We start from the raw sequence: 60948 nt of genomic DNA on the forward strand, positions 1-60948 counted from the left end.
CAGGTTGGATGGAGCCCTGGGCAATGTGATTTAGTGGGTAGCAACTCACTAAATCAGGAACTGGAATATCTTTAAGGTCCCTTCCAATCCAAGCCATTCTATGATGCTATGGCGTTGTGATTCTTTGATTCAGTGGTTCAGTGATCCAATGATTCAATGATTAAATGATTCTGTGATTCCATGATTTGATTTCCCTGCAGCCTCCTTCAGGTTCTCCTGGGTCCTCAGTTGCTATAAAAGCAGAACTTCTCTGCCAGGGCAGGGAGGGCATGGCATATTTGCTTACCAAGTGTCTCACACTGCCTGGGCACAAGGAGTCATCCCACGACGTTGGCTAACAAACCTAGAGCAGCATGTCTTCATGCTGGACATCTTCCATCTCAGGCTAAGATGGGGAATAAAGCAAAGGTAGAAATAGTGTGGTAATGTGCTCTGACATGTGCTGCTCTGATGAGGAACGTGGAAAAACCACCTAGACAGACCCCAGTTTTGTCACTGCCATGAGAGCCCCATATGCTTGCTGCTGATGTGAGAACTGGATAGCTTTTGCAGCTCAACACAATGCACAGAGCAGAGAAGCAGACGTGAAAGACAGTTTGGGAAGAATAAAAAAAAACCTCAATTGGAAATTTCACTACCCATATCCATGAGACAGAGCCCAAGGCCTGGCTCACACCAGGATGCTGGCATTTGGCAAGAAGAGCTCCTTTCATCTCCTGGATGAGAGTGACAGGCACCTCCGCTGGTCCCGCTCCTGAGGCGTGACGCCAGCCATCTTGAGCGATACCCAGTTTCCACGTGTCTTTGCTCATGTTTGCAGACTTTTGAGGGTTGCATAATTTCCCCGTCCTACGTTGTCGTGCCGTGGAGGGTGGACACGAGCATTCTTCCAGCCCCGGGGTCAGATTGCTCAGCCTTTGAAGATAGTTCCTCGGAGTCCTTGATCCTGATTTTCTTTGCCTCTTTGAAGTTTCTCCTTGATGTGTGTGTGTATCTGGGTGACTCAGTTCCCTCCCTCTCCAAGTGAGATCAGATCTTGTTTGCCAGCTTTGTCTCATGTCCCCTTGTGTAGATAGCTGCAAGATTGTTGTGGATGCCTCTGGCCACTGGGTCCACAGGATCTGAGTTTCTGGAGGACACTAGAAATCAGCATTGTCTTGCTCCTTGTTGTTGGCAGGACATTCCACAAGCATGGAAGTCTTTGAGACATATCTTCTTTCTGGATGTGGAATCCTACAGCCCAGTGTCATAGGCCCCAGGATTCCTACCAACCTCTGAAATGGAGTGTTTCCCTCTCATTATTTCCCAGTTTACTGTGCAAAGTTCCAAATCACCCCCTTAAGAAGTTTCTAAGAAAAGTTCCTGTGGCATCTTTTTTCGTCCTTCAGGAGCTTCTCCCTTGCCCACCTCTTTTCTGGAGACCTTTCCATCTCCTGAGGATATTCCAGCATGCTGGAAGCAGAGCTGTTGGGATGACCCTTAGCGACAGCTCCAAATTCTTCAGATTGCCCAGGGCTTGCTGACCCAAAGCCACAGCTAGCAGCAACTTTACAGCAGATGTTGTTGGCATAAGAGGCCAGATCCAGACACAGGGACGGAGAGTAGGTGCCCTTACCTGCCATCCTCTCGACCTAACTTAGGTCTTTATTTTGAGAAGGAAGGAGTTCCAGGTCACAGGAAGTCAGTGGACAATCCCAGCATCCTCACTATGTCCCAGCCCTGCAACTCTGGCCTCTCAGGTCCATTTTTCACAAACACAGATATTCATGACCAGGGAAACTGATTACCTATTCTTATCTCCCTGCACCCCCCAACCCCTAAAACCTGGAATCCTTTGCAAGAGCAAACTACCCACAGCCCAATCTCTCCAGAAAACATTCAGCCCCACTCCTCACCCCATCTAGAACTCCTCATACACATTCACTCCCATCTGAGAGCAAAGCTTTCTGCCCCAGGCTCTTTCTGACCTTCCCAGCAACCTGCCAAGTTCCCAGGGCCCAGAGCCTGGGCATGCTCCAGAGCTTGCATTTATTCCCTCCTCAGACCAAGACGAAATGCTTCCCTGGTCAGTCAGGTCCAAGTGCCAGTGCTTCACCCACCCCAAGCCCCAAAAAAGAAATTGCCAATGTTGGGCCCCAGTTTTTGGACATTCTGGTATTTCTGCGTGTGTATTTATTTCCTCCTATTCACACGGATGTATAACCAGGCAGCAGTTGTAATGTAATACCAGAGTCCTGTACATAACTCTGCAAACACCACTGAAGCAGGCCTATTATCGTGAGACCAATCTGAGCAGGAAATATTATCATTACCAGGGGGCATTATTTTTTCCAATCACACTTCATATCAGTTGTCATCAAACCCCATGTTTTATATAGTGTTACAATAGCCACGGTTGCCATGAATTGTCTCTGGATGGACTGTAAGTATTAAAAACAAAATAAGAAGCATATGTTGGAATGTCTGAAACTAGCAGACTAAACTCAAGGCTTTGACAACGTTAAGAGTTTTTTGGAAGGAGCCAGATTTTAGCAATAACATTCCACTTTTGTTAGTCTACCCACCAGCATCTAACCTGCCCCATAACATCTCACTTGAGTTTACAATTTCCTTCACCTCCTGTTCCTCTCTAATGTAAACTCTCTGGCTTTTCTTGAACGTGTGGCTTGGAAGAGGAAGGGCTGAGGTTCCAGTCTCCAAGGTGCCAAGTGGAAATCTTCCTTCACAGCAGACGGGGAAGAAGAAATGCACAGCGCAAGGAAAGTGCTTCTCCATAGCTCTTTTTTCCCCTCCTGCTCGAGCTCTAGCAAAATGTCAAAGGCATGATGCACGCATTCCTTTGAAGCCATTCCATCGCCTGATGATCCATTTTGCTTATGAAAGGAATGTACACTCAGTGCTGCGATTTTTGTTGGAGGCCTCCACAGCAATGTAATAACTGCGAGGAACACTGCCAGATTTCCCCCCTTCCTTACACATTCCGAAACTTCCATCCAGTGAGCAATAAATAGCAAGAAAATATTAATTACCCAAAGGAAGAATTCTCTCCTGAACAAATATTGGCTTTGTGATGAGAAGTTTGTGCAATGTGTGTTTGCCTACCGAGCCCACTCAGTCTATTTCTGATTCCCAAAGAACATAGTGACCCGTGTGCCAGATTTTGTTTTGGCATTTTTTTTAATTTGCACGGCCAGCAAGAGCTGTAACAAACATACAGGAAGGAAAACACCCTATTGTTGCTCTTGGTCTTTTGGTGGTTTTTGTTCTGTGCTTTTAACAGCACTTCGCTTCTGGAGTTGCACGAAAACAAGCTCTTCTCTTTTAACCTATTGACCAATTGTCCCAGCTTTTCCCCAGATTGTTCACCAGTTACAAATGGTCAGCAAAGGGGCTTGGGAGAAATCACTTTTGTGCTATTGTGTGCCACACACAGAAATGCACAAACACATGCATACTTAAAAACATTCTCAAGCACACAAGTAGGGGCTTGACACTGGAGCCACATGGGTTAAAGTACAAAACCTCCATTCTCTGCTCCAAAAACACAAGCAAAAATGATAGTTTCTGCCTTGCTCGGGGACTTCCTGAGTTGGATGTGAGTTTTCTCTGTGTAATAACCCTTTTCCATTAATTGTCCCAATCTCCTCTTGAATATGCAAACAGAGAAATTTCCCGCAGACCAGGAGGGAACTGGGAAAAGGGAAAGTTTCTGTTCCTCTTCTGGATGCAATCCCCATCCACCGAGTTCTTGTTGCTCAGGGATTAGAGCAGCAAGACAAGGAATCAGCAAAGCTCACACGTCCCCTGAAAACAGATAGGGCATGCATGTCTCCAGTCCCACACTCAGGGCTGGGTGAAGCAAGATGTAGGTGGGGGTCTGTGATCCCTCTGTCTCTGCTGCTTGGAAGCAAGATGTGCTGTCCCATCACCACAGCTCGCCCCTATGTGGGCACAGAGCTTGGATCCAAGCCCTCTGTGGTGAGCGTCCTGTAGAGGTGGACATGGGCCAAGAGTAGGTCACTCCATTGCAAACCTGTGGCACTCATCCAGCTAGTCCTGCAGACTCCACACATGTTCTCAGGCCTCCATGCCTAACATGCACAAACTATTCGATCTTACATGATTTGGAAATCTCAAATTTGTTCCTTGCCTGGCTTATTTTGGGAACGTTCCCATGGAAAAATCAACCAACAGCAAAAATACCCTAAATGCAATGGGGAGAACTTGGAGGAGATGAGGAGGGAGTCCATGTCCACGCAGCCCTGGGCATGGCAACCACAGTCCCAGGACACAGCATGCCTCTCCTGCAAAAGTGTGACAATGGCATTCTGAGCCCAAGAATATGATGGCAGCCTTCCTGAAGGCAAAGTGCAGTTCAGCAAGCTCGGAGGAGACCACCCAGAGAAAATGAGCCCCACAAGAAAAACTCTTGAATCCTAAGCTGTCCTTCATCTGAGCTGCCCAAGGCAGGATGAGATCCATTCATAGGCTGGGCCATTCCCTGCTGCTGGGTCCCACTTGCATTGTAAGAAAAGTCAGCTGTTAGGAGCTATTACATATAATTATGTACCCACATAGAGATCTTTTCATGAAAAAAAAAAAATAGCAATTTTCATTCAACGATTTTTAGACAAGAGCTATTTGTTATTATGACATTTTTCATCTGTATCAGTGCAAACATCTAGCCATTGAGTTTTTCACCAGAAAAACAGAAAACTTCCCTCTTTCCTCTTACCGAAAAAAGGAGGGGGGAGGATGAATGAAAACTGAATTTGTTTTTGTTGTTGTTGTTGTTGCTTGGGGTGTATTTCTCTGGGAGAAAAAAAAAATAAAAACAAAAACAGAAGGTCAAAATAAGATATTGCTGTGGGTCTTTCATTCAGGGGAAAGGCCATATTTAACTGTCCAATAAATGTTTCCCAGCTCTAGTGTCATGCTTTGCTAATCAGATTTGAGATGTCCAGGGCAGCAGATCACACTGCCATGTTTGATCAGCTGAACTAACCGGCGTGGTCACACCACGCAGCAGAATCACAGCAGCAATACTTCATCTTCACAGCTGGCTCTGTAGGACCCTGAGCAACACTGCTAGCTTTCTGCACGTCCTGAAAAACAGTTCAGCTCCTACTGGGAGCACAAAGATGTGGAGAGACAGGGAGGAGGGCTACAATGGTCAGCAGCATCCCTGGGGATGTTTCAGGGCAGAGAACCATCTGCCCTTAGCTCCCCATCCTCACCTTCCTTGCAGCAGTGACTGTAGGAAGGGTGCAGTCCTCTTGTTTGTTCTGCCCATGTGCTGCAAAGTTGCAATTTCTGCTCATTGCCTTTTTTTTCCTTCTTTTTCCATGCTTGTCTCCCCTTTCAGCAGGATTCCTTTCCACTTGGCCAGCAGATGTGAGGGTGGATTGCAGAGCAATTCAGCTGGAAAAGCTGCCAAGAAATGAAACAAATAATCTATTAAATTGTTTTCTGCAGAAAAAAAAAAATCCAAATTCTGGCTTGTATTTCTAGAGTTGGAATACCACCCTGGGAATTACATGCTGTTATCTCCAGCCGCTGGGTATTCATATTTTCTCCTGGTGTGTTCCCCTGACCATAATTTTGCTCTTAGCAGGAGATAAGTTTCTTTTGGTTTGATATTATTCCCGGTTCTTCTGTGGTGCTCCCATGTAAAACATCAGTTGTGATAAACTCCTTGCACCAAAATAAAAGCAGACTTGATTTCTACAATGCAAAAAGCAGGTTTGGTGTCAGTATTTGTATAGTAAACATGAGGTTTCATGGGAAAGTCTACTTGCTTGCAGCTAGCAGGATGTCTTTGAATATTTTGGGTGCGACTCATTTGATAAGAGCAGACACCTAAATTGCTCATCTAAGCAAGTCTCCCCAGTCTCCCTTTGCAGTTGGTGGAGATCTCATAAAGGCAGCCCAGGATCTGTCTGCTCCTTGATGCCCCGTGCTTGCTAGTCCTGACTGTGGCACAACTGGAGGTGTTTGGCAGAGGTGCTGGGTTGGGAAGCACGAGGAGATGGCTGTGTTTTTCCTGTTGGAGGAATTTCTGGTCTTATGACATGCTGGAGGGCTTGCTATCAGCCAAAATGATAACACAGAGCTTGGGTCTTTGCAGGAACAAACCTCTTGGTTCTGAGTCAAGGTGAACCCCAGGTTTGTGTTCAGCTTGAACTTGCTAATTTGATGTGAAGTAGTGATGAACTCAATGTGATTTGACCATCCTTCAAGAGAATGCACCTTTAGCTAGCTTGGCCTGCAAGGAAGTCTTGGCCAAGATCTCATCACTCTCAGTCAAACCTTGAGTTGGTGTCTGGGTGTCCCTGTTCATTGCAGGGGAGTTGGACTAGATGGCCCTCAGAGATCACTTTGAACTCTAAGGATTCTATGATTCTATGATCAGAAAGAATTTCTTCACAAAGGGGCTTGGTTGAGTATCTGAATGGGCTTCCCAAGGAAGTGGTGGGAAGTGGTCCATCCCTGGGAGTGTTTAAGAGATGTTTGGGCATGGGACTATGGGACATGGTTAGTGATGGGACTCAGCAGTTTAGGTTGATGGTTGGACTTTATGATCCTGAAGGTCTTTTCCAACCTGGATGGCGTTATGGTTCTATTATTTCCTGCTTAAAATGCCTTGAGCACAGTCAGGGCAGACCTCCCAAAACCTCCACCACAGGGTTAACTCCTCTGTTCTCCAGCATGCCAGAATTGCATACCCTAGCTTCAAGAGGGGAAACTGCCCTTCTGGGCCAAGGGATTCCCGTGAAGATATTGGGGAAGGTAGAAAAAAGAAGGAGGAGCAAGTCTGGTTTGGATGGAAGGGAAATTATGCAGAGTTGTCAATATCCTGAGCTCACCTGGGCATTTCCAATGAAAGAGCCAATTTGCATCCATGCAAAATGCATGCATTATTCCTACTTCCAGGTCTTCACATGTGACAATGATTGACACTGGAGTTAGAAACAGATTTAAGGAACAGCACATCATTTCTCCTGGCATGGCAGGGACAGCCTGTCCTATCATCGTGCCTTGCGTCCTCTACCACAGTATGGTGGCAGTTATAAATGAGCCTGAATTCACGCAGCATCAGACTTTCCAAAATGCAATCCTGACCCAGCCCCACATTCTGAATAGGTTAGCAGTTATTTTTGTTAAAAAAAGAAAAATTCAACAACCCTGACCCCGAGAAAAATGTTAAAGGGAAATTGCAAATGTTATGCTTGTCTGAACAGGAGTCACTCTGGGAAACACACTACAGACATATTAATTTCTGAGCCATTCCTCCCCCCCCATCCTGTATGCACTCAGATGAGGAATGCTCTATTTTGGCTTACTCCCATCTTCTAGTACTCACTCTGCTTATCAGAGATGCACTAGTTAAGGTGGAGGAAATTAAGGTGACCTCTACTAGTTTAGGTCTTTATGCGATTTGAGACAGTCATTAGTCACATATTTTGGCATGCTGTGAATTAAAGAGAGAGTCAGACTTTCAGAGTATCTCAGACCATTTATTTTGTATTTTGTTCTCCTGTGTAGGAATGGACACCACAGCAAAGCCATTGTATTCAGCTGACTCTTAAAATTGATTGCTTTATAAAATTTAAAACAAATCTTTATGTCTTCTACTGCTCTTTTGGCGAATGCTGTGTGAACAGTCCTCCCGGAACCCATAGGAAAAATGTTTCCCAGCTATTAATCAAGTCATTGATTCAGGAATTTTGCTCAAGGAAAGAACTTAGCCCTCACACAGGGATACGACCATAAATTTAATGCTAGAGGAAGAGCTTGTGGGGTTCTGCTGCTCACCCTCTTCCGATCTGTGCGAATAGGTTGACTTTTTCAGACCAGATGCAGGAGTCAGTCCTTCTCAGCCTGAAGGAGCCACGATTTTAACAAGTTTGGAGCCAAGGAGACAAAGGTAGAAAATAAGGAAAAAATCACCCCTGTATTTTGTGCTTTGTGTCATCACTGCCAGACAGCAGAAAATGCTGCTGCTGGGACACTTGATCTTGCTGTCCTGCACAGGTCTGTGCAGAAATGCCATCAAAAGCAACGAGATGCCTTAAAATGCCCCCTTTGCAATAAGCCTAGACCCACACCACCTTCCTGCTCCCAGCGGAAAGGTCTCACAGAGCACCACTTCCTCCACCACCACCACCACATCCCACCCTGCCTGGTGCTGTCACACAGACCGAGCTGCCTCTGGGCACAAAAACTCCAAAGGGAAAAATAAATAAATAAATGTCTGCATAAAGGGAGTAGTCAGGGGTTATACCAGCCTGTAATTTTATGCCTTTGTAGTCAAAAAGGTCTGTGCACAGCTGATTTGAACAAGTTATCTTAGTGTTGAACACATCTTCCTGTTAGGGAAAACATTGCTCAAGACTGAGAAACTCGTAATTGCTTTTTGAAGCTGTTTTATTTTGCGTGGGCCTGCTCACTTTTTGCCTCTGTCCTAAATAGTTCAACTCCCACTGACTTAGTAGAAACATCATGAATTAAGAACTAATGACTCAATTCCTAAGAATAATGTTGGGTGCTTCTATTTATAGGCACAAGCCCTAAGCTCAAAAGCATTGGCAACCCCCAATCCTCTATTTTTTTCCATCATACTTTGATATAACACCAGAACAGCTTGGAAATCAACACTTTCCACTGTTCCTTGTTTCTGGGTAGCTGCCCTTTCCAATTCAGATAGCTCACAGCACTTGATTTCTCGGGAAGGGACACGAGCCGACAACTATTTTCAGGAAGTGTCTGGAAGCTCAGTTTAAAATAGCAGTGGAGATTCTGGAGGGCAGATGCAAACTTGCCCTTTGGTGGTGGATTAGAGACATTAGTGAGCACTTCTGAAGGGCAACTGGTGGGCTGGATGTGTTGCAGCCGGAAATGATGTGGGTGAAGGCAGCTTTATTGTGGGGCAGGCAATGGAGAAGCAAAGGATGGAGAGAAAAGATGTGCAGAAGAAGGGAATGGAGAGGTAGATGTTGGATAGGCAAGGTATGGAGAGGCAGGGCATAGATAGACAGAAGATGGAGATGCAGTGTATGGAGAGTCAGAGGCGGACACAGCAGGTTGTAGAGAGGCTGTCTTGAAGTTATTTAACCCTAAGGCAATGAAAGGACCTTCAACCTTCCCCAGATCTGCATAGTCAGACTTACCCTGACTAATTCTGACTGCCCTCTTCCAAGGCAACCCACAGTTTTGAAAGGATAGATACTAGCTAGTCATCCAAAAATCAAGGCAAGAAAGTCACACTTGGGAGTGCAGACCAAAGAAATATGTGGTGTCTATCTGTAACCTAATGTTAAACAGCTACAAAATTTAAAAAAAACTCTACAGAAAGTGCAGAAATAGCTATTTGTTACAGAAATCTGTGCCACTGGGTGTTTGCTTTCAGGACTACAGCACGCCTGTTGCTTTGTGGCAAAAAAACCCAAGCCTGCTTGCTTGTGTTAATTATTGAGAGAGAAGTGCTGATCCCGTCTCAAAGGTGTTATCAGAAGGACAGGCTGAATTTCCTCCTCCGTGGTGCTCAGCTTTGCATCCCCATGCTGGAGGCCACCTCCAGCATGCCGATGTCAGGAAGTTACAAAACATATCAACGTGGTGGTGGCAGCGTTACTTCCGTGACAGCACACGCTCAGCTCTTCTTTGGAAGTTCTCTTTTTCTTGGAAATTCCAGCCCAACACCTTCTCACCCCTCCTCCATCTTGCTGTGAGAGGCAGGATGCTGGCGAGGCCGCGTGTGACTCATTCTCTGGGAAACCAAGCATGATGCGTCTTTCTGAGGAAAGGACCTGCGAGGAAGGGCTCTTTCCCTTTCTCTCTGCCTCTTTTGCATTTCTTTTTCCTTTTTTAAAGAATTGGGCCATGTAGGACAGTGGCACTTAACAAAAGGGGATATCATCCAGTACCTAAAAGGGACCTACAAACAGGAGGAGAGTCAACTCTTTAGAACGGTAGATAATGGCAGGACAAGGGGAAATGGTTTTAAGCGGAAGGAGGGAAGATTTAGGTTAAATATCAGGGAGAAGTTCATTACCGAGAGTGGTGAGGTGCTGGCACAGGCTGCCCAGAGAGGTTGTGGATGCCCCGTCCCTGGAGGTGTTCAAGGCCAGGTTGGATGGGGCCCTGGGCAGCCTGGTCTAGTATTGGATGTGGAGGTTGGCGGCCTTGCCTGTGGCAGGGGGGTTGGAGCTTGATGATCCTTGAGGTCCCTTCCAACCCAAGCCATTCTATGATTCAATGATTCTACGGTTCTATGATCATTAACCCTTGACATGGCTGTTGGGGAACAGGACACCACAGGAGTCCCACTGTGCAGAGCTGTCAGTTGTGGTTCAGGAGATGTTTCTTTCAGAGCTGTACTTTAGGCAAGGAGAAGTAATAGGATTTCTCGGAGAGGTGAGATTGGCCTCTCAGTGACAGCACCTTCTTGCCACACCAGGTCCTGTGAGTCTGCAGTTTTTAGGAACTAAAATCTGCAAGTGGTGGATAAAGAAATGAATAAATGGTTTTAAATGAGGGCTGTGAAGATGGGGAAGGGCCTGGAGGGCAGGACAGATGAGAGGCAGCTGAGGGCCCTGGGTTTGTTGTGCACAGAGCAGAGCAGGCTGAGGGGAGGCCTCATGGCCTTCTACTAGGCACTGTCAGATACCTCTGCAGCCTTGATGACCATCTGGTTACTATAAAGAATAGTTTATGAGATCTCATCTTGTTTTTTGACTGCTATAACATCAGCATTGAGAGCCAGTAAGTTATGGCTTCATAAAAGTAACAGCTTAATAATGAGAATGGCTTTCTCCTTCCAGACCATGAGAAATTCAGGTGTATTTACCCCCTCCATTAGGACTGTGAAATGAGACAAAAGAGACCCAGACATCTAGGAGAAAAAAAAAACAACAAAAAAAAAAACCCACCACTAAAAACTAAACGCCTCAGAGCTCAGTTTTACAGTAGTGCTTGAGCAGAGCCGGGCAGGAATTAACCTTGGCCTCCATTTTGCAGAGAGGGAAACTGAGGCACTGAGTTGTATGAGGGTTTGAACAGCATCATCCACACAGCCAGTGGTCAGAGCAGGGACTGCCTCCTCAGCTGCAGCTTACTGCAGCCTGCATTGCTGCAGTTACAGGTACCCAGCAGTCATCACCCTTTATTATAGATGTATTTAGGCTGTGACTTTGTATTTCAAACTTCAGTATTTCCAGAAAGCCAGACCCATTTCCATCTTCTCCATATTTTATCGGGTAGCAAAGGAGTGTGTAAACTTCTGATTTGCTCCTTTCAAGAAGTGGCTGCTAGATCTGGCCCCACATTGTTTGATATTTCACAAAAGTAAGGAAGGAGGAGGGATTTCTGCTATACATTTCCTCAGGACACTGGAATCTTTGATATGTAAAATCAGTGGTTTTGAGGTTTTTCTTGAGCACTACTCTCCAAAATATTCTCTGTTTTCATTTTTTCTTCTTACAAGAAAAGTTTTTCACGTAGATATCAGCATGCAAGGCCACAGTCCAGGTAGCTGAATTTCCTCCATACTCCTGCACTGGTGCAATCTCGCGCTACCACCATCATCTCAGGATAGCTACACACAGCCTACGAATTCTGTAAAGCCTTTTGCAAGCTTTAAAGACAATGACATAGATGTGCAAAGAAATCAGTAGATACCTGCTTCTTAAATACCAGGGAAGAGTTGGCAGTATTACTGATAATGTTGCTGTGCATGGAATGCTCTGCAATGCTGCAGGCGAAGACTGCAGACAAGCACAGAACCGAGTGCGTGCTACACAGGAGGAAGGACAAGTATATCCTTAATGTGTTGGTCTATGTCTTGGAAGACCCACTTTTGGTTTCTGTTGTTGCAGACAATCTGCACGACCCGAAGAGTCATAGATTCAGTAAAACACAGCTGGCAGGAGGATAGTTGTGTGAGATGCTGGGGTGGTGGGGAGCGCTGGTGAGTGAAGTCATCTGCCCTGATTTTAGGTTTCTGTAGCACAGCCATCTCCATCTGACTCAGCCACTCTTTGCAGGAGAGAGTTGTCTCATCTGAAAACAGGGTGCTCGGCTTACCTGCTTCTCCAAAGTGATGGGGTCATACAGAACCCAGGGTTGAACCTTGTGGAAAGGGACGAGCCAACCTCACACACGTGAGGATGCAGCCCCCTCTGGAGCAGGATGCCTGGGCACCATGCTTGTCTTGAAGAGGTTCACTCTTTAGAATCATAGAATCATAAAGGTTGAAAAAGACCACTAAGATCATCTAGTTCAACAATCAACTCATCCCCGCCATGCCCACTAAGCTGTGTCCCTCAGTGCCATATCTCCCAATTTCTTAAACACTCCTAGAGATCACCGGTGACTCCTCCTCCCAGGGCCTGTGCATTACCACTCTTTCTAAGAAGAAATTTTTCCTAATATCCAACCAGAACCTCCCCCAGCACAACTTAAGGCCTTTACCTCTCATCCTATCACTGTTACCTGGGAGCAGAGGCTGACTCCCACCTCACCACAACCCCCTCTTGGGCAGCTGCAGAGAGCAATAATGTCTCCCCTGAGCCTCCTCGTCTTCTCCAAACTGAACACCCCCAGCTCCCTCAGCTGCTCCCCATCACACTTGTGCTCCAGACCCTCACAGCTCCATTGCCCTTCTCTGGACAAGCTCCAGGGCCTCAATGTCTGCTTGCAGTGAGAGGCCCAACACTGAACACAGCACTTGAGGTGTGGCCTCACCAGTGCCAGTACAGGGGGATGATCACCTCCTGCTCCTGCTGGCTGCACTGTCTCTGATACAAGACAGAAATTGCAAGCCAATTAGCAAAGAGTGGGACCAACATGAAGAGACACCTGACCAAAGCCTAGAGCAGGGCTGAAGGCACAGCAAGAAGAGCTAGGCACGAGAGGATGCCAGAAACGCCATCGCCACAGGATGTCCCCTTCCCTTTGGCCACAAAACATGACTCCTCCACAGTCAGCATTTCTCAGTGCTGGCACGGATCCTGGACCAGAGGGATGTTTTGGTGCTTGAGATCAGTGAGGGCATCAACGCTTCCATCACTTATCTGTCAGGGAAAACTCCCTCTCTTTTTATTTTAAGACAAGCAGCTCATGATGGCTTGAGATAGGCTGGGGCAGCTCTGAAGGGGGCCGGAGCGCTGGAGGCCATTGGCTGTGCAGCTGGGAGGAGGCAGGCCCGGGGATTATCTTTCTTCTGCCTCCAGTTTGACCTCTTTGCCAGCAGATTGTTCTGATTTTCCACATGGAGGGATCTAGGGACCCTCTCGAAAGTTCAAACTCCCTCTCTTATCCCTGCCAGCAGCAGCAGAGCTCTGCACCCTGTGCCTCTCCACAGCTCCACTGCTGAGCATCGCTTGCAAGCAAGACCTGCTTCATGCACAAATTTGGGCATTTTGAGTCCCTCTTATACAAGGACCATGTGTTTTTGAACAGTCAGAAGTTTCCATGGAAAACTGGGATTTCAGGAGTGCATTTTCTCAGCAAAAGACCAAGGGAAATTGTTTGAATGATTTCAAGGCAAAGTATTTCCATTTCGTTGTTTTTTTTTTTTTTTACTTATTGCGACAGCATTATATTTCAAAATTTGCATGCAGTTAGGAACCAAGAAGCTGAAAAACAAAGCACGGGAATCGGGTTTTTGCTTAGCTCAGGGGAGCCAAACATTTCCATCTTTAGTCAACCTGAATTCTTGCAATTTTTTAAAAATTTTTTTGGTCCAAAAGCCCTGAGAGCTCAGCTCCTTGCACGGCTCTGCCTGACAACCCCGCTCACTTCCTACATGCACAATCCAGGCTGGGGTTAACCAAGTGCTGCCCATTGATGCAATGCTGTGCAGTGCAGCAAAACACCTGGGAACGCTCAGCAGTGTCCGTCTGCCCTTTCCAGCTCACTGGGGCATCAAAAACCAGAATTTCCCAGTCTGTGACTGGAGCGCCCAGACTCTGCAATCACTCGTCTTAATAACAGGTCTTACCCTGCGCAGTAGCGCTCTGTGGCATGCACGTTATTGCTCCATCTGCCCTGCTTGCAAACATTTATTATTCCCTGTGACACATGCTGTAAAACTGCACTGAGGTAACGATGTATATTTGGCAATTTCCATTCAGATGAGCCGAAGGAATTAATGAATTTGGAAGATCTCAGATCTGTTGAGATAGGGACAGGTGATGGCACGCTTTAAAATAATCGCTCTCAACAGCCTACAACTTGAAACCACCCCACTAATCACAGGCAATGGGAGCGCTTATCGAAGCAGAAGGAGAGCTCAAGCATCATTCAAGCCCTCTAATAATGGTAAATGATTCCACAAATGCACGTGTCCAGGGCTCGGACTGCTTCCAACCCTAAGTGCTCGTGAAAACTTGAAGTGCTCCACTGGTTTTAAATCACCGCGCAGGGCTGACTGATTTAAACTATCAGAGCACTTTGCTTTTCGCTTGCATTTTCTTCTCCCACCCCCTCCTTCCTTTTTTTTGTTTTGTTTTTCCTTTTTTTTATTTTTTTTTTAATGAGCACTTCAATTTGGAAGCAAGTCAAACACTTTAGTGGTTCGAGACATACTGAACCAATTTAGAAATATGTCAAAAAAAAAAAAAAAAAAAAAAAAGAAAGGAACAGTAAATTATGCTTTAAAACCCTTTTGTTTCAGGGCATTGAAGCAGCTGGGCTGGGATGTGTTAGCCAGGGCTGCAAGACAGCATGATGTTGTTATCTACTCAATCACATACCTGTGCAGGGACATATTTGCCCCTGTGCGTCTCCAAAAATTCCTCAGCCTGTATGTGCAGGGCTAGAAATGTAAATGTTGTGCACAGAAAGGGGAAAAATGCAGTGTGCAGAGCAGGAGGAAGGGTTACCCCACACCCAGCCCGGGTTCTGTGCTGAGCCTCAGTCTGGGCAGCCTCCAGAATCTGAAAGTGAAACTTTCCGGTGAGTTCATCCTTCTTGAAAGATGGGAGAAAACTGAAGCAAACAGCATAAATAATGGAGAAGTGAATTAGACTTTTAAAAATCCTGCCCTGTTTAATAATTCAGACTGATTATAACATGCTGAAAGGAACTTTTTTTTTTTAATTACTCCTAGCCTGGCAATCTCCCCCTTAGCACCCACGCACATCTCCATTGAAAATCATCAGCTAACGATGGCTGCGTCATTGCAAGACGGCAGCAAATCGCATCCCAGTGGATGCTTATTCCCAGCTGCACAGCTGTCCCGCACCCAAGGGTGGCACAGGGGATGTGGGGCTGATGTCCTGCCCCAGCTGCAGCCGTGCTCTGGGTTGCACAAAGCATTCAAAATAAAGCTCCCTCAGAGGCAGTAAATCGAAGCTGCTTGTCACCGTTGCTGGGAAATGAGTGCAGTGGGAAGGAAACCGAGCTTACGGTCGCAGACATGAGCTGAGGTTTCCCTCTCATGTAATGCGGCGAGGTTGAGAGACTGATACAGCCACAGCGAGCGGGGGAAATGAGGACATGGGAGCATGCTAGGCTGAGCTCTGAACACAGTGCCAGCAGGCTGGGGCTGTGCACGCTACATGTTCCCTCCCTTAAGATCATAGAATCATGAAGGCTTGAAAGACCACTAAGATCACCTAGTCCAGTCATCAAGAAGATACAGGTGTTGGCTGCTGCTGGCTGTGGCTTGCCATTGAAGGCTGCAACATGGGCAGGATATCAGCATTCCTGTCACCAAGAGCCACATCCTCCTCCAGCTGCAGGAAGGAGCTGCTGCGGTGGTGACAAGGACATCACCCCGATGATTCTTTCCATGAGACATGCAACCACGTGCTGGAGATGATGTATGGAGAAGACAGTTGGTGGGTTGGTGCTTTGGTTGGTGGCTGAGTGCTTTGAGGAATGGCCCAGCTGAACAGCATCGGCCTGGCTGGAAGCAACTGGGCTGAGGCACAGACCAGGAGCAGCTGAGAAGTGCACAGACTGGGAAGAGCAGGAGAAAATGTACAAAAGGCTCTTTTGTAGTGTGGCTCCGCTCTTGAGACTCCAACCTTCTCTCACAGGAGCCAGGCTGTGCTCTGAGGTGGAAGCCAGACTCATTTAGCATTTTGCGGGCCGTAATTTACAAGCAAATATAAACACTGGCCACCCACTGAATATACCCTACTCCCAGATCTGAGCTGGGAAGTGTGGGGGCACAGCCACCCTTTGGCCACCCCTGTGCCTTCCAACTTGGTGTTGACAAACCCCTGATGACCATCTGCCTTATGGCTGCCCAGGAGAAAGTTCTTTTTTTTTTTTTTTTGAACAGAGATACAACAGCAGCAGGAGACATCAGCCAAGCATAGGGAAATATATGAGGCCCAATGTCACATTGCCAGCACTCAAAGCGAAGTTGTTTCTGTGCTAGCTATGCCTCAGCTCCACCATACCAGTACAGATGCATGGACAGGGCTCTCCCAAAGTTCAGGAGCTGTTGTATCATGCTCAATTTCAGCCATGGTACCTCTGTTAGAGGACATGCAGTGGGTCAGTGACTCTGCCTTGGACTTGCTGAGGGAGAGGAGGAAGCATCCTTTCACCTGATCCCCTCAGTTCCCACATCCATCAGGCAAGATCAGCAGTTCCCATTTCCTTTGCAAAATGCCTCAAGCAGGAAAAAAATGGTGTAAGAATGAAGTACAAGAAAACCAGAGTTTTCTTTGGCCCTGGTAAATCTACTGTGAGAAAATGCAGCTGTTCAGGAGCATGTCATATATTATTTTCTTTGCAAAACCTCACCTATTTGTACCAGCTAGCATTCCTTAGCCATCTTCATCTAATTGCAAGGCAGAATCCCCTCACTGTCACCCCTGGCACAGTAAGATGATACTGAGCCCAAACCAAGCATCTCAAGGATCCTTGGGGGGCAAGAGGCATTGCCACACTCTTGCATTGAGACCATTTTGGGGTTCAGGTTGTCAACCCTACATTCTGTTCAATGCCATGTTGGCATAACCCCACATCTTTGCATTTTGCTCTGTGGTGCAGGGCAAATGAAACCCCAGGGATCAGACCTTTTCTTCCGTGTGATGTTCAGGACACCCATATGCTCTGGTGGGCACTCAAGATCTTGGCTTCATTTAGGTCTGGAGGACATTGCCCCCTCATTCCTTGCACAAGAGAAGCACCAGGACATGGATTAATCCCTCTCTAGAGTCAGAAGCTTTCCAAACTTGTAAAAGGAACTGCACGTCGCAGGAAGAGAAAGCTCCTTTGTTTTGGATAGCAGCTGTAATCTCCACATCAAGCACATGTTGGAATTCGTAAGTGGCCATTTAGCCATATTCTGACAGCAGAATGAGCAGCCTCAGAGCCGCAGCCAGGCCTATTTATAGAAAGGAGGTTTGAGGTAATATCCTTACCTTGGATGCACTGTCTCTACTTAAGAGCCCAGCTTACAAGAGAAAGTGATGCCAGACAAGAAAAAAAACAGAAGAGTCATGGCTTGCTCTGCCTGGCTTGCTTTGCAAAGGAGTAAATTAAATTTTACAAAAACAGTAGAAATCTCTAAAAAAGCAGTCTCTTCTGGATTCTGATGAGAAAAGAAATACTGGAAAACAAATGGTCATTGAGGTTCCTCAGGCCGAACCTGCATAAACATATCAAGTTAATGCATGACTGTTGTTGCACTACGAGAGCATTAGGCAGTCATGAGCTATCAAGAGATCTGAGCTCAGCCTACAAAGTTTGCTGACCTTTCTGTTGACATAGCTGTTGACACTCAGTGGCTTGGGAGAGCTTTTGGACGCCCATTGAATGTTATCATGAGCAGAGACTATCCCCTGCTTATCGCATCAAGTATTGATGCTTCCAGTCTGTGAAGGCCGAGGTATTTGGCAAAACTCAAGGAGTGATGGCTTAGGTGTTCTGTATAGATGGGATGGGATCCAAGTCTGGCTGAAACCAGAGTTGCACCTGAGAAATGTTGCTTTTCCCAAACCAAGCTGGAGTCAGGAACCCACAAAGAGGGTGAGAAGGGGAAAGAACACCAAGGCGGTTGTAAGAGCCCTGCACACACATTGGTTAGGAGAGCTCTTTGAAGGGTTGTACTAAGAATAACAGGTTTGGCTATGGCTTGTGGAGATGACAGTTCAAGAGTAAATTGTGGCATGGAATGAGGCATAGTTGGATGAGATTCAACTCACAAACAAATCATTTAAATGTAGCCATTTTCTTTAAATTTATTGCCGTGGAGGTGCCTCCAGGTCAGGTAGGAGTCTGATGTCCAACTGCTGCCTTGAGAGGGAGGACATTGCCCAAATATGGGATTATCTTCAGGTATGCTGAGCAGATAAGGGCTTTGTCTGAGAGCTGGGCTGAATAACCCCAGGCTGGTGCCTTCACCTGAAGATCCTTTCCTCTTGCTATACTGAGGACAGAATATGTATGAGTGCTCCCAGAGAACAAGAAATAACAACACTCAGCAGCTGAGGGTTAGGGTTCAGAGCAGAACATTTTGTCACCTTGGCTCACCCATTCTTCTTGGAGAGGAGCTCATAGTGCTTCTGGGTTTTCTTTGTCTTTGTGCCCTGTAAACCATAACCCTTCCAGAAACAAGAGCCATGATATGCATCTGTGGAACCATAGAGAGCAGAGGAGAAGCCCAGACACGCAACCTAAGAGCCCCACAATGGCCATGCCAGCAGAGATCCTTCCAAAGGAAGGATGCTCACTTCCTCCAAATGCTGACTGTGGTTTACCTCTTACGTGTGAGAAGCTATACCGATGCATCCCAAACCTTTACACTGCGCCTCTAATTAAGCTGATCATCTCCAGAAGTTCCCCCTCCAAGGAGGTACAATGGGAATGAGTATGTTATTTCTCAGGCAGGAAAACATTAGAGGAATTTCAGTTCTGACATGGAAGCTGCTCTATTTCCCACTAGCATGTGGGAGTGGTGGAAATAGCCTTCTGAGATACCTCCAAGCCCTTCCCCTCTTCTCCAAGTTCAAATTGCTGCTGCTGCTGCTGCTGCAGGGACAGCTGAACAAATGCTGGTGCGCATGGGAAGGGGAAGCTGGCCAGCATCCAGCATTGGCTCCTGCTGAGGGAGGAGAGCCCTGCTCCAAACAGATGCTTGGTGACTTTCACAGCTCCCGAAGCCCCACGCCCTCATCTTCCAGAGGAGTCTCCAGCTTCTCCTTCGCTCATGGAATTAAACAGGAGGGATCGAGCCAGGAATATGGATATTTTATAACATGCATATAAAAATCAGATTGAGAAGAAAATCCTGTGTGTGCAGATGTATACACGTGCCTCTATGTGTACAACATGCATGTGGATCTGTTTAAAATGACCTGTTTCCTAAGGCTGAAATCAGTTTCAAGCCAAAAAAAAAAAAAAAAAAAAAAAAAAAAGTAGAAAGAAAGAATTTCCTTAAAAGTGTGACCAATAATTACACATTCAGAGGAGTATAGTTCAGCTGTGGCCCCCAGACCCCACTGCTGAGACACTGAGCAGGCTGCAGAGTGAGTATGCACTGCCTATGGGCGTGATGCCTGGCTGTCCACACAAACACAATGCATGCAGGGGACAGAAAAAGCTGGTTGTAACAGTAAGTTTAAATGAGGCTGAAACTGTAGGATATTGATAAAAAAATCAACAGGACAGAAGGAAGAATTGTAAATCGTAGAATCAGAATCCTTTGAGTTGGAAGGGACCCTTAAAGGCCATCTGGTCCAACTCCCTGCAATGAACAGGGACACCCACAGCTCCATCAGGTGCTCAGAGCCCCATCCAGCCTGACCTTGGGTGACTCTAGGGAGAATTGCAGGTGTTGGATGTGATGATCCTCATAGGTCCCTTCCAACTTGGGATATTCTGTGATTCTATGAAATATCTCTGTAGTCTAGTGGGGGAAAAGCCCAGTGATACAGTCTTATTATGCGTTGGAAATGAAATACTTTTGTTCCTCTAAAACTTGTTGCAGTCATTAAGCAGCAAGTGACTAAAGCTAAATGGCTAACTTGAATGCCAGTGTTCACCAATCTGCCCAAGAGCTATTTATATTACATTTTATGATTTTGAGAGTGTCTGTTAGCTACAATTGGAGACGGTACCAATTCTAGCACAAGAACAAAACACTGATAACTACACTGGTTCAAATTTACTAGATTAATAACGACACAAATGTAGTCAATAGCAATCAGCACGGGTTCGTGGAAAGGAGATCCTGTCAAAGTAAACTTACCTTTTTGCTGTTGATAGGGACAACAGTGTTAATAGAGTTGGCACTTTATAGAGGTATCAGTAGCACAGGGTATTTTAAGCCGATTAAATCCACTTGGCATACGTAAAATCTGTTAAGGACTGGACACTTGATAGATCTCAAACCCTAATTGCAACAGGAGACAGTTCAGAGAGCTCCTGTGCCTCCAGTGGCACTTAGAGCTCAGCTTTTGGCCTTTGAATTTTGTGAATATTCTTGACAGAAACACATCATTAAAGTTTGCAAATGATGGGGAAAACTGGGAAGTGCTGATGAAAGAAGCGCTCATTGCAGGCAAACAATATTAATTTAATTCCAGCCAAATATACATTTATCCTTTGAGAAATGAAGACTTTCTATGCACTTTTACAGTACAGAACAGAGCCCAGGAATGTTGAGAATTATCTCCCAGGAGTTTTGAAAGATCCTGAAGGTAAAAACAAGAGCACCTCACAGGGAGGCTGTGGTCTGTGTCTGGCACCAATCTGATGGATGTGGATGTTGGTGCAGTTGTATTCCTACAGCTGAAAAACTCTTCATACGCTGTAGAGAGCTGCAGTACTCATAAAAGGTTCTGAATATATGTGGCATACACTGACAGGCTTGAAGGGCCCTCAGGGTATCTAGCAAGGAAAATACTGAGGGATGTCTTGATTCTGGTGACAGGTCTATATTCAGCTTTCCTGATATGGGCATATCAGGTAAAATCAGACATCGAGAAATCTAATTCATGTTAGAAAAAAGACACAGATTTTTGCACAAAGAGATCTATCAAATAGAGGAACTATTTCTTAAGGTTTGTATTCGATTTTCCATCCATGTTTTTTTTTCTTTTTTTCTGAAACAAGATCAGACATCTTTTTTTTTCTAAAATATACATGTACGAATACTAGAAAGAAGAAAGGATCCCTCCAGGCCTTACAAAGTACAAATCTATTAGCTTTATATTTGCTCAGTATCCTGGAGATACCTAAAGGACCACAGAGCAGCATACCCTGCCCCTGATACTTGGGTCAGTGGGCCAAGATTAAAGCAGCCAGCTGTCAGAAAATTCAAGGAAAAAATACCGTTTTTTTTTTCCAAGTTAGCCTGAATGCCCTGATGGGCTTATCCAACAGTAGCAATTAAAAAGCACAACAAATATAAATGAAATATTTAAATCAATAAGTCTGGAGTAATTCTTCAGTGTCATCCACTCTGACTTTTCTGAATCACCAGTTAATGACCTACTTAATTACTGTGGTGTTTTCTCTGCTCCTGATCAGACTTGCTTGTGTTCTTAGCTCTGTGCTTTATTATACTGACCTACTATTTAATCTAAACAAGGTATACAGGACCTTCCCACCAATCAGACACATTTATCTACTAATGCTCCAGCAGTTACTCTGCTGCACACAAGACTAGAACCTGATAGCTAGATTTTTGTTTAATTAATTAGTTTGTCAAGCTTATTTTAAAAAGGAGAAACTTGAGCCTACTTTTGCCTGTCAAGCAAAAATACTATGGCTGGATAGATTTTCCAAAGCATGAAATTCAAGAGGAGTTAGGTTTCCTTTTGTGCCTTTGAAGAGCTCTCCTTCGTGTCCAAGAGCTTGGTCCTGGCTGACACACTCTGGGCACTTATGAGCTCTGGGCCACTTTGCTCCGTTTCCAGGAAGCACCGTGACCGAAGGAGAACCGAAGGCTCAGGAAGCCACGTGCCAGCCCAGCAGTGATTGCAGCATCTCTAAGGTTCACCTCTTTTTTACCACGTGTTCAAAGCCTCAGCCACAAAGCTGCCCTTGGCAGCACCCTGAAGACCAGAATTAGGCACAGAGGACAGGCAGATGACACTGAGAAGGCCTTCAGACTCTTCAATCAGGCCCAAGCAAGCTCCGACTATGGGCTATGGATTGGGCAAGCGGGGCCTGGCTGAGTTTCTTGTGGCACTCATGTCAAATGTCCTGTTTTCTCCTCAGCTTGGATTCCAAAAGCGTTGCTCTGTTTTAAAGAGAAGGGAAATTCTCCACATCAATAGAGGTAGAATGCAAAGGAGAGGAGAACCTCTCAGAGTGTAAAACCAGATGTTTTTGCAGCGGATCTCTGCTGAGCAGAAGAAAACGTAAGTATATAGATTTGAGATTAGAAGAGCTTTATCACATAGGTGTCTGAATGGGAGAAAGTGATGGAAACAAATTGACATGAAAATGGTAAGTCAAAGTTTGGAAGCATCTGATAAGACACAGTGTACTTCACCTCTTGACACACAGCAGCCAGCTTCTGCCACCTTTCCCTCTTCAGGGATCTCAGCCAACCTCCTTGGAGCCAGGGGATGACCAAGATGTGCCACCAGGCTGGGCCAGCCTCCGGAGGACTCAGGGGCACGCTCCACATCCCAAGGAGTTCCTAGCCAGGACAGAGAGAGAGGAAAAGGGAGATGAAGTGCATCAAAGTCTAATATGTTCACAGAACACTGATGTTCCATGCATATTTTATTATTCCCGTTTTGTAGGATTCTCACAGGATTTCCTGGAAGAAAATATGCAGCAGATGAATATCCTGGGCTTGTCAGACTGCTGCAAATGTGCTATAGGGATGGGCCGTGTGCACAAAAAACAAAGTGCTCGGGGCAGGCTGAAATCCCAGGCAAATGTCTGATGTCCCAAACTCACACAGGCACGACCTGCACTCAGAGACACAAGGACTGGCTGAACATGGGTAGACACAAACTTTCTCAATTTCTGATCTTTTTTTCTTACCAAGTGTTTGTAGAAGATGCAGCATTTCAAGAAAGGCTTCTAGGTATGGCAGTTTGATATGACTGGCCATAGCGCAAGGAGGGATCTTGGCATTTGAAGAACATATCTGAAGTGATGTTTGGTGAAACGTGATAACTACCATTTGGCAGCCATTGAGCCATTTTCTTGTTAATACAGCTTTTTTTTATTTAGCAGTCACTGACTCCAAGTCGGACAGCTTGGCAGCCCACGTTGGTTGTGCCTACACCAGCAAACCCAGCAGGGCCAGCTAGCCCCGGCCTTTTTCTTTTCCATAAGTGTGAGCACTGTGAGAGGTCCTGTCCATATGGTTACCCACAATACAAGTTATGCCTTTCCTGCCCCATTCCTAAAACTGTTTGGAGTGGCCTCACTAGTACAACCACATGTCTGGGCCCATGTGAAGACCTGAGCCTGCTGGTTTGCATGGACCAAAGATCATGCCAGGGAATGCAGGAACCAGTCTGCCAGCCTGAGGAAGCAGACAGCTTCTTTGATCTCTGCAGTGAAGGTGTCCCAGTGACAACCTGGGTAGGCAGCCTGGATGTGACCTGAGTTCATCTAAGATAGAGCCGAGCTCTCCTGATAAGCCCTGTCTGGGATAGGGAAGGCTTAGTACCCTGTTTATGCTTAATGGAGAAGCTGCATCCCAACCCCAACCACCCTTGTGCTGCACCAGGTATGCTCAGTCTTACCCTGTTTCCCTTTGCAGATTCATCTAGCATTGCTTATCAGTGACTTTTCCTTGCCAAGATGATGGACACATTCTACTCTGGGGCCCAATCTACAATGCTGTTCATAATCTTTTCTATTAAGGGCAATTATTAACATGCCACCACCACCTCTATTGTATTTTAGAATGAGGACACAGATGGCGTATTTTCATTTTCAGCTAATCATTAAGAATCAGCATGAAAAGTTATAAACTTACTATCTTTGTTACCGGGCAAGCATGGTGGAGTGTTGCTTCCCAGAGCCAGCTTTGCTTGGGAACCAATCATGAAGCTATATATGAAGTTATTTCGCACAACAGCCAAGCAGCTTTCAGATATTACAGAGAATTTCCTTACCAGAAAAGAAAACTACACCTTTTCCTTAGAGTACTGAAATTTCAGTTTTTTAAGGTAATGCCCACACAATGCAGATATAGTGTGTGCAACTTCTAAAATGCCAGTGGTATGCACTATGTTTTGGGGGCCTTTATTTAAATGGCAAAAAAAGGGGCTCAATCCCCAGGTGTAGTCAGATTTACCATGCTCGTTTGCACCAGGCTACAGCAGCAGAGTGTGATTGGCGATCTGTTAAGGTGGACCTGGCAATTGAGGTGATTTCTACCCTTCTATTGCACTTCCCAAGTTCTCCAGAATTTTATTTTTATGTTTTATTGACGACTTCTTTGCCTTTCTGGTTGTGGAGGAGAGCTCTCCAACCTAGCAGGGGTAATCTGCAGACTCAGAAATGAGAAAGCAAAAAGAGAACTTAGCAGCTGATGTTCTCCTTGCAAACCTTGCAGTTCTTAAGGCATTCTTTTCCTTTCAGGAGGGCCCAAAGGGCTGAGATCTGACAGGACCACAGATGAATGTTGCTCTCAGTGAAGAAGATACAAGGCAGAAGCTGAGCACCTGCAAGTGAGTGATCTACTTCCAGCTCTCCCAGCCACATCGACGAGGACAGGGAAAGGATAACTCTCAGTTCTGGCTCATTACAGGCTTGATGGTATCTCACTTGTAAGTTACTAAACCCAATTTGTTCATGTTGCAACACATCAATTTTATGGCTGAGACTGAAGTTTACTTGTCCTTGGGGTTTGCAGTTGTTGAGATGCAGGATGTAAAATCTTGCATGTAAAATGCGCCTGAACTCTGCTATCCATTCAGTTGAGAGTCAATAGTTCAGGAGTTAATTCATGAGAAGAAGGGAGTAAAAACACAGCAAGGCCAGGATCTCATGACCCACAGTCTGCCTATAACTCTACCCGAAATACCTTGTAAGAGATAGGTATGTGGTTTGGAAAATGCATAGTGCTGTGGTTAAGTGAGGCATTTCACAAGTGTCTTAACATCACATTACTGGCAAACTTCCTCGAGCACAAGCCATATTCAGACCAGAGTTCTCTGCGGGATGGAAAACGTTAGGGTGATGAAGGTTTTAAATCTCATGACACACAAACTGATATGCCAAAAAATATTTACAAGCTGATGAGCGTCCCATAAATTCCCTCCAGAGATTTTTCTCGTTAGGCACCAGAGGAGCTGCGCTGTTTTCCACCAGAGCCCTGCTCCTCTCCCCACCATGCAGTCAGGGAATGCCCAGCTCTCGTAGCTTCTCCCCCTGCATGCTTGCTTGGATAGTTTCAGTGTTGACAACCAGTTTCTTGGCTTTCCATCAGTAAATTGCTGGTGTCATACTGGGAAGGTTCAGATTTCCAGTTCCCATGCACTAGCCTTGCTCCAGGCCATTGGGTGTGAGCTGGAAGGGGCTGGACATGTTCTTGTTCCTGCTAGAGGAGCTGGAGCACCTTGCAGGCTGGCAGCTTTGCAGTGTGGACAGCTGGTTTGGTCTTTAAAGGATCAAAAAAGGACGAGACAATGGTGTCCAAGGGGTCATTAGCACTGTCCTATATGGACAGATGCTCTCTGCACTGAAGTCATTCTCCAAATTGGACCAGGGAGATGACCTCGCTGGAAAAAATAAAGGGAGGGGAAGGAAGGTGGGATTTCCTAAATACAGCCAAGGTCCATGGGTATGGCAGCATGCGGGGGACAGGGAGGAGGGCTGCTCATGGCCAGCACTGCCTCATGCACTTGCCTCGTGATTCCTGAGGTTGCTGCCAGCTTCTCGTGTGACCTGGGGTAAAATCATCGACTTTCTGTTCCTCATGTGCCAAACAGGACTCTTCACACTTCCCTTCAGGTTTTTCTTGCAGCAATTTGAAAAATAGAGGGCAGGAGGAGGGAGGGAGCAGGCATGAATGGAACAAATGCTCCGAACTTGCTTCCAAAAACATTTCCATCTTCCGGCAGCAGAGCAGCTGCGGTATGTCCGACGCTGTGCTCGCCATAATGGTCACCAGCTGCAAGGAACCATGTTTTTATTGACCAGAGCACTTCCTCGGGGCTGCAATAGATACCAAACACCTCTGGCTCCAAGTTTTGCAGGTGCCCGGAGCTGGGGCTGGATTTCCCCTCTCCCCCCTCTGCTCTCCAGCCCCCTCCAGCAGTGCTCTGCTCTCCTGAAGGTCTGAAGCCCCGTGCACCCTGGTAATTAAGAGACATTTAAAGTGGTAATATCAAAGATAAATCATGCAACAAGAATAATTAAAAAATAACAAAAGCTAGGGCTTTTATTTCAGGAGGATCTTTTGAGGGGGGAGACTGGATATAATCTTTCTGAGTGCTCTATTATAAGCCCTGAGTTATGAATAAATCCATATTTTAACATCTGGGATTCATAACATCTTGCTGACAGTCAAATCTCATAAAAGATGTGGTGAGCTCTACAGATGTGGGAAACCTCATTCAATGAACTGCATAACAAAGGAAATCTAGGGCTTTTTCATTATTTCTTGTTCGCTCCGTGTCTCTGTGGTGAGGGACTGGATGCAGCAGTGCTGACTCCGGGAGGAGCAGAGCTGAGGAGTCATCCATGCTGAGAGCATCCCTGTTCCAAAACACACATGGCATCGCTGCCTTAAAGTTAGGGGTCAAATGAATGTGGGATTGCCATCCCTGCCCGGTGCTGCATGTCCCTGCTGGAGGAATCTCCTTGCTATTGGGTAAACCCAAGGAAAGCGAACAGTTTATTATGGTCTCATTTAATTTGGGCTTATATTAAGTTGGAGAACTGGAGGCTGTGTTTAATGTGTTTGCGGTGGAGGGGATTTTTCTTTTTCTCCCCAAATAGCTCACCATTGATTTTCTTCTTAACAAGTGCTCTTGCTCTGACAGCCCATCTCACTCTCCGTGTTCGGACTGAGAGGTTGTAATCCTCCCATCGGTGCTATCTGAATCCTTCAGCCGTGGGCATAGTGATGTTTTCACTAGAAGAGGATTATGACCTATTAATCAATAAAGATGAAGCAGGTTAGCAGAGCTGGGACGAAGATGGGGTTACTTCACCCAGGCGGAGCGACAAGCATAGAGCAAAACAGCACTTCAACAACATTGCTGTTAGTGATGGGTTTTCCCAACCCAAGAAATGGGTGGTGTAGCAGAAGGTCGTGTAAAGAGCTGATGCTGATATTTGAATGATCCGTCCCCTGTTTCACCGAGCACAAGGACGAGACCAAAACCCCCTCCTGCTCTCCCCAGTGCCAAATCTCAGAGCTTTCTGCCATCAGAACAGAATTGTTTGCATTGGACAGAAGGGGAAACTGAGGCACGTGGAGGAAGTGGGAGTTGTTCGTCAGCCTGCAGGACATGGGATCCAGCGCCAGAGAATAGAAAATAGGCTCTGGGAGCACAGCGAGCCCAGCCCAGCTGGCTGCCTTGCGTGACTTACGCTAAGAGGCTGGCAGGCCTTGAGAGCAGAGCTAAAGCACTGGAACTATGAATTTCCAAGCTTTCAAATATTTGGATAGCCTATAAATATAATTTTAAGCTCCTAATCCCCCTCTGTCAAATGGTGTCATTTTTTTTTCATCCTTTTTTGTTGTTCTTGTTGTTGTTTCAACCTTCCTTCTTTGTCAAGGTTTTGCTAAAGGAGCTTCAGCTCTGACATCATCAGAGAATTTCATTTAACAAAATGTTTTGAATCATTTGTGCCGGTTCTGGCGGCTCTGCCAACGGAAACATTCCCTGCAGCAAGTGCGATTTTTAAACCTTGAATGTACATTTTTTTTCCTCTTCCTGTAGTTACATGGAGAGCAAAACTCTCCCCTTGACTCCTGGCCATCTCCCCCTGAGGAAGGGGCTTCTCCATGGTGTCATGGAATCAGAGAATCATAGTTTTGAGTTGGAAGGGACCCTTAAATGTCATCTAGTCCAACTCCTCTGCAATGAACTGGGATGCTTTGGGCTAGATCAAGGTGTTCAGAGCTTGGTCCAGCCTGGCCTTGAGTGTGTCCAGGGAGACTGACACAGAAGAACATGGTTTGCACACTCAGGGAGGGCTCCTTGTGTCCCTATCCCCTGGGGATGCAAGAGGAGGAGGAGGAGGATGGGCTGAGGGAATGTTTGCTGCTTGCCTGGGGCTTTGGACATGAGTTGATGGCTGCATCATGGTCAAGAGAGAAGTAGTGAAACTGGTAAAGGGAGAGGACACTGCTGAGAAAGCTGCAACCAAACAGCACTATGCCCACCAATGCGTTTTCTTTACTGTGTATCAGTGTTCCATCTCCTGCTACCCACACTGCTCCAGAAATTGATGTCCTCATATGAAGTTCTCCTTCACTCTCTTTTCAGTGGTTATATGGAGGTAGGAATACAATGTCCTCATCCAAACAAGGCAGAGATGCTAGGATCCTAGCCCTCCAAGTCACATTTAATGCTCATCAGCTTTCATGCATCAAAAACAAGCAAACAAAGTGGCCCTCAAGTATCCCTGATGCACTGCTGCCAGATGTCTTCCTTCTCACCATTTTCACTTGCAGTAGTTTGTGCTGGAGGAATGTTCTTGTTCAATACTTGATCTTCAATAATGTATTTTACCTACCAAACCCAAAATCATAGGGTTGGAAGGGATCTTAAAGATCATGTAATTCCAAGGTTCCTGCCATGGGCAGGGTTGCCAGTCACTAAACCTAATCACTAGATTAGGTTGCCCAGGGCCTTGTCCAACCTGGCCTTGAACACCTCCAGGGATGGGGCAGCCACAGCTTCTTTGGGCAGCCTGTGTCAGCATCTCACCACCCTCAAAGACGTGCATTAAGAGCCTTTTCATAGTGCTGAGGACTGAAGAATGAGGTGATAGGTTACTTCCAAAGCAAATGGTCCCTAAGTCCCCCTGAGCACCAAGAAGCCACACTGGGATGCTTCTCTCTCAACAACAGAGAGTCTCCCAGTGGGCATGGTAGTGATGGGTTGATGGCTGGGCTAGATGATCTTAGTGGTCTTTTCCAACCTTAGTGATTCTATGATTCTATGAAAGTAGAGGTTTATGAGGTTATACAGCACTGTTACGGCTGTGTCAATACTATTTGGAGCAAACACAAACACAGTCAGGCTTATAATAACAGGGTGTAATAGATAGTAAGTGCAAATGACTCATTCACTGAGATTTTCCAGGATTAGACAGCAGCAGAAGGGCAACGACTGTGTAAAACGGACTTTAAAAAATAATCTTCTAATAAGATTTGAATAAACCTGTTAGTAAATTGCAATGTTTGACTTCAAGAACTATTTCTCCTCTGCAGTGTCTTCCTGCGGAGTTGGATCTGTGCTGCTCTCCAGCATGGGTGACATGACCTCGACCACGGGCAGAGCCAGCAAGGATGAATCAGGTCAATGGATTAACAAAAAATCACATCTGTGAGTAGAAGCTCAGTCCTAAAAAGCTGCTTTAGGCTTCAAAACCTTGTTCAAGCCTATTCAAACCTTCATTTGTATACTCCTCTCCTTGTCTGTTTCTTTCTGTTGTTCTCAGTAGGTTGATTTCAAAATGTCTCCTGAAACAAGAAGCCTCTTCTTTTTGTTGCACTCCAGACTGCATGTGGCAGATGCTGGCTCACCAAAGCCTTGCTCTAAATCCAGCGTCTGGACATGCACGTGTGTTTGGCAAATGCAGAGAAACTGCCACATTTCGGGGTAATTTTCTTAGAAGTCTGTCGCCAGGGGTCAGATCATTACAGGGAAATCTTGGCTTTCATTTCAAGGAGGGAACTCATTTTTTGCAGCTGCCACAGTTGAGGAGGAACGTTTGTGCATGTCGATATCTAGGAGCCCAAAACCCAGAATGCAAACCAGAAGGATGTGGGTTTATTGACCTTTCTGAATCCCCTCGGAATTGCAGCCCAGTTGTGTTCAGGTTGGACTCATTTCCTATGAGCTGGTGGGCACTCTGGTCACACCAGGACCACGTTCATCCTCCTGTCTGCCTCTTGCTAAGGGTTTCATTATAATGCTGCCTCATAGAGGCTTCTCCCACCCGGAGATGCTACCACCATGGATACATTATGTGATTAAGTGTATCTGTAAGTGCGTGTACATATAAACATATCTTCCATTTTCATTTTTATTCCTTAGGGAAAGCTTTAGGTGAGGGGACAGAAGCATCACTGCAGCTCCTCGGTTTTACCCCTCTCCTACCGGATGAGTGGGAAAATCAACCTTCACCAAAGCCCCTCTGCTACACTGGGGGGTCACTTTGTGGGGCTGTCCATGTCCCTATAACCTTTGCACAGCTAACAGAGCCAGAAGGTTTTGTCCTGCAGGATTGTTAGTTCTGCAGACTTTAGGAGAAACATATTCTTCTGATGGCGAGCGTCCCAGAAAAGCAAAATTTCTCTTTTGCAACTGCCCAGTGCTGCAACACATCTGCTTGGATAATGCGTGTGGGGTAACGTGGTTTCGGGACGCAGCGCAACAGCGTTTTGTGGCACAGCTGCCGGTGACGCAGGAGACCTAATGCGGCTGCGGGCGGCAGCTGGAGGCACAGGGAAGGCTGTGAGCAAAGAGGGAAAGCCCAGATGGGTCACAGAGTGTTTGAGCAAGAGGCACAGCTGCCCAGAGAGCTGTGGGTGCCTCGTCCCCAGAGGTGCTCAAGGCCACGTTGGATGGGGCACTGGGAAGCCTGATCTGGTGAGTGGCAACAGTCCATGGCAGATGGGGGTTGGAAGTGGGTGGGTTTCAGGGTCCCTTCCAGCCCAGGGCATTCTATGATTCCATGATCCTGAGCTCAGACGCCAAGAAGAATGCAGCAAAGTGTCTCCACGGCCACCAAATGCTACTTCAGCTCTCAGAGAGACATGAGAGCAGAGATTTTGGTTGAGATTTGCTGTGAATTCATTCGAGTTAAATAGAGACACATGCACTTCTGTTTGTACACACATAATTGTTGTATGTATTTTACTGCTGTTTCAGTCCAGTGCCAGTATCACAACAGCTGATGGGGGAAGCAATGTCCCTGCCCCATGCTGCCCCAGATGTTCCCATTCCCAGTCCAGCACAAATTTTGCATCACAATAGGATCGTGCTGAGATGCCTGAGCCCAAATGCTTGGTCCTTTGCTGGAGGCAGGGGGGCAGTAACATTTTCAGACAGCTCAGGTATTTCCTCCACAGCTTGTCTGCCACATCACTTTGCACGTTTGTGCTCTGGAGGGTGTTTCTGTGGGTGAAGTCCCATCCCCAGCCTGCAGCCAGGCAGAGCAAGTGAGGCTGGAGGTGCAAAGTCTCCGTGAGCCAAAATGTGACGGGGATGGGAGAACAGTGGCTTTGCAGAATTCACAGGGTGTCATCATTTGGTGAAGCACTGGCACAGGTTGCCCGGAGATGTGGTGGGTGCTCCGTCTCTGGGGACATTCAAGGTCAGGCTGGACAGGGCTCCGAGCACCTGATGGAGCTGTGGGTGTCCCTGTTCATTGCAGGGAAGTTGGACTAGATGGCCTTTAGGGATCCCTTCCAACTCAAAACTGATTCTGTGATCACAGTAAGGGCAGGGAATGAGCTCCAAGCTGTGCCTCGACAAATATAAAACTGGATGCTGGGGTCTGGAGCAAAGCAACCAACAGACACCAACATTTGCTTTTTCTCTCCAGCCAGCCCAATGGAAGGGCAATAAGCCTCTCACCCAGTCTCCCTTGCAGTTTATCATAAAGAGCCTTTTGTCGCATTTTAATTTGCAAACTTTCTCTTCTGCCATTCTCACGTAGCATGGTTCCGGAGACCCACATAATTATTTTTACAAGAAATGCTTTCAGACAAATAAGTCTGGGGAGGCTTGTAATTTCTATTACCTCATGGCGACTCTATTGATAGACAGCAGCACACCTTGGGAGAATTAGGGAGCAAAAAGTAATGGGGGTTTTGTCCTCACAGGACAGAGCTGTGAGAGCTGCCTGGCTCGCCGCCAACACCACCAATTACAAACCCAGAGCAGGAGGCAGGTCCTAGCACTGAAAAATTACCATTTCCCAACCAGCTCAGTGCTGAAGAAGCCGTGCTGTAAGATTCCGTTTCCTTCAGGGCCCGTTAGGAATCCAGGATTGCAATTTTGGGCCCCTCCGGTGTCTGGAGAAGGTTTATTGTCACTGAACATGGCGAAGGATGGAGTTCACATTGCTGCTCCTTGTCCCTGTATTTGTATCTTTCTGGGAAATGTTGTCAGGAGACCAAACAGTTGAGCATACCTAAGAACTGATTTCGGAAGCTCTGTCATTGGTAATTACGCCTGAAAGCTGGAGATTTAATTATTGCTGGGAGGGCAATACCCACGAAAGGACTGCAGCGGTCCCATCACTGCAGACGTCTCAGCGCTAACCCGGCTCTCTGCACATCAAGGAGTGAAAAGCTCAACACTTGGCATCCCCCACCTCCAAATCCCAGCACGAGGGGTTCTGTTGACACCCAAGTTAACGATCGGTTGGGTTAATTGAGGACACAGCTGTCTGCCTAACACTGCTATTCTACCGTGCTTGTGCTGCTAACCATCACCAGCAGTGGCTGAAGCTGCTCAGCACTGTCACAATTCCCACCCTTTGTCTGCATTCTACATTAACACCTTTTCGCTCGGGTTGATGATTTTTGCACATTTGTTGGGAATCAAACAATTAGATCAGCACTCCTCAGGACATACATTGTATTCTCCAGCTGTCATAGAATCACAGAATGGTTTGGTTGGAAGGGACCTTAAAGATCATGCAGTTCCAGCCTCTCTGCTGTGGGCTGGCTGCCCCAAATGAGATCAGGCTGCACAGGGCCCCATCCAGCCTGGTCCTGAGCACCTCCAGGGATGGGGCATCCACAGCTCCTCTGGGCAATGACTGCCCCTAACTACAAAGTCCCTGTACATCTAGAAGAGCGCTGTACTACAACGTCCTTATATGCATCATGGACTGACAGTATAGGGTAATGAGTACAGAAAAGACAGGATTTAGCACTAAATTCATACAGAACAGCCCAGTGGGTATGTAACAACACAGCATCTAGGGCCTTACACACTATAGGTTTGATAGTCGTCCAGCATCAGCTTGGGAATTGGAGAGAAGGTTCTCATGGACTTGTGTTGGTGTAAGATCAATGAGGGAAGTGCAGGGCATCATCCACTGCATTCCAATGGCTGTCCCCAACACAGCCACATCCTTCCTGTCATTCCCAGTGCAGGCAAATGGCTCTAAGTGTGTTTAGAGCAAAGCCTTCCATTCGCCAATTTAATGTCTATCTTAAAGATGATCAAAGGGCTGGAGAACCTCTTCTATGGAGAAAGGCTGAAGGAGATGGGGTTGTTCAGTCTGGAGAAGAGAAGGCTATGAGAGACTTCATTGTGAGGTCTCCCACTTGAAGGGAGTGTACAAACAGGACAGAGACCAACCTTTTACATGATCTAATAGTGATAGGACAAGAGGGAATGGCTTTAAACTAAAAGAGGGGAGATTTAGGTTAGATGTTAGGAAGAAATTATTTACTGATTAGGAGGAGATGTTTTACTTAGAGGGTGGTGAGGCACTGGCAGGCTGCCCAGAGAATGTGGATGCCCCATTCCTGGGGTTGCTCAAGGCCAGGCTGGAAGGGGTCCTGGGCAGCCTGATCTGGTGGGTGGCAACCTGCCTCAGCAGGGGAGTTGGAACTAGATGATCTTTAAGGTCTTTTCCAACCTAAGTATTATATGATTCTATGATTTAATGATTCCAGGGGAAAAATACCATATTATCCCATACCCTGCTATCTTCACTTCCACATGAGCTGCTGCAGCACCCAACAGTCCAGATACTACTGTTAGGTGCTTTCAGAATGCATACATAAAACCGAACTAAAATTCATCTCTGCTACCCCACATGTCTCCTGATGTATCCATCCCCAGGTGCCTAGAGGCTTTGTACCTGAGGAAAAGCACTTCTCCTGCTGCAGGGCATGCATTAAGTGGGCAGCAAGGAGGACCAGACTTGACCACTCCTTATCTGGCTGCCCCATGCAATCTGCAGCATCTCCCTCTGGTCCTTCCCACTGCATCCCGCACTTGGTCTGAGCCACTGCACTCTGCCGGGAGGCTCAGCAGGGAATTTCCTCCAATACAGCAATGCTCACATGGCATCCAGCCAGGGAACCCAGCTCCAGGCCATGCTGCCAGCAGCCTTGGCAAAGGAGCACTGGCTTTCCTGGGCATGGGGGACAGGAGGAAATTTCTCCTGAGGTGGAAAAGCCATGGTAAAAACAGATCAACCCGGTTTGGGTTAGAAAGAAATAGTTGTATGTTGGTGGGTTTTTTTCCACTCTCTCATTTGTTAGAAAACGGAGTCTCGGAGATGCAACATCAACAAAGTGCACGTAGAGTGAAATATTCCATTCAACCTACACAGGAAAATGTCTTATACTGTTTGAGGGCTATTTATCCTCCCGTGTTAGCTTCCACCAGGCTCTATCTCACAGTGGCTTTACTTTCCTCGAAACAAATAAAAGCGAGGCAGAAGTGTAACCCAGAGGTCACTTTTCCAGGATATCCCCTTTCTCCCATACCCTGGCTTTCTTGCCAAACTCAGCTCAGGGACAGTGATAAACGACCTCCCCTTCATCTCATAGACACGCTGTACAGAGCAGTGATGCTACGCTCCAGTCCCACCATAACAAAGCCCTCCGTGTCCTCGGGGACAGAACGGTGACACCCCACCGGCGCCAGGACTCCGACCGACATGGAGTCGCCGGGTGTAGTCCGAGAGCTGGAGGAAGCGAGGAGCCAGCGTACAACCTGAACTTGTTCACCCACAACCCAAACCCCGAAAAGGAAAGCCTGCACACATGACGTCTTCCTGTCAGGAAATATTAATCACGGCCATGTCCAAACATGGTCAACGAAACCTCAGGAAAACCACTCCTTTGGAGACCGAGTGCTGTACACTGCCACATTCAGGAAGGGCCTTCTGCCCTGAAGACAGGACTCATCCACCAGTGCTTCTAAAAAAGATGGAGATCAACTTTTTAGACAGCCTGATAGCAATAGGGCAAGGGGTAATGGCTTTAAACTTAAAGAGAGTGGGTTTAGATCTGATGTGAGGAAGAAATTCTTTACTCAGAGGGTGATGCACTGGCACTGCTGCCCAGAGAGCTGTGGGTGCCCCATCCCTGGAGGTGCTCAAGGCCAGGCTGGATGGGGCTCCGATCAACTTGACCTGGTGGGAGGTGTTACCTACCCACAGCAGGGGAAGGAACTGGATGGGCTTTAAGTTCCCTTCAAGCCCAAAGCATTCTATGATTCTGTATTTCTGTGATACTGTGAATCTATGAGCTGGGTGCTAGGGCAAAGATGGGAAATACTGGACAACCACAATGGCATGGAGTTCCACCAGGTGTTTTCCCCAGCAGAAAAATGGGGTTGGAGTTATTCTCCCTCCATCCCCTGTTGCTCCCCATAGGAATCACAGAAAGGTGCCGGGGTGAGACCAGCAGAAAAATTCCTGGTGGTACAACCTCACATGGTGGCATCAGCTGAACCAGCTGTGGTTTTGGTGCTAGAGAGGAACAGTTCATCATCAGATGTTTTGTATTTTTTTCTAATATTTTACCCTAGAGTTCAAAACCTTTCACTGGTGACATTGTGAAAGGCATCCCAGGAGGTTTGCATCTACAACACCACAGCTGAGGACACCGCAGTAAAGCCTGCTTTAGGCTGGAGAAGACAGGTTATCCCATCCCCTTAGTCCTTGGTCCTATCCAGGGACCCTTGTGGCTGGAGTACCAAACGCCACATGGAACACTTATGCCACGTTTCAGCTTCATTTGTTGGTGAATGGAGTCTTGGAAATGCAACATCAACAAAACACACGTTGAGTCAAAGTAAAATACGTCATTCATCCTACATGGGAATCCATCTTGTATTATTTGAGGGCTATTTATCCCCAAGAGAAGTCAGCTTCATAGCCCTGGGACTATGACTATGCTGCTGAGTTGGTCCAGTTCCACGTAAATCCACACCTCACTCACTGCTGAAAGGGATCTGATCCAGTTTTGGTGGCCAACTCATGCCCATGGGGCCTACATCCTTTTTGGAGGCTCAAATTCCCTTGGGAAATGAGCCTTTGTCTGTAGGGCCCAAATATCATTTGGGACAAATCCCTTTGGTTCCAAAATCCTTAGTAGGGTCAAGCCTTCCTGCTGCGTCTCAAGTGTATTTGGAGGGCCCAACCACCTTTAAGAGGCCAATATTTGCTTGTGGGGCCTAAAGTGGTTGTGGGGTGCAGAGTGGTTGTGGGACAAAATACCTTTTGCAGCCCAGCCTGCTTGTGATCCCCAATCTTGTGGGCCCAAGTCCCTTTCAGGGGTTAGCCCTTGCTCATGGATCCCAAAACACCCTGTGAGGCCCAAACCCACTGGCCCAAATCTCAGGACCCCAGTCTGCTTGTGGGTCCAAAGTCCCTTGTGGGACCCAAACTCCTCATGAGACTCAAATCTTCTTCTGGGTCTGGCTGGCCACAGGCTAACCCTGTGGGTCCCAACCCCCTGAGGTACCCAAACCTCACTGGGGTCCTAGTTCAGTCTGGGGTCCAAGCTGCGTCCATGGATCCCAAAAAGATACTCAGACTCCTTGCAGAGCTCAACTCCCTTTCAGGGTCAATCCTTCCTCGTGAGTCTCATAAACCTTCCGGATACCCAACCCTTTTGCATGACCCAAAGCCTTTTCAGGGGTCAGGTCTGTGGGGTCCAAACCCCTCATGAAGCTCAAACTCTCTTCTGGGCTTGGCTGATCTACAGTAGGCCCCAAATCCCTTGAGGGACCCAAATCCCACGGCAGACCCAAATCCATTTTGAGATCCAAGCAGTGGCTTTGGTTCCCCAGACCCCATGTGGGACCTGAATCCACTGAGTCATCCAAATCCCCATCTTCTCTGAACGAGGGTTAACGCATTGGCACTACTCCCCTGTGCTGGGGGAGGTGGAGTCACTGTCCCCAGAGGTGTGAAGCGCCTTGGAGATGTGTCTCTGACTGATGTGTGTAAGTGGGCATGGGGGGATGGGTAAATGGTTGGACTTCATGATCCAAATTCCTTACGGGGTCCCGGCATGGTTGTGTGTCTCCCCAAACTTTTGAGGGATCCAAACACTCTGTGGCATCCAAACCCCCTTTAGGGTCACAGTGCAACTGTGGGTTCTGAAATTCCATGTGGGATCCGAATAGCCTGAGGCACCCAAACTGCTTCTGGGGTGCCAGCATGGTTGTGTGCCCCCAAACTTTAATGGGATCTGAACTCCCTGAGGCATGCAAATCCCTTTCATGGTCACAGTGCAATTGTGGGTTCCAAAATTCCATGTGGGATCTGAACATTCTGAAGCATTCAGACCTCTTTTGGGGTCCTGGTGTGGTTGTTTGTCCCCAGCCTTTCGTGGGATCTGAACTCTCTGAGGCATGAAAATCCCTTTCAGGGCCACAGTGTGGAATTTGCAGGTTCCCAAATTCCATGTGGGATTTGAATAACCTGAGGCATCCAAACGCCTTCTGGGATCCCAGCATGGTTGTGTCCCAAAACTTCTGCAGGATCCGAACACCTTGAGGCAACCAAATCCTTTTTGGGGTCCTGACGTGGGCTGTGTCCCCCCAAATTTTTCAGGGATCCGAACACTTGGAGGCATCCAAATCCCTTCTGGGGACCTGGTGTGGCTGCATCCCCCACAAACGTTTGAGGGAACTGAACATCCTGAGGCACCCAAACCCCTTTCAGGGTCCTAGCGTGGTTGTGGCTCCCAGCCCCGCCGGGAAGTCGTGTTCTGGGGGCTCCAGGCCTTGGCGGGAACCCCCCACTCCCTCGGCGCCCGTCCTCACACCGCCCCGCCGCCCCTCGGGCCCCTCTCGGGCAGCGCCCCCGGCGGGCGGGGCGGGGAGGCGGCGGCGGCGGCCCTGAGTCAGCGCCCCGCCCGGGGGGGCAGGAAGCCGGGCGGGCCCGGGAGCGCGCCGGCCCCGCTCCTGTCACCGCCTGCGTCAGAGCCCGGAGTTTTCCACTGACGAAAAAGGGCAGCGCGGCGCGGCGCGGCGCAGCCCCGGCAGCGGCAGAGCGGGAGGCGCCGCCGCCACTGCAGCCGGAGCCGCCGCGCCGAGAGCCGCAGCCACCGCCGCCGCCGCCGCAGGTAGGGCCCGGAGCGGGGAGCGGGGAGCGGGGGAAGGTTCGCATCGCCAACGGTCCGGCTCGGGGCCGCTCCACCGTCGGGGTGTACGGCTCGCGTCCGTCCGTCGGGAGTGCGGATCGCCGTCCGCCGTCGGGTGCGGGGGCTGCGGCTCGGCGCTCCCGGCCGCGGGGGTCGGGGCTCCCCGGGTCCCGGCGGACGGAGCCGGGCGGGCGCGCCGCGGAGGCGCCGTCTGGGCCGGGGCTGCTGTGCCCGCGGCGCCCGGGGGCGGCGGGACCCGGGGAGGTGGAACGCACCGCTCGGAGCTCGGCCGGGACGGGGAGGGGGAAGGGGGGGGGGTCTCCGCCGCGAGTCCCCCCCGGTTTCCAAGCGCTGTGCGTGCAGAGCTGCCCCGGACACCTCTTGATTCGCACCCCGCCGCCCGTCGCTGAGGCTGCGGCTGCAGTTTTGCGATGTTGAAAGAAAAGCGGGGGGAGAACAGGAGGAGGTGTGTGTGTCGGGGGTGGGGGGGGAGGCTGGCCGGCTCGCTCTGCCCCGGAGCTCCCGGCCGGGGCTGGATTCCCGTCGCTACAGCAACACCTACCGGCGCTCCGACGGACGCACCGACGGACGGAGCGCCCGCAGCGCTCAGCGCACAGCGGCGGCTCTGGCACCGCTCCTGGGGAAAGGGAGAAGGGAACCAAAGGGACCAGAGGAACCAAAGGGAACCCCTCCGCACACAAACGTGCCCCAGTTTTCCCCGAGCGCTCATCCCCTCCGGAGTGTCACCATGGGATGAGGCTGACGCACGGGGACAGCCCTGTCCCAGAGCCAATTATTATTTCTTCTTACTATTATTGTAATTATTATTTTTTAATTATTTTTTTCTTTTTTTCCCCCCCCCCTTTTATTCTTTTGCACGGAGCTTCACGTTTTAATCATTGCACTTTTTTTATTATTATCTTTTTTTTTCCTTTTCCCCTTTTGTTCTTTTTTCACGGAGCTTCGCGTTCTCATCGTTGCTCTTTTTTTATTATTATTATCTTTTCTTTTTCTTTCTCCCTTTTGTTCTTTTTCACGGAGCTCCGCGTTTTAATTATCGCTCTTTTTTTTTATTATTATCATTTTTGCCTTTTCCCCTTTCATTCTTTCTCACGGAGGACACCCGGAGCTTCGCATTCCTCCCTTTAATAATTCAGCGCAGGAAAGGCGCGGAGCCGGGGGGCAGCGCACAGCACAGCGTGTACCTGCGGGAGGGCACACACGGAAACCTGCCGTGAATTATTCATGGGGCGTAATCAAATCGAGGATTTTCCTAGACAAAAGCACGCGTCGCTCTTTTCATATTTATTGCGGTGCAGAGTACATCCGAAGCACCCTGCGCTCCGGCTCTGTCAGATAACCTTTTAATGCGTTTCCTAATGTTTCTTATTTACCTTTCGAGCTGTCAGCGAGGCAGAAGGGCTTGACGGCAAACCTGCAAAGCCGTTTCTTGAAGGGATTTCCCAAATATTGGCTCACGTGTGCCCTGCTTCCCATGGAAGGCTCTGGCAGGAGGACCGCTCGGGGCATGGCGAGTGCCTAGGGGCTATTTATAACCAGGGGAAGGCTGTGAAACCTTAAACCCAACCGTGGGAGAGGGTGAAAATCAGCTGGGCCGAACCCAGCAGGCTCCCCGCTATGGGGAAGCGATGCTGCACAGCAGTAAATATGGCAGGAGTTAAAATGGTTAAGTGGACAGTGGTGATTGAGGGCTGATGGCTCCGCACTGGGTCTTTTTTTGGTGATGTTGAGGTCATGCGGTGCGAATAACACCTGGGTTCAGTGTGCAGAGCTGTAGTGTTGGGTTTAAAAGCAATATCTGACCCTGCTGAAGGCTCAGCCCCGTGCCCTGCGGGGTTGCAGGGTGCCAGTGCTCCTAAGGCAGGAAAGCTGCTGGAAAATCCATGCATCGCGCCGCTTGCTTTCTTTATTTCTTTGAACCCGAGTTGCTTTGCAGAGGAAACTTTGCTTTCAGTTCGCACAATTTGGGATCCTTCCACCCTTTTGGGATCTTCCCCAGGTGGAAAATCAAATTGCAAACTGTTCTCCTGCAGTCCCCCAGGAGCTGCTCCCAGGAGAGATTCCCTTTGCGTGCCGCATGCTTTGCTCCTTGCAAAACCCCAAAACTTCCTCCCGGTGCCTCTTTGCAGCCCCTCACAGCCAGGCCCGGTAGGATTTTGGGTGCCCTCCTCCTCTCCGGGCTGCACGAATGCCTTCTGAAATCCAAATGACTCGAACTATTTACTGTTGATACGTTGTCCAAGTGGAGGATAGTTAAAACATTAATTCTTTGCATTCCTGCGTATTAGGGCTTTGCTCTGCAACTCGCCGAGCGCCAGAAATGAGACTTAGCGGATTCGCTTCCCTTCCCCCCCCACTAAGCCCCCCCCCCCCCTCCAAAAAAAAGAAAAATGCTTGGAAAAAAAACAAGAAAAAGAAAAGGAGGGAGAGAGAGAGAGAAAAAGAAAGGAATGCACATCTGGGCTAAATATTTGTTAGAAAGTATTCCCAGGATAGTGGGAGTTCTGGTGCCAGAGAGGAATTCCTGCGGGTTTGATCCATTGCATTATGTACTTGTTCCAAAAGCTGTTTTCAGTAAAATAGATGAGTAAGAAGTCTTAGCCAAGAACAGAATGTCTTTTTTGGCAACTAAAAGGAAGATAGGATTATTTTATTTCAGGTTATGCAAAAAAAAAAAAAAAAGAGAGAGGGAGTAAAGGTGGTAAAATCCTCCTGCGCTCCGAGCTGCTCGCTGAGATTTCCACTGCCGAGCGCTGATATTTTCTATTTTTCACGCTGCTGTGCACATTTTTGTGACTTCTATGGCAGGCACAGACGAGGATGGGAGTCTCAGGCTTGCGGCATCACCGCAGCTCAGCGATCCCAGCCGTGGTTTCAGCAGCGTTGCTCTCGTGGCTTGAGTTCTGCTGCCCAGCGCTGGGGCGAGGAGGGGAGGGCACTGGTGGTGCCCGGGGGGAGGGCACTGGTTGTGCTCAGTGGAGGGCATCGACTTTGCCCTGTTGGCTGAACCCCATCTGGATGGCGTTGATGGGGACAGATGGATGTAGATGTATTTTGTCAAAATAAATGGAAAAAAATGGCACCGTCCGGAAAACGGAGAGGCGGCCGCTTGTGCTTGGAGGGCTGGATGGATGGCACGTGGGAGGAGGTGGCAAACTGATGCAGGGATGGGGGTGAGCTTGGCCGAAACGCCGTGTCACTACCCGAGGGCTTCTCTCTGATGCCCGCTGGTGTCTCTGCAGGGTGAGACAAAGCCAAAATGACATCAGTGCCCGCTCGGCTCCCATCCTATGGGTGTGCTGGAGAGCTGCGTTCTCCTCCTGTTGGCTGGAAGGCGACATCCTTCAGTAGGGATGGAGGACCCGGCCTTGCAGCAGCGAGCGGGTGCGTCCCAAAGCCACCTGTGTTTGTTTTTGCGGAGTTTTTGGCCACTCCATGCGAACGAGGAGGTGCTTCATTTTGGACTTCATTTCGGAGTTTTCCTTCATTCCTGGGTGCTTAGAAGTGACGGGCGGCGGAAAAAAAATTGAAATACGGGAGATTAGAGAGTTTGTGGCATGGTGGCTGCTAACACTTTGCAAGAGAAAAGACAGGAGAGGGCTCAGCGCCGCTGCTGGATGGGTCGTGCTGCCACAGCCACCTTCTCCACATCAGCTTTGGGTCAAGGCCTGACAACCCAACCTCTGGCACATGCAGCCCCATGCAATGATTAACTTCTTCCAAGCCCGGAACCGCTCCATCCATCCGTCCTTAACCTTTCAAGGGACTGCTGGCTCCTGGAAGCTGTCGGTGAATGTGATTGATGAGCAGTGGGGCTTTGCAGGCACCCACCGTCGCAGGTGCTATTGTGATAGTGAGCATCCCGTCGTCTTGAGGTTCTGAAGTCTGTGCGGTTTCTGTGCAGTCTGCTCAGGGCTGTCAGGAGGACGTCGGTTTGAGAGATTTAAATTCACTTCAGACATGCAAAAGAGGGTGAGAAAGTGATATGGTTACAGTTAGAAGGAGTAGGTTGTGCTGGTGGGAGAGTTTCACAAGAGGGCATGAGGGCACAACGTCCATTAGCACTGGGTGTGCTCTTCCACCACGCTGCTCCAGGGACGCTGGGCTGTGAATGCTGGAGATGGGCAGTAGAAGAGCGTGAAGGAAATTTAGGAATCTAGGCAAGCACAGAGCTCCTTTGTTTTTAATTAGCTACGTTGTTTTTAATTGCTACTATGCTTGATACATAGCCCAGCCTAAACAAGAATAGCTTATTGAATGGGGGACTGACTATGAAAGGCACCGTGAGGAGAAGGGCTGTTCTTCACAGTTGATATATTTGTATTTCAGTGCTTCATTTAATAAGTCTGTTTCCCCAGGGGGCTGTAGCAAGTAAATCATGCCAACAGATTGTTCTCTGCAAACCGGCTTATTTTTGTAATTAGCAAGACGCTCAAGCTGTAACGGCACAGAAAGCGGCTGGGGGAAGGAGTTAACATAAAAGAATTAGTAAGCAAAATGTAGTAATTATTGTTGGATAACGTTTGCGTTGATTGAATGGGTTCCTGGACAGTCGTGTTTCTGCGGTGCCTGAAGAGAGGAGAGGGATTGCAGCTGCGTGCAGGGCTGGTGGTGAGGTGTGGTTGTGGGGTGCACCTTTGGGGAATCACACCTGCGTGGCCAGGCTGAGCTCGTGCAGACTGTTTGTAAGTGGGACGATTTCCCTCGCTGATGACGCTTTTCTCCCTTCTTTTGCAGGTATATGAGCAATACGGCGTCACCATGAGCGGGGTGTTGAAAAGGAAGTATGAAGAGCTGGGGGATGACAGCACCTACTGCTCCTCCTCCTCCTGCTCCCCTCTGTCCTCCTCGGCGTCCTCGGGCTGGGACTCGGACGAGGACAGCTCCCGTGGAGACAGCAAGCCCAGCTCGGCTGTCACACCTGGCTTTACCCGTGAGTCCCCTTTCGCCTACCCCTGTTTGCCCTGTCCTTAGAGCCCCTCTGCATCTTGACGAGAGTCTTCCTCAGCCCGTCCTGCCACCGTTTTGCCATTCGTTTGCAACTTTTTTTTGCCCAAGTCCAAATTTCTGGGCCCGTGGGACGTATTTGTGCAGAGGTGTCCAAAGGACATTGCTATCAGAGCATCCTCCGTCCCTCAGCACGCTCTCTGCTATTCCGTAGGCAACTATGGAACAGATAAAGCTGGTTTTGAAAAATGATTAACCAGCAGCCTAATTACCATTTCAGAACCCGTTTCCTATGTAAGGTGGGGACTTTGCCAAAGAACACGACACGTTTGACATTGCCTCCGCTGTCAGTACAGATAAATGCTATTTTGTTTTCCCAGCATTATCGGTTTTGAGGGCTTTTAGGAAAACACGCAGAAGACAAGGTCATAAAATCCCTTATCTGCTGTGCAAAGGGAAAAGAAAGACAATAGGAGACCATCTTCATGGAGGAGAAATGGTCCAACCCAGTAAATTACACTGAACACCCACTGTATGTAGCAGTTAAGCTCCACTTAGCAGACATACACAAACACGCAGTGGTCTGAAGAGGCTTTAGAAGTCTTGTAATAATAAAGAGCCTCATTCTTGCTTGTCTTCCCAGGTTTGGTGACAAAACAATGAACTTTTTGTATTCTCTGGCTCCATTGAAAAAGGGTCAGGAATGGAAAAACAATTTGGGGGGGGAAAGGAGGGAGAAGCAAATGCCAGAGTGCAGCAGCTCGGTCGATAGATGCTGGCAGTGGTTAACTTGCCTCTCGATAAAGAGCTGATGGTTTAGAAGATTGAATCAAGGTTATTATGAAAAAGCAACGCACAATGCAAAGATAGCATCAAAGTGACGGCGCAGCCTGGTTTGAAACCCTCAGCGAGTGAGCAGAAGCTGCTGACGCAGCTGGGTGAATGCTTTTTTTTTTCTTCCTTTTTTTTTTTTTTTTTTTCATCTGAAACTGAAATGCAGTATTTTGGCAAGCAAGACCTGTGAAACTGAGCTGCAGCTTGCTGTTCAGTTTGCACTTTCTCAGCTCTGCTGTCCAAGCAGCACAGCTCAGTCTCGTGCTGGGGACTCACCCAGCCCTTCCTGGCTGCTTGTTCCCGTATTCCCACTACTTCATTAGCAGAGAGTGACACCGAAAAACCCAAACACTGAATCTGTGCATTGCTGCTTCTCCTTCCTGGCATGCAAGCAGCACGCAACTTCTGCTGCTGCTGTAAGAAAGAAGGGGACAGACTCCTTGACAGGATCTGTTGTGATAGGACAAGGGGGAATGGTTTCAAACCAAAAGAGGGGAGATTTAGACGGGATATAAGGAAAGTTTTTTACAGTAAGGGTGGTGAGGCACTGGCACAGGTTGCTCAGAGTGGTGGTGGATGCCCCATCCCTGGAGACACTCAGGGTCAGGCTGGTTGAGGCCCTGAACATCTGATGGAGCTGTAGGTGTCCCTGTTCATTGCAGGGGGGTTGGACCAGAAGGCCTTTAAAGGTCCCCTCCAACTCAGACAGTTCTCTGATTATGTGAAATTGCTCTGACCGATTATTCCACCCCCACTTGCTCCATCTGCACGCAACCAGGTGTCTCTGGAGCAGCTCTGCTCTAAGTGCTGTGCAGTGTGTTTCAGCAGTGTAAGATAAACCAGAGTCATGCATTGCCATGTTTACCCTGGAGTCACCTGCATCAAGATTAACATCTTTGCAGCTGCTCTCAAATGAGTCTTACAAGAATAAGCTATAGATTCATGATTCCTCCCAGTGGATGGCAAAAGGAAGTACTGTGAGGAGCAGCCATTCGGGCTATTTTCTGCTCTGCCCCAAAAGCTGGAGCTGAAGCATCAGTGTCCCAGTGTTGCAGGACCATGGGGCCATGGGCTGGCAGGCAGGGTGTTGGGGTTGGGAGCAGGACAGTCGTGCAGGGTGGTTGGCTGCTTGTTCGTTCTGCTCTGCTGCATGTGAAGAATAAGCAAATGTATTTCCTGGCAGAAGTCGTGGTGGGGAGGAGAAGCAGTGGCCATTTCTTAGGGTGAATCTGAGAGGTGACTCCGATGCATCAGGACTTGGCTTAGTTTCCCCTGTATCCACTTGCCACCTTTAGATCCTAAAGCAGAAGATGCTGTGACCTTATCCTACCATGTCCCCATTGCGAGTCCTGTTCATAGTATTTAGCAAAGTACTTTACCTCCATCTGCAAGATGACATCGCTGACTGTATACCCTTTTCTCCCCCATTTTTAGCCACGTCCATCCTGAAGAAATCCAAACGGCTAAAGAAGAACAACGTGGAGTTTGACCGGGTCACTGTGTTCTACTTCCCGCGCTGCCAGGGCTTCACGAGCGTGCCGAGCCGCGGGGGCTGCACGCTGGGGATGGTGAGCAAGCACAGCTCCTCCCGGCAGTTCACGTTAGCAGAGTTCTCCAAGGAGCAGGAAAACGTTCGTCGGGAGAAACTGGAAGAGAAATTGAAAGAGGAGAAGTTGGAAGCCTTGAAATGGAAAGTGAGTGGCTGGAGTGGAGGTGTTTCTTTTTCATGAAGGTCTTTTCTTCGTGTTGGTCTTTCTGAGTCCTTGGGGCATTGATCCTGAACTTTCTGTGGGTCTCTGAGAAACACAGCTCAGTTCCTGCTCTTAACAGAAGTGCTGCTCTGCTCTCCTAGCAGGTGTTCACCAGGTGTTCAGGTGGGACCTGAGTGAGACACTGTGCACCTCTGGGCTCCCAGGTTTCTTTCTGGAGGCTCTGAGACAGATACTGATCATGGAGGTGGCCACCGTGGGGGCAAGTCAAGAAGTGTCTGGACAGTGCTCTCAGACATATGGTCTGATGTTTGGGTGGTCCTCTGTGGGGCCAGGAGTTGGACTTGATGATCCTTATGGGTCCCTTCCAACTTGGATCATTCTGTGATTCTATGATTCGTTTATTGGCACAGGCTGCCCAGGGAGGTGCTGGAGTCACTGTCCCTGGAGGTGTTCAGGAAACACGGAAAGGTGGCACTGAGGGACGTGGTTACCGGGAATGGTGGGGATGAGTTGGGGTTGGATTAGGTGACCTTAGTGGTCTTTTCCAATCTTTATGATTCTATGATTTCTCCTGGCCTGAGGTGTTGTTGATCACTGGCTTGGTGTCCCTGACAGCTCCGTAACACTTTGCCCGTGTTTTGCCCTCAGCTCACCATGAACGGCACGAAGGAGTCGGAGGAAGCCAACCAGCTCACCATTGAGGACATCTCTGACGACGACATCGACGTCAGCAACGTGGACCTGGAGGACGGCTTCTTCCTCCAGCCCTACCCGGCCAAGAAGAGGCGCGCGCTGCTCAAAGCCGTTGGGGTGAAGAAGATCGACAAGGAGGAGAAGCGGGAGCTGCACAGCATCCGCCTGTCCCGGGAGGACTGCGGCTGCGACTGTCAGGAGGTCTGCGATCCCGAGACCTGCAGCTGCAGCTTGGCAGGCATTAAGTGCCAGGTACTGCCCTATCTCGTGCATCTCCTCAAGGTGAAGTGGGAAAAGCTCTAGGAGATGCAGCTGGGAAGCATCCACCTCCCAAATCGCTCATCCCATGGGGATGTGCAAGCGCACCTACATGGTGAATGGCAGAGGGAGACAGACTGTGGGGGATGTCTTGGCAAAGAGAAGCTCTTTGCTCCTCCCACGAGGCTCTGATTTCCCCTCCTCCCTTGGTTTTAATTTTATTCTCCTCCTCCGTGCATATCCCAAGTCCCAGCACACGTGGGAGCATCAGTGTCAGCCCACACCTGGCTCCACAGACCCACCTGCAGATTACAGGGTAACCCCTGTAGCTGCACTTAAGTTGCCTTAATTTTATTTTTTTTATATTTTCAGTGGTGTCTGCCCTGCTGTGTTTGGGGGGAGGAGTATTCCCTATTGTGGGTGCTGCTCACTTGCCCTGTGCTGTGGTTGCAGGCTGGGTGGTGTAGGGTGTGTGTGCGCAGAGGTGGGTGGGCACAGGCAGATGGATGTGCTCAGGCTGACAGATGTGCAAAGAACCGTAGAGTCATAGAATCACAGGAGGACTCATGCTCCATGTGCATGTCACAGCCCCCCTCTAGTGGCTGCTCACAGCTGGGACATAAAAGTGCCGCACGTGCCAGTGGAGCAGTTTGTCCTTCATCCCACAGAGAGGCAGAAGCTCATGATGTACATCAGATATTAAATATCATGATGCAGTATACCTAATTGCATATTTTCCCATTTATGTCTCCTTTTGGAGCATTACATTTTGCTTTTTTTTCTTTTTAAACCTTTTAACTTTTTTCAGTTGCACTGACATTCATGTTTTTTAAGACAACTCTTCCAAAGAGCAGGTGGTTTGGGTTTTTTTTTTACTTTTTTGTATTTTTTGGCTTGCTTTTAAATCCCTCACCCATGCTGCAAAGGTGATGTATGAGAGTTTGGGGGGGAGTCAAGGTGTCTTGGGCTTTGGACGAGAGTCCTCACCCCCGTGTTCTTCCCCTCCAGATGGACCACACCTCCTTCCCCTGCGGCTGCACCAAGGACGGCTGCGGCAACACGGAGGGCAGGATCGAGTTCAACCAGGCCCGGGTGCAGACCCACTTCATCCACACCATCATGAAGCTGGAGCTGGAGAAGCAGCAGCAGAGCAGCGAGGGGGTGGCAGAGGCTGAACCTCCCTTCCGGGAGCGGTTGCCTCAGCTGGGCTGCGCAGCGGCAAAGGGGCCCTTGGAAGAACGCGCAGCGCCACTGGTCCCCGCCTTCCAGTTCAGCCCTGAGTTGGAAGCCCTGGGGGAGAACAGCTGCAGCAGCGACATGACGGACTCCTCCATCTCCTCCCACCCCAGCGAGGACCTGGAGGAACCCTATGAGAGCCTCCCCTCCGACAAATCCCAGTCAGACGTCGATGACGATGGCTTGGCACGCATCCTCCACTTCAACGATTCGGATGCCGAGGAGGAGGGAGATCGCTGCCAGGACAACCTGAGCTGTTTCCACCCTGCCGACTTCTTCATTGAGGACCACGGCTGTGATGCCAAGCCCGGCCTTGGGGCGTCATCCCACCTCTCTGAGTGCCTGGACGAGAATGCCAACCAGGACAGTGGCGGGCTGCTGGAGGAGGCCATGCACGCGCGCTGTGACGGGGTGTCGTGCTGCGCTCCAGCCCCAGCTGAGTCGTGCTCCAAGAGCTATGCCGACCTCAGCCTTTCCTCTGACTCCTTGGATTTCTTCCAGTCCTTCTCAGACTATAACTTGGGACCCCTTTACAACTCCTTGAAGGAGTATGAGAACCTTGATAACTTCTCAGCGTTACAGTTTCAGTTGCCTAATTTCCCCGGTTTCCCACAAGCAGGAGATCAGGGCTCCTGTTTCTTGGAGTCTCTCATTGGTTTGTCCGAATCCATCCCCGAAACCCCAGCCCCTTTCACAGACAATCAGCTTTTGGAGGACGCGATCAAGTCATCGCTGATGGAAACGGTGAAGGTGTGAAGCACCCGGGTGGCTGGGGATGCAAAGGGCTGGCAGCATTGGGGTGCTGAAACCAAAGCCGAAGAACGGTTGGACAGGCAAGCTTTCACTTGTGCTATGTGAAAAGGATAAAAAAAAAAAAGAAATAATCAGACTTTCTGAGCAGACAAACTATTTTTGGTCTTTATAGAATGTGGACGTTTTGACATACTGCAGCTACAATCAGTTCTCTTGCTGTTTGTGCAAAAATTTCTAAACTTTCATGATGGAGTGGGGTGGGAGGGAGGGACAAAGACTTTCAAGTATGGATTTCCTTGTGTTTTGTATGCCAAGACCTGTTGAGAAATGCTCCTTGCGGATGTTGCCAGTCGTACACACAGCCCCTTCTAGAAACGTTTCGGTGTTGCGGGAACTTTTTAAGACAACTTTTGAAGCTGTATTTATTGTGAAAATGTGTGATTTGCATAAGAGCCAGACCAACACGCTCTTGCGTTTAAATCGGAAAAGGTTTACAGAAGAGATCCGTACACTATATACATAATCATCCTTCATCTATTTATTGCAAATTCCAGAATTTAACTAGCCACTGAAGCTTGAACTAGCATGAAACCTTATTTAAATTGGTAATACCTCAGATGTATTATGTGTACAATCATATTTTTTGCATAATATATCTGTATTTATTTATTTTCTACCTGTAGTACATGAATAGCACTGTGGTTTATCAATGACCTGGAAGGGCAATAAGGTCTCCAGCAGCACACGTCCTAAAGACAACCCCATTGTCTGAGTCTGGGAGGTGCTGGCTGTTTGGTTTTCACCTCACATTGCTATAAGAGCTGAATACAAGGTGGGTGGGAGGGGAGGGATGGGGGAGGTGTTCCTACAGCATCCTCTGGTAGTGAACCATCCTTTGTAGCATGAAGATGTCTGATATCCATGATACCGCTGTAGGGAGCAGAACGAGCGGAACCATCCCCTGTTCGAGAAACATGAGCTAGCTCTACTTAATTAACAAAAACCACCACAATCTTTTCATAAATTATTTTCTAATTTATTGAATTTCCTAAGGATTTGGCCATGAGATCTTTTGCGATCACTTCTGGTGCCTGAAAATGCAGAGGAACTGCCGGCTAGGGAGGAAGCCAGGGTGACCTTTGCAGCCCTTGGGGCTTTGGAGAGCAAAGTGAAGGGCAGCAGCACCCTTAGGACTCCCAGATATCGAGGGTATGGCAGCTCCAGAAACTTGTGGGCCAGACTGTTCATACTCTTTTTTTTAATAGACAAATTGGGTAAATCAAGGAAGGGACATGAATATGAAGGTTGTTGGGTTATTTATTGTTTGAGTACGGTTGCAGAGGGGAGGAAAAAGTAGAAATGATTGTGCTTAGGAGGGAAATTAGAGGCCTCCTTGGCTTTTTGTTGTTTGAATCAGCCTGAGAACACGACACTATTTGGCCATGCCATGTAACTGGACCCAAAATCTGCGCGCCAGTGATACACTAAGTGCCTACGCCAGCAGCGTGAGCGTCTAGGTATCTCGCTGGAAACCCACAGCTTTACATTGAAATCCTCCCTTCCAAAGGGTGCAGAGCCACCCAGATGGGGGGAACCATCCCAAAATGTGGGGACCTTTCCCTTAGCTGAACCCTTGATGTCCCCACCGCCAGGGATGGGGCTGTTTGGGACCTGCCACTTGGTGGACAAGTAGTCTTGCCAGGCTCCATGGCATCCTGCCAGCAATTTGGAAACCTTCTGGCCTACGAATAGCGCAAAGGCTGGTTTTGTTTTTGTTTTTTTGTTTTTAAATTATTATTGTTATTAATTATTATTATTATTATTTAATTGTACGTCTTCTCTGGTATTGAGCCGGTCAACCTTGAAGCAGAGCCGACCCGCCATGTCCTCCCACGAGGCATCACCCTGGGGCCACCCCCGCGGGCAGGAGGGCAACTGTAGGAATACTACTGGCAGATGGAGGATTTCCTGGGTATCTATCTATCTATCTATCTATCTATCTATCTATCTATGTTCTTTTTTTGTTGTCGCCGTCGTTTCTTTTGACTGAAAATCCCCTTTGGTTATCTTCTCGGTGGTAGTCGCTATCCTTCAGACTGCATCAAAAATACTGACTGTTGGAAGTCTGGTACCGTTCTGTATTTATTGGCACTAATATATTTTATAACATTCCTCGGTTTCTCTGCGTATATATATATTTATATATATAAAATATATGCATATATTTTATATATATATATACACACACTTTTTGTAATGAATGACGGGGATTGACTCCTGCCTTTGTGGATTTTGTTTTCTGTAATTTATTCATTTTATTTGTGTTGGTGCCAAAAAAAAGAAAAAGATTTTTTCTCTCTTTTTTTTTTTTTTCAAGGCACTGAATTGTAAATATATAATTTTTTTTTTTCTTCTCGGTATCTATGTAAAAAGTTGCCTGTTAAACAGTTTTAAAACTGGCTATTTATTGACACAATCTGTAATTATCTAATGTATTGATTGAAACACTTTGGTTTCAACATAGCTTTATTTTAGCTTTCTTTGTGTATATATTGTGATTATGTTGCTTAAGGGTACAAGTTAAAAAAAAAATGCTTTATTTTTACCTTATCCATTTGCATTTGTTTAAAAAAAAAAAAAGAAAAAAGCATATTTGTCTACAGCTGCTGTCTCTCATTTCATCAAAGCAATATGAAGAAATTTCCATTACACTTTCAATAAAATAATTTTGTTTGAATGCGGCAGCGTCTTCGCCCTTCTCCTTGCACCTTCAGCATGACTGGTTGTTCACTTTTTTTTCTGTGCTGGGGCTCAAATGTTTGGATGAGGGGTGTGTAAGCTGTATTGCGTGGCACAGCTGTTCCTTTTTTTGTTTGTTTTTGCTTTTTTTGGACCATTCTGAAGCTCCTCGCCCGAGGGTTCCCACCCCAAATAATGAGATGGACCTCAGAATCATGACTTTGCCCAGGGATGGGTGTCTTCTCAGAGAGGCACCCAGTACCAGGATGAAGGAAAAGTGTCAAAGGATGACCTTGGGGTGGGACAGTGCCCTCAACCCCATTTCTGCAGCTCTGTCCAGACCTGGACATTGAAACTGCATTGGGCAGGGCATCTTTAGTAAGGAAATGGGAAATGGCGGTTTTATAAAGCCCAACAAAGTCCTGGCACAGTGTGTTGAAGTTGTCTGGCCTGAAGGTTCCTGTAATGAGGCCATCTCCTGAGCTGTCCCACTAATGAAGCTCTTTCTGCAGGACCTTCCTGATGACTGGTGCCAGCCCATGGCAGATTGGCACTGAGGATTCAGGAATGGAAAGGTCAAATTCATCGGTGAACACAAATCAGAGATGTGAACATAGAACACGAGCTGCATTTGGAAATACTTGTCTTCTACCTGACATCGATGTTTGAGCCCCCCAAAACCAAGACTGGGTGGGAATAAAAAACTCTGAAGTCCATTGCAAAGGTGTTTTCCACTATCACTACAGTCTGTGTTGATGAACCATTAAATGTTCATCTTCACTGTGCCAGAATAGTCTACAACGAGCTGTCATGGCTGCCACAGCCTTCCTGCTTTTTCACCCCAGCGGGAGCCTCCTGTGTCGCTCGTCTCCCTCCTTGGCAGGCTCCGTGGCAAGGCTGAGGCCAGCTGCATTTCAGCACGTGGCAGGACAGACGTGCCCAGACCCGATGACACATGGCTCTGATTCATTGCCGTGGGCAGCTCCTTCAACAAACCCAATAAATTCCGTCGCTGCAGCTCCAGCCTGAGCTGTGCACTCGCCACTTTCCTCACCCTCTTTATTGTCACTGGTTTTTCTCCTCCGTGCAGCCACCCTTTCTCGTAACGCCCAGAGGCACGCAGTTACTCATTGCTTGCTTTCGTTTCATTTTTTAGTTGCTGCAGAAAGAGTTAAAGCATTTCTGCAGCCAGCAGACAGACAGCACTTCTCCCCCAGTCATGGAGCAGCCTGCACCGGGCCTGAGTCATTTCTTGCCCAGAGCTTCCCATGCAGGAAGGCAGTGTCTCCGTGCTCTTCATGGCAGGAACAGCCATAAAGTGACAAAGAGATGGACTTTATCTCCAGTAGGGAAAAAAACACCCCAAGAGCTGCAGGACAAGGCAAGCCCAGGGTGTTGGCTGGGGCATTTCCATAGGGCCAGCTCTTACACACCAGGACTTGTGTCCGCTCTGAAGGCCCCCAAAAAAACCCGTTTTTCTCCTTGCACCACAGAAATCCTCATCACTCCATGAGGGTCCCTCCACTTAATAACCAAAATTGCACGCCAGCACAAAAGCAGTTCAATTTGAACCACATGAGGGTCCCTCTGTGCTCCTCCATCTCAGGAGGAGCTGTGAGTCCTCAGCATCTCAGGAAATGGGTGATGCTAAATGTAGAGAAGAAATGTAAGGAAATCATGGAATCATTCAGGTTGGAAAGAGCACTAAGATCATCTAGTCCAACCACTACCCCACGCCTGTGACCGCTCTAGACCATGTCACTCAGTGTGGCATCAACCCTTTTCTTGAACACCTCCAGGGACAGTGACCCCACCCACCTCCCCGGGCAGCCTGTGCCCGTGCCTCACCACCCTTTCAGGGCTCCTAATATCCAACCTGAACCTCCTCTGGCACAACTTAATGCCAGTACCTCTTGTCCTAGCTCTATTTCCTCCTAAAAAACAATGAAAATTCTTCTTTTGACAGACACCTGGCTAAAGAGAGAATTCAGATAAGTCACTGATGGAAAGAACCAAGTTTTCTCGTTCACAGCTTCATCTATGAGGAGTTTTAAATACTGCTTGATCCACACATTTCCATCAGCTTGCTGTATACCTCCAGGACTGCTGTGGAGTGAACAGCAGCATTGCCATCTGCTGGGCAGCAGCTCCAGTTGCCTTCTCCTTCAGCTTCACAGGACCTGGGTAAGGTACAGAAATGCCTGAGGCCTACAGCCCAGAGCAGAGCAGGCTGAGAGGAGACCTCATGGGCCTGCAGCTCCTCACAGGGAGCGGAGGGGCAACGCTGATCTCTGCTCTCCGGGGACAGCGACAGGGCCCTAAGGAATGGCATGGAGCTGTTGGGGAGCGTGGAGGGGGGGAGGGGCAGCTGGGGGTGAGGAAAAGGCTCTGCCCCAGAGGGCGGTGGGCATGGAATGGGCTGCCCAGGCCCAGAGCTGCTGTTTGGACAGGGTTGCAGGAGGAACCTGCCACCACAGCAAGTAACATCCCTTCGAAATAAACCTGCTCTACTGAGACTGTTATCTGCTACACTTCCAGGGAAATAATTACTTGGATACTACTTTGGAGTAAATAGAGATGAGAGTTTAATGGTTCTTATGTGCTTTTCATATTCAAAGCATCCCAAAGTGCTTTCCGGTAATTAGGGCTGAAGAGCCGTCAGGAGAGGTGAGAGTACATTGTATTCCCAAAAATATGGGTCAGTTTTGCTCGGGAGAGGAAACAGTTGGGTGATGGAGGGATATATATTTGATTACAGAATTTGGAGGTTTATCTGACAAAGACTAACGTGCCCGGGGTAGGATGTGAATGAGGACACGTCCATAACACGAACATCTCCACCCAGCTGTGACATGACTGAGGTCTCCACTGCTGACTGTATCTCCGTGTGATCTCCAGGAGGATCTCTGTCAGCTTCTCCAAGATCTCCAGGTGTGCTGTGTTTGGGGCCATCTGAGACATCCAAAGGTCTGGAGACAGCTCCATGGGATTGAGGGAGATGAAAATGGGGCCTCAGGAAACCTGCGCTTCTCTGAATCAGCAGCGGCATGGGATGTCCTCAGTTGTCCCCAGTGGGTTTGACCTCCATACTGGATTCCTGCACCCCAGCGCTGTGTTTCACAGCATCTACAGCCTTACCAAACACCTCCAGATGTTCTAGCCAGTCCTGCACCTCACCAGAGCACCCCACACCTGCTGGGACCAGCCTCAGAAGATGGCTTCTGTAGCCACGGGTGCCTCCGTTTTCTGCTCCACTGAAGGACGTGAGGAGCATCAATTTTGCAAAACACAGCTGGTTTTAGCTGCGTACTCATCACCCAGCTTTGGAGAAGAGTTTGGAAATATTAAGTATTTTATAATATAATATTTAACATTACAGTACCCAATGGTGTTTTCCCTATCCTATTGGATATTATGTCTCTGTAAGACCTAGTACTTTCACGTAGTAAATTGTGTGAGAAGAACAGTATTTTCCATAGGTGCCCAAGGTAAGGTTACAGATTTTCCTATGGTGCTCAGAAGCAAGGCTCTTGAATACCAAGAGGGCATGGAAGAAGCACATGCACGCCACATGAGTGCTGCCAGGCCATTGCCTCCTATGCCATAAATCACAGCTGAGCAGCACAAGCCGTTCCTGTCATAGGAACCCGGAAAAAAAGCCTCCTTCTTGGTGCTGGGGACGTGATAATGACCCTAAACAGCCTCCAGCATGTGGTTCTCCTACTCCTGCAGCTGCAGTGTAATATTTCTCCTCCTGGTTGCCATCCCTTAACCTCTTCGTGGCCCAGGCACTGAGCACACAGAGATAGACCCAACCTCAGGTACCAGGCAACCCAAAGCCAGCAGGGACTGCTCTCCTTCACCTCTCAGACTCCAAGTAGGTTCTGGAAAAGGTTTGAGGGGCTCCTGTGGAAAACCCCATTCCCTGAAGCCTTTGATCATGTACACTCAGGGCACTGCTCTCACTTGGCTCCTAGGCAAAATGCAAGGGCTATTACTCCATTATTAGTGAGTCTAACAGATCTAGAAGTTGAGCAGTTGGACTTGGTATCACAGTAGAATTCACACATGCTGTCTTAAAAGGAGCAAGAAGCATTCACTAACATTAAAGGGAAAGAAAGCTAATTCATTATTTTTTGTGTGTGCCTGTGTCAGAAGAGGACAATTGCCAAAATTCTGAATACAGAAGAGGCATTGTCAAGGGCAGTCTGATAAAGCAATGAGCTACAAACACAGCTGGGGCTCCATTCCTTTTGCAAACCTTGAAGAAAGCGCTGCTGGTTTCGTTTTCACTTGCGCTCACCGCAGTAAGCAGAGTTTATCAGTTTTCCAGTAGGACCTCTGGGTAAGGGCAGCAAAAAGCAGCTCCCAGTTGCTTATCAGAGTGTCTGTGAGCAAACAATGGACAGAGTGCAAGGCTGTATACATGCCATTTTATCAGCCCACAAAACTTCTTCGGGAGCTGGTGATAAGCACATCAAGTATTCCTCCGGTTTGTCAATGCCCTCTAGTGGCTTTTAGCGAGCAGAAATAGGCATGGAATTTTGCAAAAATATTGGCATGTCCCTTAGGGGAAGCAAGACGTGGATTGAGTGGATTGAAATGGAAGAAAAAAAAAAAAAAAAAAGGTAAACAAAAATCCTGCATTTCCAGATGTTATTCCTCATTGCAAGGGGAGAGGGAAGGTTGAGAGATGTCCTGTGTGCTCCTAGAGGGTGGTACTGTAGCTCTTCAAAAGACAAATACTGCTTCCTTGGGGCTTTCGTGTGCCTTCCTTCATCAACATAACTGTGAGCCCAGGCTTATCTGCATAGCCCACCCCCCTGAAACCAGAGGGACCCTCAGCACTCCTTTCCCCTTACTTACCACTAACCAGCCCCCAGCCAGCAATGTAACAGGGTCATTAGGTAAAACGTCCCTTTCAATGGGAAGCAGTCCTATCCCAGCTAAGCCACCGTCCCAGGCAGGAGAAGAGAGGTGCAGCAAGGCAATGTCTTTGCTGCAATGGGAGACAAATAAAAGACAATTTACTGGAAACCATTTACTGAACATTCACTTTGCATTGCTGCATCTGTCCGAAGCAGTGTGAAAGATCAGCTTGTTATACCGTATTATAAGCACGTTCACTAAGGGCATGGGTAATTAAGGAAGAGTGTTGTGTGTTGGTGTCATGCTGTCTCCTTTGTGTGGTGCACATATGACTTGCTGCAGAGCAAAGTGTATGACACAGTCTGTGGGCTGTGAAACCTGAGCTTCTTTCCACCTTCCCATCCCTGTGTAGGTTTCTCAGGATGCAAAACCATTTCAAGTGCTCACATTAATGCAAATATACCCCCTCTTATGTAAATCAGCAATCAGCTTGATTTCCACTCCCAGGAAGTCAGCAATTATGCGTAAAGTCAAGGTTAAAGCAAAGAGGGCTTTACCATTCCCTTGATTAAGTGCACAGTGAGATGTCCAGCTGTGCAGGAGCAGCACCAGGAGCTCAGAGGGTGAGAAGGGTACGGCACTAGCAGCAAGAATGAGGATGAGAACAAAGGTTTTAAGGTTTTTTTTTTTTTTTAAATCAAACTACAAAGTATTTGGCACCCAGGCCATGCAGAAACAGTGTGTGGCTTTGAAAAGTGGAGTGGTTCCATATAAGAAACCTGAAAAAGAGACCATGGAGCTTGAAATGGCTGCATGGCCTCCCTTCTGCTGGCCTCTTCCAGGCTTCGTGGCAAGCACAAGGCAACCCGCAAGGTCTTGTGTGGACTGAGCCATGAAGTTGCTTATTTGTTTTCAGTCAAATGAACCATTTTCCTTTGACGGAGCCACAAAAGATCACTGTGGCATCAGAGTACGAGAAAAGCTGGCCATCTCTGTCTTAAATGAAGAGATATAGCTTTTATATGCACAAGCAATAGATATCCATATTTTCCCCTGCAGAAATTTGCCCACACTATCCCAGGTATTTTTTTATGTGGTGTGCATCATCTTCTACATTAGCTGGTTTTGCTAATTACTGCGTTAAGGTGCCTGCAGTGGTTTAAATATGCTCACAAAGGGTCATGAATTGGCTTGGGGAAATTCATTTCAAAAGAATCATAGAATCATTAAGGTTGGAAAAGACCACTAAGATCATCTAGTCCCATCATCGACCCATTAGTCTAACCATCAGCCCATCAAAGTATTCTGGTTAAGCCCTTTCACTGCATCTGGTGACATCGCAATCGCTGTCCTTAAAGTTTCCATGGTTGAAAAACACCATGAGAAGTCTTCCAGATGCAAAGCTGTCACATAAAGGGAAATCAACACCTGCTTCCAGAAGTCTCTGCAACCCCACCACAATGACCAGGAAGCAATGCATGCTCTTACCAACCTAAATCCCCTTCTTTGGCCAATTTCCCTTCCCTCAGAGAGCTACTGGGTCTTTCTCGTGGAGATCTTGTTTCCTTCATAGAGAAAACCCCTTTCAGTGAATGTAACAAACACATCAGGTTTTGAGTTGGCACGCTAACTGGGGAGGAAAAAACAAATATGCTATAATCTACGCCACTTAGATGTTGAGAGGTTCACCCTTTCCCAGCTTAAATATTCCAATTGCAGTTTACTCAGGCAACCAAGAGGAACAAGGCACTGAATCAATCATCTTCAGTGAAGTGGTAGCAATTTTCCAAGCACGTCTTTTTTTTTTATATATATACTCCCATATCTCATAAGAAGCTGTGTTTAAATCTGTGCATAATGTTACTATGCTCGGAACTTGTTAAACTGATCAAAAATGTTCTCAATATGGGGAAAAATAAATAAACAAATAAATAACCCACAACCAAAAGGAAGAAAGAACCTGTTCAAGGCACAGCCCAAGGTTACCCAAACACCTCCACACTGCATAATTCCCACCAGGCCATGCAGCAGAAATAACACATGATGAATTTCGACTGCTCTCCGATCAAGTTAAAACCCTAGCAGGGCTAACGCAGCCAGTACTTCAGGCTAGTAATTGTTGATGCACATGCTGCATTCCCTTCTAAGAAAAGTATCTGTCCACTCAGCTGCCTGCTACTCCATGTAACATAACCTGATCTTTGTCATCTGGGTAATAACAGCATTAGCCAACGGGGAGAGTGGTTCAACCTTGGCTGGACATGCTGATCCTGTTTTCTAGTATCCTCTTCTCCTCCCTTCTCCCTGCTAAATGCATTTCCCTCTGCCTGCCCCAAAATGCTGGCTCGCAGTGCCAAAAGGGGAGGCAGGGATCTGGGCTATGGGGAAAAAAAAGAAAGGGGGAAAATGGGAAATGTGGCTGGCAGAGACCTGGTCTCTCTCTTAGGAACGCAAAAGATCCCAGACTTTTTCCCAGGTGGAGCAGACCATTACCCAGATGGGGTAGTCCATCTGAGTATGGCAAGTGGTGGTCCTTGCAGGAGGAAGCGCCAAGATGTGCATTCTATCTTTGATAGCAGTCCTGACATAGCCCTTCAGGTGAACATGTAGAAGCCTTTGTAATGGGTAAGCTTGGTCTAGAGCAGGCATGCCCAGACTGTGGCCCGTGGGCTGCATGCAGCCCAGCGCAGCTCTGCCTCTCGCCATGCAACATCCAAACATTGGTGTGTTATCAATCCTATCTGGGATGAAATCAGGACATGAGGAGGGCGCAGTGCAGTGCTAACTCAAGTTATTGCAAATCATTTTCTGCACTTTGATAAATTGGCTAAGCACAGCCCTGTGAACAGCAAAAAAATAGGGAACCGTGCTCTCCATGGTGATAAGGGAAATTGAGAACAGGTTTCAAGATTGCAAAAAGAACTGTCAACTTTTTATTGTATTTTTGCAACTCCATTTTCAGTCAGCATAAATACTAAAAAATTAAATGCTTTGCTTTGTTACTTATATACAGTAGCTAGATTATATATTTTATGAGGGCTGCTCCAAAATTAATGCCTCCTATTTTATGATGTTGGCCCATGACGTCAGAGGTGGATGTTGGTGGGATGGAAGTAGAGACTGAAATCGTAATTTTACAAAACAGCTCGCAAAATTTTATCTGCTCTGAGTAGCCATCTAGGAGAGATCCAACCTCAGGTATGTCTTGAAGCCATCTCTGCTAATATTCACCCAGTCATGTTGCAGACATCCAGAGTAAAGCTGAATCACTGTAAGCATTTGCTGACGTGCGTTAGGCCTCTATCTAGGAGCACATAGCTTCATCAGTACAACATAAAAACCCAGAGACTTGTTTCCATGATGGGGCAAAATCTCTTTGGGGCACACAGAGCATCAAGGTGCAGGTAGTAAACCACCTTGAACTTGAACTGCAGCTGGAGACTAGCTGTCAGCATGAGAAATGGTTGGTATAATTCCATGCACAGCACGGACCTTAATTTTCTTTCTGGATCATTTTTACTCAAAATTCTATTGAAGAGTTTGCTTTAAAAGTAGGTCCAGGTTTCTATAAGCACTGACCTCAGTGGGTCTGGGGCTAGGCATGGTTGAGGGACATGGCATAGTGGGCATAGTAGTGATGGGTTGATGGCTGGACTAGAAGATCTTAGTAGTCTTTTCCAATCTTAATGATTCTATGATTGTAGACTTCATAAACTGAAAAAGGAAGAGTTAAGAAAATGAACTGGAAAAAAAAGCAAGGTTCATTTATGGAAGAATGTTCATGGTATCTGCTGCCCATGGAATGGATGTGGTAGAACCAGGATTTTTTCTTGTATAATTCCCCCAGCCCTCTTTAACCAACCCTTTCTACTTTCTTGGAAGCCATAAGAGTTCATTGTCATATTTAGCACTGAGACCTTTCTTAAGTCATTGAACACTTTTTCCCTTTACATCATAGATCATTTTTAGCTCGCAGTTAGTTTTGGCTAGGAGGTCAGAGAGTGGCCTCTTAGCCAGACAGTCTCTTCTCTCATTTCCACTACATCCATCACCCTTGTTAGACCTGGCCAGCTCTCCCATTTTCTATTGTTAATTTATTATTCCAAAGATCTTGTGTGTGTTTCCTACATACAATTTTGTTGAAGAACATTGTTGTCTGTTTATTCTCCTTTTGGACACCATGCCATTTAGATTGAGTAATTGTTTGTCCACAATCTGTACTCTACAGCAATGCAAATGGTGTACTCATTTTGCAGCAGAGTGGCTTTGATGTTGGGTTGTGCTGTAATGCCCAAAGGAGAAATAAATTACACTGCGGATGATGAATTACAGCTGTTTTCTGAATTCCTCCACTTCAGACATTGTTTTAGTGTAGAGCTCCAGGGAGACTGTCTGTGTTTTGCTCTGTGCTCTACATATATGCTTGGTGAACGAGGTGAACCTCTTGGTCACATGCAAATGGAGAGAGGGGAATTAGAGCACTAGGACTGGGAAGCTGCTCCATATAAGAGGACTTGCCAAGGGTGAAAAACTTTGAATGTATGAGTTATGACTGACTGCAGGTGAAGAAAATCGATTAAAAAAACCCACAGAAATTGGAGTTAATGGCTGATTAGTTTTTGGTATCACAGCAATACCACAGAGCTCCAATTAAGAAATGTAGCTTAAGATGCT

General features: G+C 47.6%; 2 protein-coding genes across 5 annotated transcripts; one reads left to right on the top strand and one right to left on the bottom strand.

Moving 5' to 3' along the window:
• Positions 36669-40596, bottom strand: LOC110395024 (translation initiation factor IF-2-like). Its single transcript, XM_021389107.1, has 3 exons — positions 39607-40596; positions 37893-38849; positions 36669-36766 (listed from the first exon to the last, which is right to left on the bottom strand). The coding sequence occupies exons 1-3, from the start codon at positions 39740-39742 to the stop codon at positions 36669-36671; spliced, it is 1191 nt and encodes a 396-aa protein (XP_021244782.1). The 5' UTR covers positions 39743-40596.
• On the top strand, positions 38071-48852 carry CSRNP1 (cysteine and serine rich nuclear protein 1). Of its 4 annotated transcripts, none has more exons than XM_021387217.1 (5): positions 38071-38194; positions 42971-43166; positions 45449-45708; positions 46375-46671; positions 47686-48852. In XM_021387217.1, the coding sequence occupies exons 2-5, from the start codon at positions 42995-42997 to the stop codon at positions 48667-48669; spliced, it is 1713 nt and encodes a 570-aa protein (XP_021242892.1). In that variant the 5' UTR covers positions 38071-38194; positions 42971-42994; the 3' UTR covers positions 48670-48852. The 4 variants fall into 4 exon arrangements, with proteins under 4 accessions (XP_021242892.1, XP_021242893.1, XP_021242891.1 ...); XM_021387218.1 differs by lacking the exon at positions 38071-38194 and adding an exon at positions 38843-39029 and having other exon boundaries at positions 47686-48850; XM_021387216.1 differs by lacking the exon at positions 38071-38194 and adding an exon at positions 41403-42205.

This window comes from Numida meleagris, chromosome 2 (genome assembly GCF_002078875.1).
Source record: "Numida meleagris isolate 19003 breed g44 Domestic line chromosome 2, NumMel1.0, whole genome shotgun sequence".
NCBI classification, from domain to species: Eukaryota; Metazoa; Chordata; class Aves; order Galliformes; family Numididae; genus Numida; species Numida meleagris.

What these genes read in the sequence shown, in the direction of transcription:
- LOC110395024 (XM_021389107.1), bottom strand. Translation starts at nt 39,742, where the DNA reads ATGCCCCGAGCGGTCCTCCTGCCAGAGCCTTCCATGGGAAGCAGGGCA. An exon ending in CCTCGCTGACAGCTCGAAAG is followed by an intron (nt 38,850 to 39,606) that starts GTAAATAAGAAA and finishes CCCTTTCCCCAG; the next exon opens with GAGCGGTGCCAGAGCCGCCG. An exon ending in CCGAGGGGCGGCGGGGCGGT is followed by an intron (nt 36,767 to 37,892) that starts GTGAGGACGGGC and finishes TGGACCCCACAG; the next exon opens with ACCTGACCCCTGAAAAGGCT.
- CSRNP1 (XM_021387214.1), top strand. Translation starts at nt 42,770, where the DNA reads ATGGGTTCCTGGACAGTCGTGTTTCTGCGGTGCCTGAAGAGAGGAGAG. An exon ending in AGCTGCGTGCAGGGCTGGTG is followed by an intron (nt 42,845 to 42,970) that starts GTGAGGTGTGGT and finishes CTTCTTTTGCAG; the next exon opens with GTATATGAGCAATACGGCGT. An exon ending in TGGCAGGCATTAAGTGCCAG is followed by an intron (nt 46,672 to 47,685) that starts GTACTGCCCTAT and finishes CTTCCCCTCCAG; the next exon opens with ATGGACCACACCTCCTTCCC.